General features: G+C 43.1%; 1 protein-coding gene across 1 annotated transcript; it reads left to right on the plus strand.

The window, feature by feature from the left end:
• The first annotated feature begins 13073 nt into the window (after positions 1 to 13073).
• On the plus strand, positions 13074 to 59391 carry BMP7 (bone morphogenetic protein 7). Its single transcript, XM_059827057.1, has 7 exons — positions 13074 to 13590; positions 37911 to 38103; positions 49110 to 49258; positions 54089 to 54286; positions 56036 to 56112; positions 56756 to 56866; positions 58174 to 59391. Exons 1-7 carry the CDS (start codon positions 13074 to 13076, stop codon positions 58321 to 58323), a joined length of 1395 nt encoding a protein of 464 aa, XP_059683040.1. The 3' UTR covers positions 58324 to 59391.
• Positions 59392 to 72089: the final 12698 nt, after the last annotated feature.

A 72089-nucleotide genomic window follows, 5' to 3' on the forward strand; every position in this document is an offset into this window, starting at 1 on the left:
AATGCAAATGATACTGAAACCATCATTTATTATGACTTAAATAAGTATTCCATGGGTCTGATTTCAGCTTTCATTGAAAACTGATGTAAGGAATGCACATGCACGTATTTCATCCAAGCCACCACTACCAGTTCCAGGTCACACTGATTAACACTTTTCACATAAACACACTTTTTGTTATTTGAAATGTTAATGCCTGCTTAGTGCAAGGTGAAAGTCTATCCAACGATAGAATCCCTTAAGAGTGTTAATTAAACAGGACAATAATAATCCACTGGTGATTTATAGGGAGGTGGATTACTAGACCATAGTGGTTGGTCTGATAGGCATTTATTGCCTACTTAACCATTTAAGTATAACAAAAAAAATCATTGTGGTACAAAAGGTGATGAATGTTTCTGCTAAAACAGTCCATTAAGATGATTCATTAACATTACAAAGAGGTCTGCAGCCTGTGTGCCACTTGGAGCCTGTAAACGTCTGGGAAAGTGAGAGGCATTACCATAGGAAATGCTTCATGCTAAATGTGCGCTGATAGAATCTAAAGTCCACTTTCTGCAGATAACATCACTTTTTACATTTTGCACTACAAGGTCTAAGGATGCTTTGTACTTCTCAGTTCTCCTGCTAGGGAATGTATCTTCCTAACAGAGGCGTGCGGGAGGAGAGGAGTAATAAAAGTCGCAGTGCTCTGGCATACATTGGAGTCCCTCGCACTTCCCTTTGAACTGATGTTACTGGAATGCCGAATCGCTGGTTACACCACTGCAGAATGACATGGGAATCATGAGTTATAGTCACAACAGCTCCAGCTTTATTAAATGCACACCAAATAAAGCTAGTATAATGATCTTCTCAGGTCAAATAACAGCAGATCCCTGCTGTGTAACAGCAAGGCGGTATACCAGCTACAACTGGTACACGGAATAGTAGAAGGGTTAAATCAGCGTGTAAATGTGTCCAAAATACTAAAATTAAGAGCTCAATATTTTCCTAACAAATTATTCCCTGAAAAGGGAAACTAATGAAGCTTGATTCTTCATGGATTCGTGTTACATCTCTTACACCTCCCTATTGGAATAAGCCCAGCTGTCCTCCTGTCCTCTACCATACCACACTGCAACGCCTCCCGCCCCCTTCATCCTTCCAGACTGCCTCCACCAAGAACACGCAGTATCTCTTCTCTGGGGAGTACCCTAGCACACCTTGGCATCTTTCCCCCAGCCACCCCCTGACTTTTTTGATTTGGCAGCTGAATAAAGCAGTGCTTTCCACAAGGAATATCAGCGCAATGTGCAAATCAGCCGAATGGCTTGCTGTTGTCAAACACAATGAATACTTGCTGAATTCTCCCTTCTTCCTCAATGGGAGCATTAATAAGGATTCCTTCCCCTACTTAGGTGCTAATTCTTGCAAAACTGGTAAGGACATAGTGTATGTCGAAACATCTAAGTAACCTGTGACAAACGTGTCAGCATATTGGAAACTGGGTCAGCCAAGTAATAAGGTTGTGTAAGTAGTTTCCCTAGGGAACCAGACTAAGAGGTGTGATAGGATCTCCACTGACCAGAAGTCAGTAGAATCTTGTTTATATATTTAATCTAAAGTAGAGCATCACCCAGTGCTTCCTAAATTACAGGAAGTGTGTACAGCACCTGTTCCGACTACCTGCGTTAGCTCAAAACAAGCTAGACCAGGTTCTAGGGGCAGAACAAGAAACTTGCACCAGAGCTAATAAATTCTGCTTCTCAGTAGGTAATTAGACTATTTTATTTCTCAGTAGGTGAATTAGCATAGCTATACCAAATCCTGGGCTGGAGATGACTTAGATAGTTTTGCTGTCCCTGCACAGTGTTCATTTTCACTTCCAGAGACTTCAGTTGTTCAGAAGTGAATGTTAAAAGTGAAACGTTACAGATGCTGAATCTGTACGAGGGAATGGAGCTGAGAGGCACATGTAACATGAAACACAGCCACCCCCAAAATGGTTCAATATCATTTAACTGCTTGGGGAATTGGGCAAGCCACATTTAATATCTGATGCAAAATATATTTCCATTTTGTTCTTCTAGGAAAACAAGGCATTGACTGCATACATAATCTGTAACAATGCTTTATTACAAGGCATGCTGAACTGGATTGACTTCATCTACAGTAATGGGACAACTGTTTTCAAGTAGGGCCATTAACCCAGTAATCAGCTTTCCAATAACCAGTTGCAGGAATAGCAAACGTCTTTAAAATTAACTACGCTGATTAATGAATTGAGAGTGCTGAGGCACGGAGAGAGTGTGCTGTTGAAATGCATGCTCTCCACCTCTCCATATGCCTTTAGATTGCCCTGGGACACCTGCAAGGCTCAGTTCTTAGTCAATAATGCCCAAGGGCACACAGCATCTGTGGTAGGATCAGGCCTGGGTGTAAGACAGACAGCAGGGAGGAAGGAATACAAAATAGTGGGAGGTTGGCAGGAGCACAGGCTAAACCAGAAAGAGAAGCTGAACATGTGCATCCAGTGGGACTTGATGAGATTCAGAGTGGGACTGGGAACTGGGATGAAAGGATTGGACTGAAAGATCCATGTTTGCAAAGCAAAGGAGAAGAGCTGAAATTTCAACCCAATAAGTTTTCTGATTTTTTTCCCCTACATACTGAATTTAACTTATTTTCAGTATTAGCTGAGAGACAATCATCAACAGCTTTTTATGTTTTACTTTACATATTCCTTACAAAGTTCCCATAAATTTACACACACAGATTTTATCATCCCAGACCACACTTCACTTGTGATCTCTTCTTAAACCTACAAAAATACTGATGGTAAATGCCTCAGATTTGTACAATACAGAGGTAGGTCTCAGCTCAGAAAAACTGGTTAGGAATTTTTGGACAAAGTGCTTTCTGCCATCAGAAAATGCCAATTTGCCCCAAATAAATTTTTTACAAGCAATATATTGATCTCCATGGAAATATAGTTAGGCAGGTTCAGATATTTGCATGAGAAAAATCTGTTCTAAATGAGAATGGAGTAGAAATGTTGATGTTACTTTATCCACTCCCAAAGTCAGGAAAGTACCCAAATATATGATAGCACCCTACCAAACGCAACAGAATAATTGTCTATCTATTCCCTGTACAGCTACTTTACTTTGTTTAAAAAACCAAAATTCCCTAGGCCAAAGAGAGACTGAGTGATGAAACAGCCTGGTGACAGTCTCACCTATGAAGTACAGGACTCCAAGCAAGCTCTTTTTCGACCCACTTCAGAGCCCAAACTTGAGTCTGACAAAAATAATGTTGAAAACATTATGTCAAATGTCTGCTCCAAATCCCATAAAGCACTACTTGGATATGGCCCAAGTAAATATCCTAGCCACTGGATGTTGGCTATTCTGGGATGTCTCATTCTTTCTATTCATGTTTTGTTTTTTAAATCATTCTGTGACAAATCTAAAACAAATGTCAAAACCGTTAATTTTGTTATATACTAGATTTTTTTTGTTTCTGGACAACTCTAATTCTCAGTGCACCACCCTTAACTCTTCAATTCATTTTTTCTCTTATAACTTGATCCAAGTTGCTGGCCTTTAGAAGAGTGAGAGACATTTAGCTATTGCATAGGGAAAATTAATTTGATTTGTGCATTCTGTATTGTCCTATATCACTGACTTTTAAAGTGTGCTTCGCAAGCATTTGGGGCCCATGAGCTGCTTTTACAGGGATCCAGAAAGGTAAATAAGACAGATTGCTTTAATATGACATAAAGAATTGGCTGCCGCCAAAGTCTGCAAATCAGAAAATTTTAAAGATCACTGCTTTATACCAATACGCCTATGTCTTACTGTTGTTAGTATAGGTTGAAAGCTTGCAATAAGCTTTGGTTTGCACTGGGATGGATAAATAACTACTAACATTATTAAAATCTAAGACAATCACAAGACTATTTGAAAGACAGTAAGAAGAATACTTTGGCTCAGGAGATTCATGTGTAACCAGATTCATCACTTTCAAGAGAAAGCAGTTTTACATCAGTCAAAGTTAATATAAAGTTCATGTTGTTACTTTTTCCTCATCTTTATCCTAACATAATCATACAAAAACTAGAAAAAAATTATGCTCTTTGACACTGTTGTGCTTCATGATTAACAGTTATCACATCTCTAATATAACCCCAAACATGAGAGTTTCTAGTCAAAATATTAAATAACAGTTGGTTTACATGGCATTAAAAACAGTTAGAAATCCATTTGTTCATTTGTTCTGATAAATTAATTCCCATTCTGTAGATAGATTCAGAAAACAAGGTGTTTTTTCAGCCTATCCACCTGGACTTCTCAACCAGAATGTCTCTGAGGCAGCAAATTTTAGTTAGATCCATCTTTTTTCAGAAATTTTGAGTAAAAACAATCCTTCAGTGTGGATTTTTGAGGAAGGATGTGACAAAATTAATACTGTACCTTCATGCTATCCCATTACACAGTTACCATATTTAATCCTGAAAACTAGACCTACAACACTTTGTACAAGGATTACATGCATACAAATAAGAAAAATAAAATTGCATTCATGGAAAACATCGGCGCGTGCTTATGGACCTTGGCTACGCTGCCACGAAAAATGGTCATTTTCACAAAACGCCAGGTCAAGCCTCAGCTGCTCTTTCTCAGAACTGCCCTTTAACAGAAGCATTTTCTCTATCCTAGCGCAACAACACAGCTTGCAGTAGAGAGGCTCTGCATTTTATTAACTCTCTTGATGTCCAAACTGCTCTTCCATACATACCAAATATAGTAAACAGTTCTTGTTCTTGCCTCAAGGCTTAGAAACAACTTGCAAATCCTCTCAATTCATTTTAAGTCCCCATTCCTTCCATTAGACTTGCTAACAGTATCTTTCACAAAGATTCTTTTGTTTCTACTGGAAATCTCTCAGAGATTTCTTTGACATTTTTCTCTCTCTCAGTATCCTGTCACAGGGCACTAGACCTTCATCCTGCACTTACCCAAATCCTTCCTTTTTCCAAGACACACTGAAACCTTCCATCCCACTCTCCTACAAAAGAAGAGTGTAGACACTATCCATAAGCAAACAACAAAAGCCCAAAGCTGCAAACTGCTGAGCCTCTCCCACAAATGGCAGAATGCCCTCAGACCCCCATCACATCACGGAGACTTGAAGGTGTTCTGAATCTTGTAGGAGCTACTTTTCTCCATGATTTAGCCTATACTCGGAATATGTGTTTCCTGTCTTAATGGATGTTCTTCTCTCTTCTCCTTCCATGATCTCCTCCTATTTGTTTCCAAATGAAGCAGTAGCCCATGCTTAAAGTTAGAAATACCCCTACTAAATGAGATGCCAGAACGCAAACTCCAGCTTCTTTCAGAAGAAACTGGCATTTCTATTTGCAAATGTAATGAGTGTAATTCCCAAATCAACCAAATTATGGACTTCTGCTGCCTGACCTATCATCGCTTCCCAATTACATACAATGAAGATGCTCTGTAAATAGGTTTTTGTTTAAATGGAAGGTCTGTGCTATTCTTCTGATGTATTCAGGACACAGGAGTAGGGACAGAAATAATCAGGAAGTGATTCATAATCTCCATAGCCCTCAACTGTGTGAAGACACTGTCTATGCTACACGCATATGTACAGAGCGTCCTAGAGTCATCTATATGGAAGAACATAAGTTTGGTCCTTGGTGATTTCAGTTTGTCCCTGTATCTCCAATTTCTCTAGAAACTAAACAGCTGAAACCTTTCTCTGCTCAGAGCTTTCCCCTGCTCATCATAAACATGTTATTCACAAAGATGCTTTTACCCCCAAACCAAACATGAGGATCTTACTGGAATGTAAAAATCTTAACTTCTTTGGACTTTACATTTTTATTTTCAAATGAATTTGACAGATAACAACTGATCTCCTCAAAAAAAAAAAAAAAGCTTTTATATGGAACTCATAAGAGTCTATTTTATAGCTCCTTGATTTAAGTAAACAAACAAACAAACAGCTTCCTTCTGCTCTTTTCCCGACAATCCAAATATTTAGAACTCTTTATAGGATGCTAATTGTGGAAATTCATGCTTTTAAATTATTCTTTTTGGGTGCCTTGAACAACAAAACCAACAGATTCTCTCTTGTGGTCAGACCACCAAAGCGGAGTAAAGTGCAGTAACTCTGAGAGTTTCTGCCCCGTGTTCTGCTCTGCTTGTCCTTTTGAAAGGGGTCTCAATGAAGAGCCTTGTTGAGACCTCCGCTGGTGCCACTGTTTATAGAGGGGGTCATTAGGAACAGTTTAGTCAGAACAAAAGGGGTTTTGTTTCTATTGTCCCGCTTGCAGTTTGACGATGTCTTAACTGAAAAATTATCTTAATAGTCTAACAGTATATATTTGCCTATGGGGCTCAGACAACTGCAGAAAAGGCTTTGGATGAATGCTGAAAAGATGCACTTTACAAAGCAAACTCAGTGCATGCTAAGCGCTATTTAGGAAGCAAAAATTTTCCAGCTGAAATCTTAGAAGTCCCAGTCTCAGAAAGATAAACTCTTATCGCGTTGCAGTTACAACTAAAGTATCCTCCACAAAAAGAGCAGCAGTAATACCAGCCACTCCATATACAGTCACGGGAGAGCCCCAGGTTAGTTCCTCGGCTGGTTTAAATAAGCATACCTCCGTCTACTCACATGGTGCTAGTCCAATTTACACCAGCAGAGGAAACAGTCCCTTCATATGATTTTAAAATCCCCCAGCATAAACTTCTAATTAATGATTGATTTTCCGCTGCTAAAGCCCTGGGAGGTTGCTTCACGTAGCCACTTGTAATGTGGCAAACCTCCTCCCTCGGTCAGACCAGGAGCTGGGACATTCCTCAAACCATGGAGAATTGGGGATAAACTGTGCTACCCTGTGCAACTTGAGAAGGGATTGTTGTGGCCAGGGCTTTAGAGAATCGAATGAATCTCCAACTTCCATCTTGTTTCAGACCAGTTCAGAAACACTGCTGTAAATCATCGTAGATATAAAGAAAGTTATTTTAGAGGCAGAACCAGAGACAAAAAATGCACATTGTATCTCTGCAGCCCCATGCAGCTCCACATTGGCATCTCAGAACTTCCAATTTGAGTGGCTTTAATATGTATTCAAAATAAACTGTTCAAGTAATTGTTCCTATGGAAATAAAATATAAATAAAAGTAGAAGCTGAGACCATATTTAGATAATGTTGGACCAAATTCTGTTTCCTGCTTTTTTAAATGCACAAGATAAGCCTCAACAGGAGAGAAACTGTGTGGTGCAGCTGTTGTATATAATCCGGGTTCCTACAGACCTGTAAAACCCACAGTCTCCAAAGATCTCTGCTCCAGCAACAGAAGTTTTATGATTCAGGGGCATGGTACATATGGTTTAGCATACACACCCCAATTTTCCATGCAACCTCCCCTGTTAGGATTACTAATACTTGTGGCATGAGGAGTTTGAACAGCAGCTGTGCAAGGGTTATGCAAGCATTTATGTACACATTGGAATAAAGGCAAAAAATAATGGTTCTTTTCAGGTATTACTCTGCACCTGCCTGGAGAGAAAAAGTAAAGCCATCCAAATTTGTCCCATTGCATTTTACGGGTTGGAATCAGTTATTGTTGCTCCCTTTGAAAACAATGAATAGGTTTTATATGCTTTTTATCCATAGTTGAGTGTAAAAATACCAAACATCTCTACCTTTAGCAAATACAAACAGCAGAAAACTCAAAAATACTCTAGAAGACATAATTATATGTTAATAAGAAGAATCCCGAATGTCTGATGAAGGACTGTAGAAGCAAAGATCACCATTTATTGTAGGAAAACGTTACAACTAAGCAGGCTTTCGGAGGCACGTTTCCAAGGTGCTGCAGCATGGCTGAAGTCCGCTCCTAACAGTGACATATGAGTGCGTTCTCAGCATAGTTTTTCACAAATATAAGCCTAAGATTTCAGATGTTCAGATTACAATGTTACCAGTGAAGGAAATGCCTGGGTTTATGCCAAAAGCTTCAACCAAATCAAGTGTGCGCAGAATAATTTAATAGTACAAAATTAAATTCAGTTTTGTTTGTGCTGCTTTGGCAATATATGGAACTAAAAGTGGTCCTCCGTTAAACAATATTCATATGTATGTATCTGTGCGACAGAAATATATTACTTACATAAAGTTTAAAGACACTGTTGAAGTATAATGGTATACACACACATATGCTCATACCAATATACAATTACATACAAACATATATATAAAATATAACATAGGCCTATATTCAAGCTGTATATAGATGGATGATAAATATAATACTACATATGTTTCAATGATATGAACTCATTTCTAATGTTCTCTGGAATAAATAATAATAAAAGAATCCCCACAGAGATCCAGTTTTATAAAGTGAAGTCCTTTGAAGTGCTGAACCGTGAAGGGCTGAACTCTGTCCACCTTACTCAGTTGATGAACATTAGATTCAGCACTATAGTCCCATTTCATAAATCCAAAGATCATTTCTTATTGTAGTTATCACTAGCATCTCCAGAAGTCATAATGCTCTTTCATACCCCAAAACACAGTTTTCATTTCTGACTCTTCTCTGATCAGTAGCAATGAGAATCAATACTTATTTTTTATAACATAAACAGTATAGTACAACCCAGCACAGTTCAACCCCAGTCTGTTCAAATTCCTGGATTAGAGCTAATATAACGGCTTACCCATAATGCGATTACTTTCATGTTGGTGAATGTGTTCTCAGTAATAATGCTGAAGAGAAGAATAGACACTTTTGATAAGAATGATCCAATATAGCGTAATTAAATATGCAAGCTAATTATGCATTCTTATACAAATAATAATGCTATTATTTTCGTTATATAAGTGTTTCGCATGCACAAGGCCCGGAGGAGCAGTTCAAAATTCCCCAAACAGATGCTATTTTAGTGGGAATATTTGGAGGAAGAAAGAAGTTTGCTATAATTTAGGACTTGCACTTTGTTCAAGACAAATAAGAGAAGATGCAAAACAGAATGGAAAAGAAACATGGTTAAAGTTAAAAAGAAGACATCAAAGTAGGAAGGCAAGCAGCTTGAAACTGATTCAGCAGAAGAGAGGAAAAAATGCTTTGTGTCTGGTTTTTAAAAAGTCATGATCTGAGTTTGTGAGCAGAACCCACACTTTTTACTGCCCATTTGATAAAACTGAATGCAAATGGCCAAATTCTGCCACTGGCATATGCCTAATACAGGTACACAATGATGACAGCAGCACATACAAATTCATCAAGCACAAACCTGCACATTTTTGTCCATTTCATGTTTTAAAATCAGACCCTTTATCTCTTAAATACATGCTTCCAACTACACTGACTTCCACACAAACAAAAACAATGGCAGTAGTTGGTACAAAAATCAGATAAGAGTGTACACAAAAAGCTCAAAGAGATCAAAAAGTTACTCAATTGGTAATGTGGCTTGTGCAGAACCTCAGAAACATTGGGAGTTTGTTTTTATAGAAATTATCTGAAGCAGCAAGTGCCAACAAACAGGGATTACTTCATCATAAGCATTTTGTTTTCCTTCTCAAGAACAAGAGGACAGGAAAGAGAAGGAGAGACGAATAAGAGGAAAAACTGGTTTCTTAACTGATCCAGGAAGGAGGAGGAAAAAGACAATGACATGAGGGTGCCAATATTTCAGCAACCTGTGTGGAACTGATCCTACAGGAAGCAGGATGGGGTTTACGCAGCAGGCAAGAAAGGAGGGAAGAGAAAGACGTTGTCCACGAGAAAGGCAATCCAGTTTGTACCTCTTCTGTTTGAAAGGTATTTGAAATTCAAGCTCAGATCTGAGGACTGAACCATCGCAGTTTGAGCGGCATCATCCTTTATTGTATGCAGCAGAATAAACGCTGCTCTTTGTTGTGTCTGAAAGCAAGAGCTGAGGACCTCACATTCAAAAAAATTATTCTTTAACAGATTCCCTTTCTCATCGCTCACTCCTGGAGTGTTTTTGTTATGCTGTTTTAAGAATACATGCAAGCAGTACCCCCATTGCAAACTATCATGCGTTTATTTAATGCTGTACCTGCTGCAATAGGATCATAGAAAACACTGCTATAAAAGATTAAACTCTTGCAATATTCCTATGAAAGCATAGGATACAGTTACAGCATTGCCCCCACTTTACAGAACATATCCTGCATTAAATCAGGATGTATCTAAACTTGGCCAAACCCAGACCACTTAAACAGGCAGAACAAGAAGGAAATAGATTCAAACATCAGTTTTTCGAGAAATTCGTCAAATCAAGAGGTTTCAAGGTTTACTTTTCTTCCTCTGCTGTTTCTTCAATGACACATACAGCTTCAACAGTCATTACCTAAGGTGTTAACGAGTCAAGATCCAAACCTCCCAAACTATACTTTTCTTTTCTTTCTCTCAAAGTCATTCCAAAGCACAACACTGACCTGAAATTTAGTCGGTTTTTAAATGTGAGCTACAAGCCATTCAGGTGTAAGTAATTCAGGCAGCAAAGACACCTGCTCTCCAGTCCACTGTTCCATCCTTACAGATTTTTTAATCTCATCGTCCATGACAAAGGCAAGTCTCCTTGCCCTGCTGCTGCTTGATGAAAGGCCAACACTCAAAACTCGGGGAAAACAAACTGCCTACAAGGAACAAAAAAGGAAGTGAAATCAAGTTATCTGCAGGTGAAAGGGAGAGCGGAGGGATACAGAGTCATCTGTCTGCCCTTCCACCACCACTTTAAGGCAACCCAAGGCAGCCCAGCCCAGACACCCTCTCCTTGCCCCCAGCTGTGCATTCCTGTGGCCTCCCTAGTTCCAGCACATGTAGTCAGTCAGAACAAGGAGCTGATCCAGCAGAAAACTAATTCAGCAAAAGCAAATATGTAAATGGTTAAAAAAGGATTACTTTTAAAAACAGAATCGGCTTCCTGACCTGTATGTGCATTTAAGTGTTCGTACCTGCATTGGAGAGGGGTTGCACAGCTGAAGGTCCAGGCTGTAGTGGGATGAGAAAACAACATCTTTCTCAAGAGAAGCCTGGCTTTAGATCAGCTTAAATTGATCTAGAAACCACACCCTCGGCAAGAGAGAAATTTAGGCAAATACCCGCCTGGTTAAGAGCAGGTTAGTGCTGCTCCTCAGGAAGTACAAAAGATGCTAGAAAGTTTGATCTTAACTGGAATCCAAAATGCAACTGCTGAGGTATCGGTGTTTTCAGTAGTGGGGAGCAATGGGAAGGCAGCTACAGGGGTGGTGTTTGAGCACCCCCATTAGCACCGGTGAGTGTAGCAAGTGCTCTCGTGTTACCTAAGGTGAATGTGGCTTCACAACTTCTCTCCCCTCACCATCCTCCCAGAGCTTGAACCATTCCTAAACACATGTTAAGACTGAGCTAGGAGTTTAATGCTGGTTCCACCACTATTTCAATAGCTCCATGAGTCATTTCAATGTCATGCCTCAGTTTCCCTGTTATTAAGAGGCGCACATGCATGCATACAAACACACTAAATCACTCAACATGTTTCTCATGCAGCTTTCTTGAATAGTTACCTGCTGTTCACACAAAGATTTTAAACATAAAGAGCTGAAAGAAGTGCTGAATATTAGTTTCCAGAACAGATGCAAGATCTGGTGCTGGATGCTACTGGATATTGCTCGTCTGAAAACATCAGATGAACAATCTATCAAAAAACCAACGCTGACCTCCTTTATCCCCTGCCTCTCTTCTTCTTCCTTTGCCTAAGGAACAAATCTTAACGTCAGCATAAGCTTAGTGTGCGTGTATCTATATAGATATATATGGTTTCTGAAATTACCTCAGGCTGGATTCAGTAACAGAGATAAACCCTTCCATCCTGCCTTCTCCTTGCTTTCCAAGTAAGATTTGGGAAGCAGTAGTCTACATTTATTATCTGAGATGATGATGATGATGATTATTATTATTTACTGTTGCAGCAGACATCTGCCTGGACTAATCAGGTGTGGGGCTCCAGATGTTACACCCACTGAGTTAAAAAAAAAAAAGTCACTGCTTTAAAAAGTTGACAGTCCATCTCAAGAGAGTATTCCACAAAGGCGTGTACTAGAGAGCAGAAGGAAAGGGGAAGGCAAGAGAGCAGGATAATGTAATGGCAGAAACCAGCCATGTGCACAGGTTGATGCTTCCAATCCAAGTAAACGTTGCTGGTTTTACGACTCTTATATGATAACTCCCCCCTCGGATTTCTAATGCTTCTCCATTAACTCTCCCTGCTGCCAGTTGGAAAAAGTGACCTGGGGCTCTGTGCACACAGACATACATGCCTACGTGCGTGAATATATAATCATCACATTTTAAATAACTTAGTGCTGTTGGTTTTGTCCTGGACAGTCTCTCCTCAACTGTACTTCTTCTAAAAAAAAAGGGTGGAAGGGAAGAAAAAAGCATGCCTGTGTATGCATGTTTGTGCGGACAGACGATATACTTGCATCTATAAACTCTCTGGGAGCTTGGGCCCCTTCCCTATGCATAAACCACCCTCCCTCCTGGGGTGTCTTCTCCTTAATTACGTTCGCGTTAATTTAAGCGCCTGGGACCGGCTCACCCTCTCCCCCGAGCCAGCAGCCTCCACAAACATCCTGAAAAGCAACCTGATCAGATGTTCCTCCTCTAGGCAGTTACAGGGATTTTCTCTCCCAAGCGGTTTGGAGCGGGCGAGCGAGAGCGCTTGGGTTTTCCAGCCTGCTCCTCCCACCAGAGACAACCTCCCGCTGCCTCTCCGCCGCGCAGCACTGCACACACGGCTCCGCCGCCGCGTGCGGGACGCGGGCAGAGCGCGCCGCTCCCGCTGCCGCCGCCGCCGCCGCCGCCGGGGGAAGCGCCTCGGGCCGCCGCCGCCGCCGCCGCCCCGTCCATGGGCCGGGGCCGCTAGGCAGCCCCCGCCGCCGCCGGCGGGCCATGAGCGGGCTGCGGCGCCTCCGCGGGGGCTGCCGGCCGCCGCAGTGAGCGCGGGGCCGCGCCGTCCCTCCGCGCCGCTCCGCGCCGCGCATGCTGGTGGGGCGCGTCCCGCGGCGGGGCAGCCCCGCGCCCCCCGCGCCGCCCCTCCGCAGCCGCCGCCGCCGCCGCGCCGCGATGCCGGCGGCGGGGCGCGGGCAGCCCGCCTCCTGGCTCCTGGTGCTGGGCGCCGCCGCCCCCGCCCTCTGGCTGCGCTGCGTCCTCGCCGACTTCACGGTGGACAACGAGGTGCACTCCAGCTTCATCCACCGGCGGCTGCGCGGCCCCGAGCGCCGCGAGATGCAGCGGGAGATCCTCTCCATCCTCGGCCTGCCGCACCGCCCGCGGCCCCACCTCCACGGCAAGCACAACTCGGCCCCCATGTTCATGCTGGACCTCTACAATGCCATGTCGGTGGAGGAGGGGGCGGCGGGGGCCGCCGCTGAGGAGGGCGAGGGCTTCTCCTACCCCTACAAGCCCATCTTCAGCACCCAGGGGCCGCCCCTGGCCAGCCTGCAGGACAGCAACTTCCTCACCGAGGCTGACATGGTCATGAGCTTCGTCAACTTGGGTGAGTGCCTGCCCTCGGCGAGGCCCCGGGGCTGAATCCGGGATGACCGGGCGGGGGGACCGTGCCGGGGGGAGGCTGGAGCAGGGCCCGGGCCACCAACGGGAGGGCAGGGGCTGGTGGCGCAGGTGGCCCTGGTGGGACCCGGAGAGAGCTGTTTCCGCAGCGGGTCGGACGGGTGCCAGCCCACTTGGGTGAGGAAGGGCAGGTAGCGGCCCTTGGAAAGGCGGCTGCTTTGCGAGGTGGTAGTTACATGGCAGCAACGTGGAGAGGGCTCCGACTTTCCATCACAGCATTTGGACAGCCACAAGCGCTCGCCACGCTCCACCCCGCACACCGACACACTAAGTTCTCTGTCGTCTTCTCCCTTTGATCGTTACTTGCTGCACCTCAGAAACTGCATTTGCAGGTAGGAGTTGAACAGGACGGTTAGCAGGTCTGATCCGCATCCCGCACCACCAAGGAAGACGCGAAACCCAGGCAGGACCACGGGTCCCGGCACGGCTCCCAGCGCCGGGCTGGCGCTCGTGCGGGATGCAGAGCCACCAGGGCTGCCTAGACGGATAGTTCCCCGCGGCATCCCAGCGCCGCGTTCTCTCGGCCAAAGGGGCCGAGCTGCTCGCACATGTTTTCCTAATGGCTTGAGAGGGATTCCACAGCAAATCCTTATTTGCTCCTGCAGCTTTTTCTGTTGACCCCGGTTTATGCAGCTAACTCGCCTCTTTTCACAAGCACATGTGGATGGGTTTATGCAAATGATACAAAAGTTGGCATGCTTTGTATGCGGCTCGCTAGGCCTCTCTAATTGGATGCCACGGCCCAATCTGATTTCTATTTGCTTGCTGGAGATTGCACACCCGTGTAGACTGACTTGGCCGGATTTGAGTAAAACACTGTCAGGATAAGCATTCTATTTTAAATATGTAATTATAGACCTGGTTCACTCTATCCATTTTTAGACCTCATCATGTGCAGCTCTGAAAACACCACACGTACAGATTGGGTGCCTGCACGTTCAAGACAGAATCTGAATAGTATTTCCAATACAAGATCAACTCAAACTTTGTCCCAAACAAAGGAATACGCAAAGAGCAAGAGGAGCCCACCTCTGGCACGTAACCTGCTAGGGATTACAGACACCCCCATCGCCAATAAATCCATTAACACCTTTATGGATGTCACTGTTCTGGACACTTCCACTGTCTGGAACGTCAGAGGCAACGAAGATTAAATCACCACTTAAATCACCACCTCTCTAATCCCAGCGCTTTAACTAACTGAAAAAGACCAGTAGCTGTAAAGGCTCTGTAACAGACGTTAATAATTATTAGATACGGTAGTCATCCTGGCACAATTCTTGCATGATAGGGAGACACGGGACGCTGTGGGAGACCCCTAGTTTGCATGAGCTGCACCTCCTTATTGACTACCATAAGCTTCGCAGCGGGAAGCTCTGAATTACATCTGGCCTGGGGGCTGCGCTCTTTGAGAGCGCTGGTGCTTTCCATTTGGAATTACAGTGTTTGTCTAATCGCTGCTAGATACTTAAGCCGATCAGCAATGATACATTTAAAATCAAATATTTGAGCAGCCAAAAGTACCAATGGCAGTCAAATATTTGACTTTAGAGATAAGAGTGATCTTGCTAACATTGTTCTCTGTGGTTCTTGGGTCCCACACCATGTACAACCACAGTGCAGGGGGAGTCCCGAACAGAAGACAAAGGATGTTGAAATAACGATAGCAAAATTCACACTTCTGTTTCCATTTCGGCAGAGAGGAGAGAACATTTATGAAACATGTAAGTACCTCATGGAAGGGAGTTTAGCTCTGGGGAGGCAGCTCTGCTCCTCGGGTGTAGTTATTTACTACGTAACTTTCATCAGTGAAAGTGCAGCGCTCCCATCCCATCCTTCCTATGTAAGCAAAAGTCACCTTTGCAGCCCATGGAAGTTTTACGTGAAAGGAATTAATGTTCAGGTCTCCAATTTTGAATACAAAGGAGTGGAATCAATCCATAAACTGTGAAATAAAAATTACATTTTGGATATGTCTGTTTCTACGTGAGAACTTTTTATAGAGCAGGTTTTACCCGTATAAACTGTACATCATCAATAATGGACATCCCGATGCCATGTGATGACTATGGTGGACATATTCATTCATTTCGACCTGCTGGGTTTTGTAGTCGGCTTAGAAATCCAAAAGTGTTCTTTATGCAAAATACTTAATTATCATTTCACTTAATTGCTGTCAGCACGGTCAGTGAATAGTAAGAGCGCAGGCAAAATCTATTAGTTTTAAGAAGGACAGGCGGAATTATTACCAGCAAGGCACATTTCGGAGGTTTATCTGTACTGTTTTGTTCCCTTGTCAACAGTGCATGCCAGGACGAGTTTAAAAAGGACATAGATCTATAACAGCTTTCTTCATCACTGTGCACACCTTTCATCCCATTATAGTCATCGGTCTTTCATCTTTATAGGACAAAGACAGGCTTGTTTATGGACGTTTTAATGAATTAGACCAGCCACTCACTCCCGTATATAGTCAAATACACCACCTGCTTTGATATGTACAGTTTTCTATGACATTCAGGGGAAAATTAGAAGATCTATTGTAGAACTGATATTTTTTTGGAGACTTTCTACAATGATCCCTTTTAAAGCAGAGCTGAATTGCTAAATGCAGACTGCGGTAAACTGTGTCCTAGTTTTGTAAGAGATACTGTGTGAGCATTGCATTTCACAGGTAGGCTTTTATTACTATACTAGAGCCATCACAATGAGGAAGTGTCACAGCATAATAAAGTTTCATCTTAGAATGGAGGAAGTAAGAGTGAGTAAAGAAATAATACTTTTAAATTTCAATAAATGAAACATGTTATTCCAGGCTTCCAAATGCTAATCTACAAGAACGCTTTTTTGCTTTATTCATATTCTTCATCTATCTAGTCATACCACTTTAGAGGAAAAAAGATTTTAAAAAACCAAAGATTTACATTGCAAGATTTACTGGGCTATGTAGTAAAAAAACCAACAACAAAACCCCCACACGTTGATTTCTATGGAGATAGTGTGTATTTTTATTCCACAGAATTTATACTGGGTATTGGTAGGGAGGAACCAGAATACAGGTGCTCCATTTCAGGGTTATGTTGCAGGGAGCTTTGTACTAAGCATGTAATGTTACTGTAAAATCTTGACAATTAATTAGATTTAGATTTATAACCAGTTAATTCACAGGCTACATTTTGTCTTAGCTTACACCTGTGCTGAGATGGATAGGGAATGGATTTGTGTCAAGAATGAAGTTACATGTAAATTAAAAGATAATTTAGCCACAGTGGTCTGACTAAGTTAGTCAGTTAATTACTGGCTAATTTTATAAAATTTATTACTATAATTTCAGCATTTGGAATTTTGTTTCAGATCCTGTCCAAGTACAGTTTACAAACCGATCCATTTTAGGAACTGAAAAAATGCAAACCATTTTTTGCACAAGTTTAATTTCAAGTTTATAAACAGCAACTAAGGAGTAAACATCCTCTAGATTACTTAGACCCTCGCTTCTAAAAATAATTTAGTTGTCCTTATGTGGGTAATCTTGCCTGCCTTGGTAAACAGACTTGCTTAGAATATTTTTTAAAAGAGTCGGCACAAGTGATACGCAATTTGTTAATTTGTCTCGTGGTTGATTATAAAATGAACAACATTGTTTAATCCTGGCAAAAAATAAGGGGGGGGGGAGGGGAATTAGTCATTCTTGGAAGGAGCACATGAAAGTGGCTTTTGTTAATGTAAATCAAGAAGCTGAAGAGCCCCCAAGTTTCCTTTTATTTCATACCATCTGGCTATCCTTTTTGTTGACAAGTGTTTGGCATAGAGAACCATCTCTTTGCCCTTTAATAACAGGCTTTAACACTGTAGGGTATTAGAAAAAGATTCTATAACAGTTAAAAAATTTCCTTCGGGGAATACTTTATAAAGTGAGCACGGGCTGCAGGCATTTGCAGCTGTAACCTGGCTTGTGTTAAAATTTGGAAGGGGCTGCCTTGCATTCCAGCTCACTACAGGCCTTCATTGGTGTACAGCCAAAGGTTAATATAGATGTCACACAGTTTTTCTTTGGAGAGCCTCAGATATAAGAGTATGCGTACAGCTGTGTTTTTAGTAACCCTTTCATAATCACTTCTTTTAAACCTCATTTTCCTGCTTATATAAATCAAAGATTTTCAAGGATATTTGACCTGGATTTGAACTTATTTGATCTTCACATATTTCCCACTTGAAACAAAGCAGATTAAATGTTAGCCCTGGATGCCTGGTCGTGATCACATGGCTTGTCCATACATTAGGCCAAGCCCTTGGCTTTTTTTTTTCTCTCCTCCACCTAGCGCTGTTACAAGCTCTCAAGCCTGAACAGGTACATCCTGTAATTGTTTTGGACGGTATGGATATATGCAACGCTTGGTGGTATAAGATTAGCTAAGGTAGAAAGCTTGCAGCAAACTAAAGGTATGAAGTACACTGACCGTGCAGCGAGTAACCCGCAGGTATTCTTTGAACGTACAGACCTATTCTAGAGAGAAATTAATTAATTTTCTAATTTTCAGGTGCAAAATGGCAGGACAGAACAGGAACTATTTACCTCTGCCATATGGGTGCAGTGGTAGCAGAGAACGGAGCAGCCAAGGACAGATGTCCTCATGCAAGGAAAAAGGACATGGAAATTGTCCCCATCCGCTCGCACGCTTCTGCAGCGGATTTATCCCAGAAGCAGGGTCTTTCCTCCGTTCCCACACAGGCTGTCCCGGGGAGGTGAAGCCCCCTCCGGGAACTGTAGTTTAAAAGCCAAAACACAACGGCTTGTAAAGTGCTTTGAAGGAGACAAGCCTTAATGGCCAGATCTTGCGATGCCTGTAACAGGAGTTGGGCACAAGTGAAGCGTACGGGACTGCTCCCACCCGAGCTCTGCTTGCCGTCGGTTTCGCTTGTGTGCGTATCCCCTCGTTGCTCCTTTTGCGCAGGAGCTTTAATGGCCTCTGGCAGGCAGCATGAAACCAGGCGTTACGTTTTTGTCTGTAAATAAGCTTGAAACACATCTTCAGGTAGGGGGGGAGGGATGTGTGAGAGAAGGTTACACAAGTGGTTGGAAACAGTAATTAAAAAAAAGATTATAACTATTAAAGCCTAGTCAGAGCTGTTGACAGCCTCCTTTTAAATAGGACACTGCGACGTTTTAGTTTAATACATTCTGGCAGTGTCACCGGGGTTAAGGCTAATACTGGGATGTGTGGATCCTGTCATGTTATTGTCAGGAGGAATGCAGGGATTAGGTTTAAAAGTGGTGGTGGGTGAGCGGTGCAGCTGTGTACACTTATTATAAAAGATTTAAGTCCCACTGGTAAAATCAATATATTAAATTGCAAGAGGCTCTGTTTTTAATTAGTTTAAATCAAATATACTGTTAGTGCCATTATGGCTTCTATCCTTGAACCAAGTGAGGAAATGCTAATATTTATATGGGAACTGCTAATTTGTGGTTAAAATGATAACACATTTAGTTTTATGCCTCTAAATTGTTCTAACTGGATGAATACCAGTGAGAAGTTGCAATGATGGATGAAGTCATCTAAGCAAGAACACAAATAAGCAAATTTTGATAGCATGCCAGAAAAAGAGACTACCTGTTGATACAGAGCATTAAGAGGCCATGATATTTAAGCCCTTTCCAGTAGTACAGTCCTCCTCTCTGGGGCCTACATCAAAATACTCACGTGAATTAATGAGATACATATTTTTTTTTAATATGTATATATAAAAATAAAATATGCTATTATATGTATATATTTCTTCTCTAAAGGGAAGGAACTTCTAAAGAAATGAGTGAGCTGTTTAAATTAGCTTCAGGATGAAGATTTTCATTCTACAACTGTTTGAAGTGAATGGGACTACTCACAAGGACTAATCACATGGATAAAGTTCTGCACACGCATATGTTTGGAAAATGGAAACCCAAGAGAAAATTCTTGGCTAGGTCTTCATTGGTGTAAATTGTCAAATTTCTACTGAAGCTGGCCCTGTGGTCTCATTTATACAACTGTACGTCCAAAGTAATTCCCATAAACTCCCTCTTGATTTACACTAGCACAAATGAGAACAGAATTGGGCCAAAGAAATGCCCCTGTGTTGAAATAATGAGCAGGCAGTAGTTTCTGCTAGAGCTTCAAACAGTTTTCTCTCCTAATCTCAAAATTGTTTTTGAGGGAGGCTTCCTTTGCTGCAAATAATCAAAACATGAACTAGCTCCTATTAGTCACTGCTTATCATTATTAGCCCAATCCATGTTGTTGAACTACAGTTGAATTCCCATCTTTGCAACAAACAGAATTTAACAAATAATGTTTGACAAAAATGTGAAACTGATATTTCTTAATACAAGACATATTTCATATGGAGAAACTTCAGTGATGAAAGATTCCTGGTATCAAAATATCTGAATCACAGTACAAATAAACAGTGTGTTGTAAAGACTGCGGGGCCAAATTCCGTGCTGGAGTAATTCCACTGAAGTCAGTGGAGTTGTGCCAGGAGATAAACTGCCATCTAGATTTTTTGGTGTATATGTGAAAACCAGAAGTGTTTAAGATGTTGTCAGTAAACATCTTTGCTACGAAAAAGGCTGCAGGTAGCAAAGTTTGAACTAATTCTAATTCACGTATCTCTTTCGGAAATCCTTATTTTGTTGATGAAAACTACAAAGTTTGCCAAGACCCCCTTTATTTGGGTATACGTTGTACAATTCCATTGTTTATACATAAATTTACCTGATTTTGCAGGTAACGTAAAAGCCACCTTGGGTGCAAGCTCATGTGTGCAAGCCCCACAATACCGTGCCTTGCACGTTCTTTTAAACATTTGTGTCGTCTGCATCGTGAAGTCAGTGAAAATCCTTTAGTGATCCAGATTGAGTGGATTGAATTAATGGCAACTTTGAGACTACAAGTTTTAGTGTAATTGCTTTATTGTTTTGGAACCAAGATGCTTACAATCCAGTTCCTGTACAAACATGTTTAACGTGTGTTAATGTGTTTCAAAACCAGACCCTCTCCGCAAAATTCTGCTTTTCATTAATTGACATCAGTAGCATGGTACAGTATTTCAAAGCACTGGCCAAATATAAACTGTGTTTCTAATTTCCTTACTTTCCTGTGTTTGGAATGCCAATGTTAATTTGTTCCCATGGAAGAGTGAGAGCTGCCAACCACAGTTTTATATAAATGACTTTACAGTGCAGGGCTGCCAACATTAAATGATACTTAGGAATTTTCATGACATTTTGTATTTAATGCTTGTGTGCGTATGTGTGAGAGAAATAGAGGGAGATATATGGGACGCTGAACAGCACAACCACTGATGATCAAGGCAAATGCTTGAAGAAATTTATCCTTTGAGTAGCTGTTACTTAATGTTTCTTCTCATTTAAGATTTTTTAATAACCTATCGGGCGTTACATAGCATATTCCTTCTGCCTAGAAAAACCTATTTTGCAGCAAGTTTTGTTGCTAACTATCCAAGCAGTTCTATGGTTCCCCCCACCTCCCACAATTTTAGTTATTTATTAATAGATGAGCAGAAGGACTTTTGTTTATGTTGCTATTCTGATCCTTATGGAATAGATTGTAAGAATGTGATATTACTCAGCATGAGAAAATGTAAAAGTCAAAAAAGCTGCCACAACTAAAGAATAGGGTGATTAACTGATTTCGATTAAAACTGCCAACAGATAATTTTTCCTTAAAAGAACAGGAGTAGCTAGATAAAATCATTGGCTTTCTTAAAGACAGTCAAGCATAATCATAGTTTCTTTAGTGGTATGTACCGTCTTTGTACATGAAACAAATGTCAAGTTCCCTTTAAACAAATTTATTTTAAACTCATGATGGTGAAAACAAGGTCTGGTTATGTATTGCTTCTTTTATTCCTGGAGGATATTCAAAATACAAATTGTTCATGTTTCGGTAGATTCCTCTTAATGACTGCTATGGTTTCTCTCCCGGTTTTCCCGTTTTATTGGAACAGGTGCAGTGCCTGCCATCTGTGCCAGCCCCGCGCTACACCAACAAACAAAGTGTTGTTTTGGTTCGCTGGATTTAAAAGTCTCCTGAGAGTAAAGAAATGAAAGAGAAAGAATTTAGAAAGTGCCTAGTGAAGGAAAGGCACTTCAAGTAATGTGCTTTGTCACTCAAGTCTTCCCGTAAATTACCTTAAACTATTTCTAAACTGTTTGAAAAATTTTATCCGTAGAGTATTAAGTTTCTGTTGCATGTTGGAGGTCCCACGCTATTCTTCTTCACCTTTACCTTACTGCAGTAGCTTCCGAGTTAGACTCTTTTGTTGTCAGGTTGAATTAAATTGTACAGGAGTAAAAATTCTTTTTTCCTTGCCTTAAAGTAGAAGAATTGTAAATTTTCAGTTTTTCACTCTTTCTGATTCCGCCTCATTTAAAAGATACTGCAAATAGCCATCCAAGTTTAAACAAGATTATGTTGTAATTAGACAGACAAACTCATAATTATTTAAGGGCTAAACCACCAACAACAACTCTTTCAGGTTCATTTTGACAGTGTTTATCCAGTGTATCTGGAAAGGCTTACAATTAAAGTGCCTGAAGGGTGGGGATGAGATTTTTCAGCATGCAGTCAGTGCTATCGGGTCCACCTGGCCTGGGAAACTATGCAGGCTTTGTAGTCGAGAAAATCCTTTAACTTAGATCTTCATGGCAAGCTCTTAAAAGCTACCTTCCTTTAAAAAAAAAAAAAGGGAGGGGGAGAGGGAGGGCACCGCTTCCCTCCAAATAATAATTAAAATGAGCAAGTGCCTTCTTGGGCTCTTTATGACGAGAGAACACTATCGCCCTGATCAGGCAGATAATCTCACAGCGCATCAGTTTTTAAAGTTTTGTCTGTTGTGCTCAACTGCCTTTCAAATGAGCAAAAAGTTTCCTCTCGTTAGGCTGCAACCTCCCAATGCGCGATGCTGGTCTGAATTACACCTCCATGCAAACCCACTGATGTCACCAGGCAATATCCTCAGCTGGAGCAGCCTGGCACAAGGCCACCCCAGCAGTGAAGTCACCACAATTGACACCATCTGAGGAGCTGGCACAGTGTCTGTACCAAGTTTTTGGGGGCTGTAAATCAGGTCGAGCTTGGACTCGGTTACTAGAGCCACTGGGCCAAATCCTGCCTTCAGCCACCTCGTTTCGTTGGCACTGGTGGGGCTGATTTTACCAATTGTTCTTCCCACAGCACAGTGGCAGTAAAACATTTTAAAAGAGACCAGAAGAACCCTGGGAGAACTACTAAAAAATGCTCATAAAATAATACAGCGTCAGCAGTTAGGAGTTATAATTCTGATGGAGAGACAAGTTTCTTACTGAGTAAGGATTAGGAACAGGGCTGGCAGTATTTCACTCCTTGTGTACCTGAAACGCCCATTGACTTTAATGAGTCCTTCAGCACCCCGAGGGAAAGCAAGTTCAGGTTTATCATTTAAATGGAAGATTAAAAATTACGTAATTTAGAAATTCTGAATTCTGGTGCTTACAATTTAGTAGTGTTCAAATACTTTTCTATCAGTATTTTAACAACAATTTCTTTACATCAGCCAAGTATCTATAATGCCACGAAGGATAATCATTCACCACTAACAGGAATCAATTCCTGACCGTATCTGTTCTACCCCTGTGCTCAATGCTAGCAAGCTGCTCCTCCCCTGGTTCTCAAGGTTAAAACTTACTGCTTCTATCACTCAAAATATTCTGAACATTTTAATCTTGCTGCTTTTATTTGTTTATTACTGTGCAGTAATTACAATCCCACAGGGACTTTTTAGATGTTAATAAAGAGTACTGCACATCACTTTTCCTGAAGCTTGTGTGGCACTATAAACATCATGCTGAGTTTAAGTTCCCCTTTCTGACCATATCCTTAAAAAATCCAGCATTTGTTAAGAGAAAGGAGGGGATTTTTTTTTTCTCTTTAACAAAAAGAAATAGAAAGAAAAAAAAAGAAGTAACTTTAGCCTCACAATCTGCTAGCTACATAAAGCAGTAAATGGTCAGTTGAGACAGGGAAAAACCAGAACTGCTGGAGATTGGTTGTTTCCTTTTGGAGGAAACAATAAATGTGCCCACTTGTATTTTAACAACATTAGTACTGGGCCCCCTAATTACACAAATATACTTGTAATAAACTGCAGAAGAGAAGAGCTGAACAAGAATCATTCAGCGCAGATCTTTCTCTTCGACTCAAAAAGAAGCTTTTCAGTAACCACTCTTGAATCTCGGCCGAAATCAGAAGATGAAGATATTTCAGCACTATGTGATGAATCACTTGTCTCCCGAGACAGGTGAAAAGGAGCAGCTAATAGCACATGTGGTGTAAAACTTCTCTCATTGGTGTGAACACGACTTCGACCTCCGAATACAACAGTTCCTGCAGCTTTGTGGCATGCATTATAATCACGTTACAGGAATATTAGACTCCATATCCACAAACATCTCTGACCGTTATGCTACGTTAAAACCTGACACAGGGAATACAGAAATACATGAAAGAATCCAGAATGATACAGGAACATGTTCAAGTAAACGCAGAATATTTTCTTAGAAAACAGTAACTGTCATTTTCCTCATTAGTTCACAACTGTGAGATGAGAGCTCTTTCACTGAAAATATTACAGAGTAGGGGAAAAATCTAAGTCAGTGTGCCTAAGACTCTGAAAGTCTTTCCTCCCCATATTGGCAGTTCTAGCCCAGCAACTGAGAGCAGCGACTGGTAGGCAAGAGACCAAGCTGGAGAAGAATGATCCGTGTCGCTGCTCCTTGAGAGACACTTTCATAAATGCCATACTCTCATTTCTGTGCTATTTTTAACAGTTGCACGCAACAGGACGTGAACTGCGTTCCCTTCATTCATACCAAACTGATGTGAGGACACGAGGGTGTGTTACAACAGCTGATCTTTTACCCCAGAACTGCAATTGCAAAATTGTGTTTGAAGACACAAAAAACCCCAAAACAAAACAGAAAATGCTGTTGTTAGGGGCTTACTCAGGAGGCCTGCATGGCCCAACCCTAGTGAGACTCAGGCTCAGTGTCAGGAATCCAGCCTGGCGATCCGCAGCGTGGTATGCGGGGCTAGGTGCTGCTGATGTCACTGATGGGCTTATCTTGTACCAAAAAAAAAATTCCTCTGTATAATAGGGATCGTGGGTGGGAATTAAACTGAAAATAAATCTTCTCCTAACCTTCAGATGCTGTTATGCCTGGGGCATGGGCCACCAACGTTTAAAGTGTGAAGGGGACACATGCACACACTCTATACATGCATATATATATGAGGACATTTCTGAAATAATCGTTTAAACTTGACATCACTCTAAGACACTAGCATTTTACATCTACCAACAGAAATATATGTGGGTGTTGTCAACTTAGAGATCTTTAATATTTGTAGTTCTCAGGCCCATATACCAAATTTTAAAAAGAATAAACAGCCCCCTGCCTGTTTCTCCATCAAAATAGATGTGTTGCACAGCAAACATTCCTAGAAAGCAAAAAGATCGTATGCATAAGCTACGAGGCAAAAAGACAGCAAGGGGATGTGCGGCGGTTGGCAGCGAGGGTCACCGCTGGGCAATGACCTCCTCTCCCGTTCCCACGCCTGGAGCCCAGGAGGCTGTGCTCAGTGCCCCACCTGATCTCGGCTGTCTTGGCAGCACAGAGGAAACATGATGATCTTGAAGAAAAAATGTGAAATAGGTCACAAAGTCCCACTTTCGTGAGAAAGGGCACTCTGAAGTATCTTTTTAAGCAGTAATTGAGCTCTCTCATCATTATTTTCCAGAATGGTTCCTCCCATCCCTCCAAACACTGTATTTCTGTCTAATAATCCAGGTTTATAAACTGTGTTAATATCACTGGACCTCCCACATACAGAACACCTGAAAAACATGCAATAGATGTAACAGTAAGGATGCAAGACGAGCTCTGCTCTTGCAGGGATTTCCCCTCCAGGGCAGATGGACCTTTCCCCTGAATAGTTTGTTGCCCCCTAATCTCCCAGCGCTTGCCTGACCGAGAAAGGCACAGATGTTTGTTATTGCATAGACAAGCTCAAAAGGTCCAGCCGATTGCGGTCTTATGGCACAGCTCGGAGTGTATACATTCCAAGTTGAAATTTTGCTGATTACAATCAAAGGCTGAGATTGTTATCTGATGGCCGCGTGTCTGATAGCGACTGGTTATTTTGTAATATCCCACAAACTACTTTCTCAACAAAACCAGAATGTGGGATTTCAGCTAAGAAATCCAGCAAGTCATACGGTTTCAAACCTGGAAGACTGGTTCTTGAATTATTTCCTTTTATCACAGTAAACCACAAAAAAGGCTCTATTCCCTGCGCCTGTGACTCCCGCCGTGTTCCTCTCAGAGACCCTGTGCAGGTGTAGACCCAAACTCTGGAATATTTGGGGGGGATGCTGGTATTGTTGTGGCAATACAATATTAAAGGAGGATTAATTAGATTTATATTATTTATTTGTGCAGCTGTTCAGTGGATGAAAGGAAGTCTAATGCAAATGAAATGAATAAGCCTTAAGAGGCCAATGTGCAGTCACTTCTCCGCTCATGTCCCTTAGCACGGCCGATGCAGAAACGGGCACATTCCTTTGACAAAAATGAGGCATTTGAAGATTCCATCAGCTGAGCTTTCTCTTTCAAGTGTTGCCAGTAGATGCACAATATATACATGTGCTTTTAAAAGACTTTTATTTTGAACTCAAGATGTGAATCTATGGTATTAAGGAAAGCAGAACAATCCTTTATTTAGCTGCACCTGCACCTTAATGCCTAATGAGTTTAGTCTGATGGAATCCAGACCTCAGGAAGGATTATAAATTCTCATTTGATTTCATTTACTTCTAAAATACCTTAAACCAGCTGTACCAGTCTAGAATCCAGTCCTTCTTTCTGTATCAGTTTCACAAATGTTGTTGAATCTTTTGCTGTATTAAGTAACTTTATGCTATATAATAATACACCAATAGTAATAAGGAACAGAAGGCAACTTGAAAAAATCATGTAGTGGAAGATAATTAGCAGCATATAAGCTTGAAAAGCATCAGTTTACGAGCACAACTTTCATAAAGTTCTTCATGCTCTGGAAGCAAGATTTGGGAAAAATTGAAACTAAGTTGGTAGGCAATATCCTCTCTCACTGGCCTAGTGTAAGGCAGAGGAGTCTGGCCTCGTGAACGGTGGATGAACGTGCTCTCCAGGGCATTAGTGGTACGTTTAGCCATTTCTGTCTGTTTTGTATAAACACATCAGAGACGCTTGGGCAGTGACCTTCCCAAGATTACTGACTCAGGCTGTTTATTATGAACAGTATCTAATTTATCAAATACATTTGAAGCCTTCTTAGTTTGCCCCAGTGTAGGTACTGGAATGCAAGAGCATAATTTGATGCTGTCGCATCTCTGCATGATCAAGTCATTGCATTGAAGAGTTACTATATCACGATTTGTTTTTGCTTTGCATGTCTTCTGCACGTGCTTTCTTGCAGCTTAAGGTGCCTGTGCTGCAGGCTCCCAGCTTCCTTCCCTTCTACAGGTAGTGGGGTATGAGCAGACACCCTCAGAAGAGCAGAGAAGCTTGCAGTGCTGCTGCCCTCACCCTCCGAGGATGAGCACCCTTCCAGAGTACCAGTCACTAGTGGGCTGTCTTCCTTGACCTGGGGTTAGGTTAGAGCTGGCTAAAAACATTTCAGGGAAACTTTCTTGCCTTCCCCCTGATCTGAAATTTGGTCCAAGCTGAAGAAGAACTGTTTCACACTTGGAAGTTTTCAAGAATGACCTGGATCTTTTTATTCCAAAATTTGCATTTCATCCCAAAGAGCCCACTTTAGGTTTCCCTGTAGGAGTCTCTCACGCTGCTTCTTATCTTCCCTAGCTGAATACGTATTATTTCTGACCAGATCTGTTCAGTCACTTGTCTCTCCTTCCTTGGGCCTGGGGACGTGTTTCCATTTGCTCAACGCTGTGTGTACAAGCAGACAGGGCAGACTGCTGGTTTTTGCATCAGTGATTTTTTGAGAGGCCTCTAGCCTCAGAACAGGTCGCAGGAAGCACCTTGGGCCCCATTTGTCTGCTGTTTGGACTGGGGGATAATTTTTCTCAATGAACCATATTGTCACTAACTTTTCTCCCTCTTTGTGCTCTGCAGCCTCCTCCCCCTTGAGACACCCATCACCCTGTTTTCTCCTCTAGACCAATACTACCCTTTTCTGTGCTGTGGCTGCCACCTTGGTCTCCACCATCCTGACCCTCATCCCTGATTCCTCCCCCTCCCCAGGCTGCCACTGTCTCCTTGACCCTTCATCCAAGGGATGCACTGGCAAAATGTGTGACTTGGAGTTCACACCAAACACTGGCACAGCTTCCCCGTGAAGTTAACCTCACCAGATACAACTTACTGATCTCATAGCACCAGGAAAGCAGCCTTGCTGTCCCCCGAATTACAGAAAGAGAGAGAGAGAGCAGTGTAATGTAGCAGTCATGTCTGTTCAAAGGGGGAAAAGAAAAATGTATTCCTGCATCTTCACGAACCTCCCACAGCTGCATCCAAAGGATTTAGGGTTTAGGGGATGTATTGGGCAGCAGTGCGCCTCTGCTCTCGGGCTGCATTATTCCATGCTATGCATTACGGTGCAGAGAAAGAGAAGAAAGCAGCAGTAATGATGAGCTTCTGCCTGTCATTTTGCTCACTGCTCAGTTTGACTACAGGGACGTTTCTGGAGCAGGGTGTAGAGAAGAGCTAAGATTGCCTTTGGTGGGCAGGAAGCTTTGCAGCTGCCTTTGCCCGCCCTGTGCAGCCCACAGTCCCTGCAGGGAGCTGCAGGAGTCCCCGGCTCTGAGCTGCTGTCCAGGTGCAGATACACAGGGAGAAGCAACAGCCCCAACCTGTTGGTGTTGCAGTCTGTGGAGGGTAAATACCCTGGTAGATACCAGCCTCAGTTAACCCCGCTCCCAGTGACCACACAAGAGCTTGAGACGTTTTGTGATGGCCACAACTCTGGGCAGTTGGGAGGACGTAGGAGGAGCCACCGTCCCCAGTTTGCCTCTCTGTCTCTTTGGAAAAATGCCACCCCCAAGGTGCTGGGAAAGGGAGAGCTGCTGGGGGCAGGTCCCCAGGTCAGCACTCTTCTGGGTTCCCCCTTCCCAGTGGAGGGGCGAAGAGAAACAAGATTTAGGAGGCTGAGGAGGGCAGGCCCTGCAGGAGATTTCCTTATATTGGATTCCTGGAAGATGAAGGTAGAAATAGAGGGAGTCTGTCTAAAGGAACAACTTAATAAACTCCCATTTATTTCTTTCCCCTGTCACCCCCCCATTTCTCCATTCCCTCACACACCCCAAATCCCGCAGCAATCCTAAGTGCGTTACAGCAGCTGCAGATGGATTGCAGCGCTATGTGCTGCTGTGTTTCACATGCTAAGGCTGTGAATAAGGTATTCTGAAGAAACACAACTCTTCCCTGCTTATTTAACTTTGCTTTCCCCAGATACACATACAGACACTGCAAACTCAGCATCAGGATTCGCACCACGGTCAGTCTGTTTACTATTAGGAGGGTTTCGTGTTCACAGAGCGGTCCCACGTGTAAATTTTTCACGATACCTTTCATCTAGTCTGGCTCTGATTTCAGCAGAGAAACCACAGCGTAAGCAGGTACCGATCAGGGCACACTCGGAAAACAAAATGGATTACCTGTGCATAACCTGCCCAGATATTTCATGGATGGTCTTTAAGGAGAAATAGTTTTACCATCCGGCATTGCCTTAAAGTGCCTGCAAAGAAATCCCGGCAGGGGAATGCCTCTAAATGCAGAAGGCAGCACGCACACTTCTTTCTGTCCTTTCCCTCCCAATTATTATGTTTCCCCTTTGCCATCTACCATCCGAAGGAATTTTAACTTAAAAGTCTGCCGGGTGACACATGGGGCGAGAGGATGTGGTGGCTCGCAGCATCCTCTCACCCCCCGCCGTGTTCCCGGCAGCACGGCTCCCAGGGAAGCAGGTGGCTCCGCATCGCGCGCTGAAGCCCTGCCTGAAGCGGGTACGATACTAACCCTAACCCTGGAATAACATCAGAAAGAGCCCAGGCATTTTGTTAGAGAAATACCAATTTCTGCCCTGAGCAGTCCTTGCTAGCTGAAGTTCAATTTAGTCAGGAAGAACTTGCTGCTGCTTTGGAGATAATTAAACCCATCTTCCCTCAACCCGCTGTTTGTACACGCACAATGATACCATTGTTCAGTCATGCAACACATATGCTGACATTAAAGTGTTTAATCTTGTAGTACAGTATTCCATTATTTTTTGGACATCTGTACATGATAGAAAGGGTACGTATTAAGGGATTTGTTGACAAAGAAATGGCTAATGCTGATACATGTGTGGACTGAAAGGATCTTTCCAAGTTGTGTTCAGCAGTAGGGAGAGTGCTCCTTCCCAGGCCCGAAGCCTGGCACAGATGTGATATGCACTGTTGCTATTACCACTTTTCAATTTATAACAAGGAGTCAGTGTTTAGAAGAATTTTGGAAGCTCCCTGCTGGGTTTGTGGCTAGGTGGTCTTGCTGGCAACACCACCTTCATGCTGAAAGCTGAAAAAATGAAGTGATGGCTAAAGGAAGAATATTAACTCCAGAGGGCTTTTTTTTTTTTTTTTTCTTTCTCCCCTTTCGAAGCAAAAACGCTTACCCCAGATTGCTTTGCAGAGTGAGCACTAAAGAATTTCGAACCCCCCTGTTTCTAACCTCTGGGGTTGGGGATCAGGATTTATGGAGCCTGGTTTTCATGTCATTTGAAATTAATGCATTAATTCTGCTTTCCACCCGTGGATGGGGCAGGACTTTGCCCTGCCACACACTGATTTTACCACGCAAGAAATAGTTTATCACCTTCACCTCCCTTTAGCCAGCTGTAAAATGGGTACATGAGCACGGAGTGTCTGGGTGCAGGTTCCCGTCTGCTGAGCACTGCCTTGGCTCAGAGCAGCCCCTTCTGCAAAGGGCAGACGGGGACGAGATCATTAGGACAGAGCTTTGGCAGATGAGCCCAGACCCCCCCCCGAATGCCTGGGGGTCTTGGGCCTGTGGCTGAAGGACAGACTGTGTTTTTAGAAGTGGCAGGATGGCAGCCGTCCCTGGTGATGGGATGCATTAATGAGTTATAGAAAAACCACAGACTGTTTTCGTAGTAAGCGTACCTCGGAGACCAAAATCAAGGGTGCATTTGTTTTTCCTTAAGTTTCTCCAAAAACCTGCAGAAGCTTTTAGAAGAGTTGGAGAGCTGCAGCTATCCAATGTAAAAAAGCCCTCCAAATGCTGTTTTTATCACTCTTAAAAAAAAAAAAAATCCCATCACACAACCCAGGACATTAGCTCTACTCCATTTATAGGATTCCCAATTTATATTCTTTGACTATTTGTTCAAATATTTCTTTAACTGCTGCTTTAGCTGCCGAACGCCAGCATGTACATCTTGTAGCTGAGAGGATGAAGCAAATGAAAACCAATCACAGAACTTCGCATTCCCAAATTCTTGCCATTATAAATTTACTGCCACTGCCCCTGTAACTCTTGCTGTCAAGCACAATGAGGAGGGAAACATGTGCCTTAGCAGACTGTGGCCTGGCATGACATTATTGCAATCTTTATTGTACTCCCGCTTTTCCTCAGAAAAATATAAGGACTGACCTTGCACTTCTTGCTCAATCGGGAATCCTGCTGAGCCCAGTAGGCTCTTTCAGCTGCGGAGACCGCTGGATCCTTCCCCTAATTGGTTTCCTCCTTTTTGAACCTCACTAACATAAGGAGAAAAGGGCTATATTTCATAAGTGACATGGTTTTATCCACCAATTTAGAGACAAAGAAGTGCAATTTATAGAGGGAACATTTAATGCCTGTTAATTAGAATCCCATCAAGAGGTCTCAGATTTGGCATCCTGAAAATTTACAGCGCAGTTTCACAACCGCTGCAAGCCCAGAGTCCAAGGGGTGGCCCTGCCCTCCCTCCCGCCGGGCTGGGAGGTCCCCAGTCCTCCTCCTGCCACCGCTGCTCTTGGGGCACTGCGGTGAGCCGGGTGAGGACGGGACCCACCTGAAAGCTCATCTGGGAAAGGGAAAATTATTTTCCAGCTGAATCCATTTCCCAAGGGGGACAGCAGGGTGAAGCAGTAGATAGGAGTGGACCTGCCCTTTGAAAGCAGCAACGTACGTAGGCTAAAAATGCTCGTGGACCCAGGTGGAGCTGGTGGTCCCAGGCAGCCGGTTTCTAGCAATCTCGTGCTCTACAGTCAAATGATGCAAGAGAGTTTCTGAAGTTTTGTCTTGGATCTGTAGGGGCAGTGATGGAGGGAATTAAAGGTAATTTTTCTAGGAAAATTCAAACAAGATTTTGCGCTGCTGGGTGAAAAAGGTGTAACTCAAAGTGTAGTTTGCCTTTTTATGAAAACACTGAGGCTAAAATCCACAGGGTCAGCGGACAAGCCAGCCAGCTCTCAGCCATCTCTGAAGAAATAGCGCTCATTTTCTGCAGCTCTGCAGCTACGAGAGGCAAAGCAGATAAAAGACCTTCCTGCCCACTAAACTCACCTACATGATTTCTTCAGTCCCTGGGGCCAGTCAGGCACAGGTAGATTCTGAAGACCTGTTAGTCCTTGATGCCGGAGTGTGGCAGATTTTTTTTGGCATCCAAATCTCTCAGGGGTTTTGCAGGCAAGTGCTGATGGCTCTGCAGCCGAGTCTCCCGCCTGGCCAAGAGGCTGAGGCGAGGGGGTGTTGTCTTTTGGAATCTATTTTCCTTTGACTTATCTTTCAGTCTCAGGAATTCAGGACCTTTAATCTATTTGAGATTAAAGTCCTTTACAAATCCCTTCTGGCCTTTTTTGGGAGTAAAGAAGTTACAGACACCCTACTGCACATTCCTTTTGGTGCTTTTTTCATTGTAAATGAGAAACAAGTAGCACTCTAATTGTTGTGAGCACTATAATAAATGAGACAACTACTCTTAAAGTGCCTTATAAAAACAATTAACATATTATCAGGTGAAAGTGTTAACAGGAAAATTTAAGTTTTTACTTGTTTAAATATTCAAAATATATTCCAAGGGCATCACCCGAACATGCCAGGGAGGAGGAGGTATGCAATTACTGAAGCTTTTCCAGTTTGGCAGCCTGAGCACAGAATCTATTCATGTGGTGTTTACTTTGCTTGTGAAAAAGAGATTTTTTACATCTTCAGAAAACAAGAGTGTAAAAATACATAGGTAGGTAGATTGGCAAAAGTAAGGCCTCTCATGAAATCCATTGAAATTAATGGAAATATTTCTGTTGTCTTCCCTGGGGTTTAGATTAGCTCTTCAACGCTTCTGTAATAATTATTTTTTAACACAGTCATTCTTGGAATATTACTGCTGTGCTTCACTAGTTTTTTGCTTGACACATGGAGTTAGTGATTGACATTGTGCTACTGCGCTCGGAACTAAGGCTAAAACGGTATGGTTTCTTTGGTACACGTAGAGAGAAATGATAACTGCTGCAAGCTGTGTCTCAACATAATCTTTGCTGTCACGTATCATGCCTTGCCTACCATCAATCTGTATTACAAAACCAGTGGTCCAAACAGTGTTTACAGAATTAGCTCAGGTCAGCTTTTCACCTACCAGTAGTGATTTACAAAGTAGCTGAAAATAGCGGGGGCTCTTATTTCTGGTCTCAACGTATTTTGTTGTGAAAACGACCAAACACGGGATCAGTTCAAGGTTCCCAGCTTTATGCTGATGTGTCATTTGCTTTAGAAGTTTGGGTACCCTGGGGTGTTAAACCAGGTTCACAAGACATTACTTTTTTGGTACTGGTTTCAACTGTATTGTTATGAGTTCTAGCTGTAACTACACTTTTTCATCCCTGCATTTTAATGTTTTCAAGTTTTGTATCTGAAAAGAGTACATGTTAGAACATGTCAAAACAAGTACCAGGGATTTGTTGACATTTTATCTCCAGCTTTTCCATATTTTTGGATCTGATACCTGGCTACTTCACACCTGAGCACATGTATCCATCATGTTTTCTTTAAACCATCCCCATTGTTGCACAACTATGCCATCCTGCCTCCTCTTGCATCACCACAATGCCACAACAGAGTCGGTTTGGAGAGACAAAAGACTTCAGAGAGATCAGAGCCCTATCTGTATCAGATAGATGAATGCAGTCTGTGCAGCATTCAGATTGTAGACAGATAGTCAAGGCCAGACTTTCAAAGATGCTGAGCTTACTTACATATTTGCAACAGAGGTGTGGCAAATTTACTGATAACCACGAACCTAAGATATGTGTTTGTTTTGGTTGGATCACCTTAATTGTCCTGCACACCTTTTTGGTGTCTTGCTTATTTTCTCATGAATCTGTTGTCTGCCTCCATGCTACAGCTTTCAAGTCCCATTGTCTCGACCTTTCCGAAGGAATATGCCAAAGGGAGTGGCTGATGATCCCCACCCCTACTGTAGCTACGATTAACTGCCACACTCACCATGCCCAAGAGTTATTTTGCACCAGCAGATTTTGAGCCATGTGTTAAATTAGGTCGTAATTTGTCTGCAGTGGTTGTGCCTCCAAAGTGCAGTATCACTTCTAGAAATGAGGAGAGGTGCGCATTTACACATGCATCACCTGTGAGTGACTGGATTGTTTCTTTAGGAGAGGAAATCCACTGTTTTCCCACAGCTAAAGCACACAGTCTGTTTCACAGCAGAATTCTTTTTCAGGGGTGTTCTTCCTTTTCATATTTTACAACCTTAGATTGTACATCTAGAGCTTTGGCTTCCTCTCCAGGCAGCTGCCTTGCCAAGGCATTTGAATCGTGACAGTTTCTGAGCTGGAATTTCCAATGTTTGAAATTGGGAAACTGGGCTAAAACCATTCACCAAAAGCCTTTGGGTAGTAGTGATTTGTAAGAACTATGAACCTGGGACAAACATGAGTTCAAGTTCTGTGAGCAGAAGGGCTATTAAGTAGTATACCCAGCAAATATTCATATTGGTTGACGACTTTTAAGGGAGCATTTAACACATAATGGCTGACAAACAGCTGAGATAAGTCCTTCAAGAATGACCAAAAGGTTCTCATTATGGTATGCTGTGTCATTCAGATCAGGGATTTTATAGATCTAACGGAGAAATTACAGTCGTATTCAAAGAGCTGTAGCAATTCGCTTGACTGTTTCAGTGAACACTTAAAATACCACTCTCCCCCCTCCCGCTTTTTCTTTTTTAAACAACCCCAACACCTCCCCCCGAAACTCCTCAGGTAATTAATTGGAAACAACCCAGTTGCAGTATTGTCAAAGGTCTGACTAACACCCATCAAACCCAGGAAACTCAGACTTCTTGAGCGCTCCCCTGCTTACCTCGTGCTGTTGTGCTTAAGGTATTACTGGAGTCTACAAAAAGTGCACGATCATATATACTGTACCATATGTTCACAAATACCAACGCACAACAGCATGAATTAAGGATAGGATTTCAGCCTTCATAATGAAGAGTCTTGCTTTTATAAGTTCAACTCAGACCCTTAACGTTATTTTAACATAGATTTTGGTGTTTAATTATGTAATAAGATTTACTGCCGTCATCTAACAGATGTTGATTCAGGGTCAGTGTTTCTCATAAATTAGTTCTGAAAGGATTTGTTACTTCTGGGTCAGCAGATAGGTCCAGAGTGCAAAGAAAAAGGGGAAAAACAATAAACACTGAGTTGAAGGGTTTCTTGGGATTCTTTCTTCAGCTACATATCCACATATTTTCATGATCTTAATGACTATAGCCACAGGAATGTTTGCTTTAACACTAAAGATGGCTCAGGCCAAAACCCTATATCCAAACATCTGCAAAGCATGGGAAAGTTCAAACTTCGGGTCTCTTTATTTTATGACCCTGGCCGTTAATTTTTCATACTAATATGACACATTTTTTCTACAGCTCTGCAGTGGGGATCACTGTGAACTCTAGCAGCACCCAAAAAAGTTTCATCTTCATGTGTTTGTTGTCAGACTTTGAGTATGAAGTGCAGCTGAAGGCCTGTGTTGGCCAACGTAGTTGTCATCACATATGTACAATGAAAAGGTGCACCCACCTTCCTTTGAAAATTCAGCCTTCCCATGTCTTTGGAAGCAAATCATATTGGTACATCCTACTGCAAGACCTCTCTATAATACACCCTGCTGGTGATGTTATCCGTAATATAACTAAAACCACACAACATTATATTCATTCTTCTATAGTGGTGGTTAAAGGAGCTATTCCATATTAAAATATTTTTTCCTCCCCTCTATAATTTAGGCACAGACAAATTCCTTTGAGACTGAAATCATACTCTTTATATCTTCTTACTCTGCTGAGAATACTTTGGATGAAAGGGATCGAGGCACATTTAATAGTGTTACTAGCACTCATAGGGCAGTTTTAGCCTGCCAAGTGTCTTACAAACACTAGTGAATATTCATGATATACCCCCACTTCAGGGTATGAGAGACTGAGTGATCTTCCTGAGGCTGTACGAGATGTTATAGCTAGAAGTGCAACAATAACTTTGTTCATTCAGTGCTTGATAAGACTTCCCAACCTATAAAACCATTTGCTGAACTTAATCGCCTTTGTCTCGGAAAGTTTAGGGGGTTTGTACCTAAAAAACTCCTCTAAAATGAATCCCAGCTATTAGTAAGAGCTCTGAAGTATTTCCCTGAACAGCAATCATACAGTGGCAAACTGCGAGCCCTGGACTCCTTGCACAAGTGTTGTGTGAGTGGAGGAAGAGCCCGTGGCCAGCTGCTGAATCTCGGCCAGCAAAGCAGCGCTGAACCTGGTCCGTGTAAGCCCTTGGACACAGCCTGGTTCCTGGAGGCTCTCCATGCTCCGTCCCTGCCACAGGGGAGGCCCTTGCGAGTGCTGATATACAATTGTACAATGCAGCGCTGTAAATTTAGATAGCACTTTCCAGACTCAGGCTTGAAACTCCTCTTTTTCAGGAGTAATTCCATTTAAGTCAATGGATTTACACAATGGATTTACTGCTGCCAGAAGAGAATCAGGCCTGTAGAAAGACACACATTCTTTGCCAAGAAAATCTCAGAGCTAACTACTTGAATTGTGCAGTCGAGCTGCAGGGAGGTCAAGTGGACAGACAACGGGACTGGGACATACGGGAAGTCCCTGGTTCAAACCTCAGCTCTTAAAGTGACATGCGGTGTGACCTCTGGCGAGTCAGTTCATCCCTTATACCCCTGTTTCCCCATTTCCCTTTGTCCGACTTGTCTATCTAATTTGGAATTTCTTCCAAGAAGAGTGCTTCACTTCATGTCCTGGGCTGGGGCACTAACACCTCTCCTCCCCCTTGCTTGAGGACAGTCTCGAAATCTTTGTTTCATCACATCACTGACCCTCAGCTTCAATATCCACAAGCAGCGTTACACAAGATCATCAGCTGTCCATCAGAAGACAGGCAGACCTGTCTCTCGGTGGGATAACGCACCGTCCTTACACTGTCTTGGGACGACTCTGGCACTCCTTGTTATTTCACAGTCAGGGCTGGGAGTTGGAAGAAGGTCCTCATTTTGAACATTTGCTTCCAAGCCCTGATCACTAAAGATACTTTAAAATGAAAGCTTTGACCCTTTGGAGCAGGGCTGTGAGTTTGTGATGAATTCAGCTGGCACTGAATGTGGGTCACTGGCATGAAAAGCCTCAAGGACTGGAATTTGTGTATGTATGTGTGCGGGTATGCATGTGGGCGTGTGTAATTTTCAGAAGCCGAGTCAGGCCAAGAACCAGCACTCCTGAAAAGCCCCATCTGTTTCTTTCAGCTCCTTCCCACAGCAGCTTGGTCGTTATCAGTGGCAAATGTCCAGAGTCACTTGTCAAGCACAAAGCTGCCAAAAATCATTAAAACACAATGGTCACCCACACCCTGTACCAGCCAGCTGTAAAACTGTTTCAAAGAGAGTCTGATAAACACATATATGCTTGTAATAGCCCAGACAGAGTCATGTACTTCGTACGTGCTTTAATGAAACGAACAACAGCATGAGATGCTGCAATCAGATATTCTTGCCCTTTTCTGTTGTGGCAACTCGCAAGCTTGTTTGATGGCGAGGGGAAAGGGAACAAAGCAGGTGGCTAATGGGCTGTTTTTCTGTTTCAGTGGAGCATGACAGAGAGTTTCACCATCAGCGCTGCCACTACCGAGAGTTCAGGTTTGATCTCTCCAGAATACCAGAGGGGGAAGCGGTGACGGCTGCCGAGTTCAGAATATATAAGGATTACATCCGTGAACGCTTCGATAACGAAACGTTCCAGATTAGTGTCTACCAGGTACTCCAGGAGCACCCGGGAAGGTGAGTGACGCACAGGGAAATCCCGATGAAAGCACAAGCACAGTACATTCCTTCAAAGAGTTATGTCCAATGCTTTTAGAAATACCAGTGCCATCAGCAAACACGTCTGAAGAGCTGGGCTTAGGCGTTAGGGTCGTACAGTGGAATCTCAGTCAATGCTAATGCAGTGGGCACGTAGCTGCCGTGTCTGGTCAGCCACCGAGGGCACGGGGCGAAGGTGTCCTGTGAGCCTCCGCATGCCCCAAGGAGCGTCCCCAGCACTGTCACTCTTGTCCCTGGGAGCACTCAGTAGCTGAGGAGCCAACAAGCCTGGCTGTGTGCTAGTGCGGGAAAAGATGATAAACTCAGAGTATTTCAAGATTTCTGGAAGACCTACCCTCTTCCTTCTGCCGTTTGTGGATCTTGAGGTGGCAAAACCACATCTGAATGCTTCCTTTCTAATTGTAGCTTAATTACTAGCCTTTATTACCGAAGGCATTCGAGATCCCTAATTAACAAAGACAGATGACACCATGCTTTTTATATTGACTGATTGTTTTGTGTGTGCAAAACTACAAGATGAGCTATTAAATCCATTCCAAGCAATTATTAATGTATGCCAAGCTCCCTGACAAATCCTCCAGGGAACTTGAATAAGAACATATGTTCAATTTTCTCATCTGTTTTTAGTTCCAATTAATCAGCAATCCCAAACCATTTATCAAAGATACTTAGTTTCATTTGCACATATTTCTTTTACGTACAAATCCTACCAAAAGTGAGATTGCATTTATCTACATGAAAAGTATTTACAGTTGCATACTAGTCAGGAGTTATTCTCTAGGACTACTAAACATGGGGTAATAATGGTACAGCCCTAATTCAGATTTATGAAAAGAGAAACTCTAGGGATTTAAAAAGGGGAAAGTCCAAAAGGGTAAGAAAAAATAGTGTAATCAGGACTCTGGCTTTATATTTTTATAAGAGCTAATAAAAATGCAGAAAAAAATGTTTTGCATTTTTTGATCCATTAAAATATGACAGGAAACCTTATCAACATTTTTAAATGGTGAGAATTTCTACTGGCTTTGCTGTGTGGTAAAAGTACTTAAATAGGGGTGTGTTTTCTTCCACATCTCAAATTCCAGTTTTATGGGTCAAAACTCATGGTTCCCTTGGCATTTCTAATGACACAATTATTTGCAGGGTTTGGGGACTATGCTAATATTAATCTATTTTTATCAAACTGATAATCCAAACTACACATTTTAACCAGGCTTTCTTAAAGGAGAAGGCAACAAGCCACAAATGTGCATAGGACCTGTTAGATGTCCGGCTTACTACAAGCATTTAAGTTTATTCCATCTCAGGCCTTTCTGGAGATAGAAGCCTCTCTTCACTGTATTTCTTGAGTAGCTCGTGTAGGTACAAGCCTGTAGGGATGACTTTTCACTCTTGGGAAGAGCAGAACCGAGAGACGTGTTGGCAGATGAAGGGGCCCTCACCAGTGTGCCAGGGCATTAGGGAATTGCCAGAAACCTGTCCTTGGAGTGAATGTCCTTCCTCATCAGCCGCCAGGGAAGTTCTTCAGATCCTGAGGAGCGAGGTAGGGGCCCACTAGGAATCTTACTGACAGAGTTAGGATGACTTTTATTACCTTAATTTTAAGATGATAGATCCACAGGTTTGTTAAGCCTATGTTTAGAGAGGGCTGCAGGGTACCCACTGGGGACAGTTATGTGTAGAGCAGCAAGTGTTGCTGCAAACTATCTCCTTCACAAATTCTTATTCCTAAAGGAAAAATGTATGCAAAGGGCAGGCATATACATGAACCACTGTCTGGAAGAGGTGAGGAATCTTGCTAATTATACAGATGTTCCAGCTACAGGATTAGATGCAATTTTACTGCATCGTATTCACCACAGGAACACTTTTTTAAATGAGTGTTCGTGCATATTCACCCTTTGCATACATTTTGGCACAGGCAATGGTGAGTTTCGAACAGTTTGTCCTGAAAAAATATTCCTGTTGGTTTGGATTGACCAAAGGTAAAAATATTGTCCCTAACATTTGTAAAAATATTTGCTCTTTTTCTGCATTTTTCCACTGACATTTTCCAACCGGCTCTGTCACAGACCAGTCATCCAAGTCAGTGTGTCATTGGGCAAGTGGAGAAAGAAAACAAACTCTCTCCAATGTTGATCAAAAAACACCCATTCACTTTGATGCTTCCTTGGCTGTTTGTCTCATCCTGAGCAGGCTGGAAAGTCAGACCCATCTGACGTTGTTAGCAACAAGAGCAAAACAAAGCCAAACCCTCCCCCCCACGCAGGCAAGAAAACCTTTGCTCGCGTTTGTAGATTCCTCTCCCTAGAGCAACGCAGGTACAATGGCCAACAAAAAACCAACTGGTTTTCTCTCTCCCTGTGCTCTTATGATGATACAAGAGCAGTGGGATCTCCCAGGAGATTGCTGGAATTGCCTTGCAGGATCTGAAACACCAGGTATTCTCCTGGCCTGTGCCCCCTGCAACGTGCACCTCCAGTTTAAGTGCACCAAGGCACAGAAGCTCAGTGCCAGGGTCCCCAGAGGCAGCTACAGCATCGCCTCTCCTTCTTAACACAGCAACCCACAGCAGAGATCAGGAGAGCTTCTAGGGCCACAAAACCAGCACGGGATGCAGCTGAAAAGCCCAAGCGGAGGCTGACTGGAGATTTTTTCCTTTGAGGGTCAAGAGACCGCTGGGTATGCTGAAGGCTTGATTTTCAGCTAAACCTCAGATGAGCCTCCAGTTTGGAGGGTGTGATGGTGTGCTCTCAGTTCAAATAAACCATAAGTACGAGCAGTCCATAAGTATGAGCAGTCCAACAATTAATGACTTGCTTTACGAGTTCAGACAGGTTGGCAGGTATCTAACCAGCAACATCTCTTGTCTGCAGTTAACTGTCGGTGAAAAATACAGGCATAGGTCTTTCCAGATAAACAGCTGCACCCACAGCAGACTAGTTCTGAAATCCTGCCCCTCAATAGTACCGACATTTGAACACAGGGTGGAAGCTCTCCTCCATCCACCTGTCCAGTCGTGGGCAGATAGACACCTAACAACCGTGGCAGTAAAAACGAGAGCCCAGCTCCAGCCTTTGTAGTAGATGGGATGCCTCTGTGGACTTTGACTAACAGAAATTATATCTCTGTCAGACTGAAGATATTATTACAGGTGTTTATAGGAAACCAGACTAAACGATCAAATATTCTTTCTGGCCTTTCCAAATCTATGATTTCATTGCAAGACAAGCTTTTCAAACTGGCAACATCTCCTTTCTAAAACGGCATGTACAGCATTCTTTAGGTACAAAGCATCAGTTATTCACTTTAAGCAAACAAGTACATTCATGAACAAAAATGTTCCTAGTATCATAAACACTGTGAAAACAGTTGATGTTTTGACTAATATAACATGTCTCAAAGCTTTTGTGTGCATAACTTGAAGTCCAGTGACTCATGTCCAACTTCTGTTTGGTCTTCAAGGTTCACTCACCCAAAAGCCTGGGAAAGAGTTTTATAAAGCCAGCGACTGGCTTGAGAAGGGTGCTGAGCAGCAGGACATCAAGTCCCTGTCTGTGGTCACAAACCCTGCTAGTGGGAACTAAAGGTTGCCATCAGGGAGCCGGGTGCTGCTCAAGCCTCCGTCTCCTCCCTCCTGGATGCTGCGGGAAAGCAAAGCAGATTCCAGTGCTAGGGAGCGCACATCACAGGGCACAAGGCTTGCTACAAGGTGTGGAAGGTTATTTATCTCAGGCACCTAAGCAGGAAACATGTCAAAATAAAGCTTATGAATATGCGCCTGAGAAAAATGAACTTTGATACTTTTACAGTGGAATCATGGAATAGTTTGTGAACTACTTTGCAAAAGAAATATCCATTACCCTCAGACTCTCTACTGTTGTTGTAAGTGATGGCCAAAGCAAGAATTTCAAAGGGACTTAAGTGCTGAAGAGACACACAATTACGTAGTGCGGTTTCTAACAGCAGCTAAGCAGGTTGGATACCCTAACTCCTTTTGCACGTGTATTTTCAAAAAGTAGCCATGCAGTTCTGGGCAGATTATCAGTCGGGACATCATCCTCAATTTATTAACATGAAGCTGCAGAAAAAATGCAGGCTGTATAGCTCCGTTCAACATCAGAGCTCAATCCTGCCCATCTGTCTGCACCTTCAGAAGCTAAAATACCTCGTCCCAGAGTTACATCTCTGATTTCATTGGACCCAGCACTTGCACTGTAGAGTAAATCCCAACCCCTTTGAAGTTGATGGGAGTTTTGTTACTGGAGAGAATAAAGCCAGGTACTTGACCAGCCTTTGGTGATTGAAATGTAGTTGCTACATGTTCGCTTTGTGGCCATTATGGATTTCACAGGCTTCAAAGGCAGTGAATGATCTGAATGCTCATGTTACCAGCCCTACAGAAAAATAAGATCTTGCGCGATGCATTCCTGGGTTTGACTTGCAGCTGGAACGCTTTAGTTTGTGCTTCAAATTATGCCACTTCTGCACCCAGATCAAATCTGAGCCCCTCTCCAGACCCCTTTCTCCCGTTCATTGGAGTCTGTTTCCATGTTGTGGGTTGAAACATGTAATTCTAGTAACTAAGAAGGGCTTAGGCCCACCCAACCCGCGAAGCAGATGTGCCGCCTTCTTGGAGCTTTTTTAAGTACCAGTGTGATCGTTCCAGGGATGGTGCAGCAAAGAAGGGTATAGTTTGTTTTAACGTTGTGCCCCAGCACCATGACGGTATCTGCAAGTACTAACAGCATCTAGAAAGGTACTGACAATAGCTTTGATTCTTTTTTTGCAACCTATCTGCAAATCGGTTGATAACTGTGCTTATCCCGATACGCTCTTGGGCACAGTAGCAAGGGAACTTTAGCATGGAAACCCTGCAGCTCTCCAAGAACAGAGCTGCATCTAGTTATCTCTTTCAGACCATTCCTAAAAGCCACGGCAGCCTGCAAAACCTCTGACAAATCCTGAACTCACTTAGCAAGGCACAACTCTTCACAGGCACTTGGGTAGCTGCAGGAGGCATTTTGCATACCCCAGTGGGCTCTTGCTCAGCTAAGCGATGCACTAATGAACAGCAATTCAATGTTGAACAGAAACAGCTGTATATAAAGTGTCAGAGATATGTATATAACCTCATTTCTCTCAGCACTGCTTTTACAAGAGGCTTCATATTTAGGAAACATGTTGCATCTCTCTGTAACAAACTCCCATTGCCACTTTTAATCAGTCTTTGAAACCTAGATCTTACCCTTCTCAAACACCACATAGGAAGGGGAACAACACTACTAGAGACACGCAAAACAGAATTAAGACTCTGCTGAAATTTTAAAGTGAATTTAATTTCTCCTAAGATTCAACAAAATTTACACAGATCTGTTTCACTACCAGCACAGCCGGTTTTCAGACCAGTCCTTGGTGGAAACCACCTCCAGCAAACCATACTCCTGCTGTGGCCATCCCTTCACTTGGAGGAGACCCCAGGCTGTGTTTGGCTGGCAGCTCCTCCCTGGGAGCACGGGGAGGGTTTTTATCAGCAGGGAGGGAGAGGGAAGGATAAGCAGGGGATCCCGGGCACGCAGGGAAGGGAAGGTGTGGGAGGAGGGCTGCGTCAGGTCTGTGTACGGAGGGTGTTGCAAACGTGCCAGGGAGAGGCCCAGGGAGATCCTGGGGCCCTCTCGAAGTAGGAAAGTTTGAAAAATATTTTCCTAAGCTTGTCTTTGGACAGCTGCAGCTGACTTTAAGCAATGACACCAAGCAAACTGGAATTTGGATACTGCACTTTTTTAATCCAAACAGATGTCTTCTAACCCCAGATCTCCTCTCACCCTCACAGGATGCCCTTTCTGCCTTCTCCTCCCTCCACCTCCTCAAACCTGGATGTGAATTGCCCCTATCCCCCCGTGCCAGCTCTGTCCCTGGGCTGCCTGTTAGTAAACTTGCTGTCTTGCACCATGCCTGTGACCCAAACAGCCCGTCTAGGGTTAGAATACCAGTCAAGAGGATAGGATTATGCTCCTGGCTTAGTGGCTCTGGTTTACATGCCGAGTCAATACGACATTTAACATATCCGTGCCTTAAGTGTTTCCCACTTTAAAACGGAAGCAGGAGGGTTGACCCATATTTGTAAAGCAATTCAAAGTCTGTTGCATGGTGTCACGGTATGGTTATTGTTTAAAACACTGCTACATCTGTAATTCCTCAAACTAGGAGGTAGGGATTAGAGCAGTGCAGCTCTCGGGCAGCCTCGGTGTGCTCTTTGGGCTGGCAGATTACCTGAACACAGGCAGGGGACAGCAGGACCTGCTGACAGTGGCCCTGGGCTGGCTGCTGCCAGGACACGGCCAGGTGAGCCAGGGCTCCAAGCCTGCCCACAACCCAGAGTGCCAGCATGTCACAGAAATCAACTCATCTTGCAATGTAATGAAAGTTGCTGAGAGTCACCTTCTCTTGTGCTGCCTATTCTTCTTCCCATTTATTTTTATCCCATTTGGAAGTGCTCATTAGTGTTTACTACCACTTGTCAACCAGCAGCTTGAAATAACAGAGCTGACGAGGGGGTTGGAGAAAGTGCGTGAAGAAAACAGACTCAAAAGCAGGTGCTGTTTGGTAAGAGGGGTGCCCTAGAGCAGTATAGACCTTATAGCATTATAGTATACAATTGCAGAGTTTCAACTCCTGTTCTTTCTTGCTATTGCAGAATTGCCAGCTCTCATATTTTCACCGAGTCTCTCTTTCTAGTGCATGTTCCTCCTTGTGCGCCAACTCATCAAGGCAGGTGATTAGAAGAGATGCTGCACATCTGATTTTTGGATACACTTCTAACATTTATGGCTGCAAACCAAAGTGCATCCTAGAGGCTGAAAAAATACCCCAGCAAAAGTCAAAGAGCCCATACATACTACTTTCACGAAGCTTCATGGTTGTTAATTCTTTTTCTTATCTTAGAATTACTGCGTTGCAATGTGACAGTTCTCTTCCTCACCATTTCCTTTAAGGATACTCTTTCTTGCCTTTTCTGTATTTTGTCTCCCCTTATTTCTTCTTCAAGTCCTTTTCTCTTCCACTAATCACCTGTGATTCCTTTTCTTACACCACTCACGCCACCAGCCCTCCGCAGCCCTCTGGCAGCTTCAGCCCTTCCACCTCCTAACTCCAGCTGCTTTCCAGACACAATCTCACATGCATCCTTCCCAGCCACCCTCACTTTGCAACACTTGTTATTCACCCTTGATTCCAGAAAACGCCAAGTTTACTAAGGAAATTCCATAGACCACACAGCAGTTATATGACCTGTAGACAAATTTTTGGGAGTATTTCTAACAGGAGGTGCCTCTCCTTTCTGGCATCCAGCACCAGACACTACCAAAGCAATCAGTAGACAAGTGCCAACCTCCTGTCCTCATCTTAGGCTCCATTGACAGCCCAATGCTTGAGAAAACTGAGCTGAAAGCCCTGAGTTTTATCATTGCTAAAAGCTTTGACACTCCCACTGATGTAAGTACTTTGAACGCTGAGCCGTTTTGATGTGGTCTCAACAAAACATACTTGTGGTCTGGATCCAGACTTCATCATTTATGTAACTCTAATCTAGACATTAACATTTCCATGTCCCAGCTTAATTTTCTGTAAAATGAGGATCATGTGCCTTTTCCTATCTCTTGGTCTGGTAGGAGGTTCACTACAATTTCTCACATGCTCTGAAGTTCTCAAATGAAGGAACTGAATGCAGGCCCAAGGAAGCAAAGTGCTTTTCTGCCTCCTGGTCATAGAGCCATTATTCACATTACTCCAAGAATGCTCTAGATACGCGTACAGTTGGTAGGCAAGGTACCAGAGTGTGAGATGTGCACTAGAAACCTGTTCCCTTTGTGCTTAGATCTTTATCTCAAAGCTAAAACCCAAACCAGCCACATTAGTTAGACTTAACTAGCACTATCTCACATGACAAGTCATTAGATGGGAGCCCTCAGAGCAAGATTTGTTTAAGTCTAAGCAGAATAACATTTCTTTGCCATGTTTATTATGTGTTGTCCAACAATGATGTCTAAAGGGCTTGCTGTCTATTAGCTAGTGATTTAATGCTGTTTGCCATAAGTCTTTGGAGAGCAGGGCATTTCACTTAAAGGGAGGTTGTTCTTTTTAAAAGAACGAGAGGTTTCTTCTTATCGGAACAGGCGACACAATCTCAGGAGCCTCTGCTTGCAACACCGGTCAGGTTTTGCATCCCATCCCTGGCCACTGCTGGTGGGCCAGAGTGGAAAGTGCTAATCCAGGAGTGCTTGAACTTCTCCAGAGAGCATCTGACATGGGGCCTTTTTGGGTCCAAATGTTCCAAGTGTGTGTGGGAAGGACATTTCCCTTTAGTGGGTCCCTTTGATCTCTCTCACTTTGGGCTTCCCCTCCAGGCCTATTGTTTGCACATTGCTGTAACTACAGGAAAACAAGCGCATTATACAATTTCCCAGAGTGACTCACCCTGGTACTTGATGCCTCATGTTGTCTGGTTACCCTGATTGCATCATGTCAGCATGGGAAGCTTAAAGGCTGGTTTTTCTGAGTAATAATACTGCAGTTGAGCAGTAGTTAAAAACAAAAAAAAGTTATCATTATTGCTATTATCTTCAATGTGCAAAGTACAAGGGAGAAAAACCAAGCAAGCCAAGTCCCTGTTAACTAAACCTTGTGTGAATCATGAGTTCCAGTCAGGGGCCATGCTTAAATGATGCAGTATGTGAATATAAAAACCCTTTACTTCTGGAAACTTGGACTCAGCCACTGGAATGGGCCAATCCGTACTACTCCCTCGTCCCCGGCTCCTCTGGGTGCGTTTTGTTCAGCATGTTGTAAACAGGGAAGGGCGGGAGGTGTCCACGCGGGTGCGTCAAGCACGGTGGGAACAGGGCCATTGCTTCTGGGTGGGGATGAAACCCCAGGAAATACGTCTCCCTGTTAGAGTTTAGGCATTTTACATTCCTGTAACTAATGTGTATGTGGAGGGAGGGGGTTATCCGTACTGTTTATCTTCAGCTGTCCTAGGTGCACCCAGCAAAGCTGACTGAGCTCCAGAGAGCAGCTCCCAACACCTAGGCTGAGGCTCTCCATTGCTGCACCCTTTCCTGAGCCACCCACCTCAGCTGCGCAAACATCCGCTGAAATACTCCCCATAGGACCCCCTATGTGTTAATGTGAAAGTGATGCAGCAAGTTCAATTCTGATGTAGAGCTTCTTCCACAAACCAGAGCTTTGTTTAAAAGAAAGCAAAACTCCTTCTCCCATGTCTTCCTCCATGGGCACAGACGTGCTGCGTGAAGGGAGGAATTACAATCATTACAATCCTGCACCTACAGAACATCTCTTGCAAGCATCAGCCCTTCCCTCTTCTTTCTGAATGGAGCAGACATAGAAAGCCGCTGCTTTCCCTCAGGCTGCCACATGCAACACTAACTGCACCCTTGGCAGCACTGGCTGTATATTCAGCCGTGTGGTACCTGAAGGTTAACAGCATCGTGCATTGGTGAGGAAACGACAGAATCCCCCTTTTACACACACTGGGTGATGTGCTCATGTCCTCTGTGGGAACTAATTTCAGAAGTTTAATGTCACGTAAGCCAGCACAGAGCCAGAGGCGGTGATATCCATTAGCTCACGGAGGAAAGCCATCATCTCTTACGCACCCTGGCCCACAAAGGTTGAAAGGAAAGCTAGATAGTAAAAACATTGCAAAACAACTCCATTTCTGTTTTGAGTCAGCTGTGTGGGACAAAAGCCTCTAATTTCTTGGTATCTCACAGGGAAAAAAGTCACTAAAAACTATGAGACAAAAGCCTCTATGCCGACAGCGCTTCTCAGATTCATTTTTGATCACTTGGTATTTTGTGCAAAGAAAAGGCACTGTGTAAATGAAGTTAAATATATTTATTTGCACTGACAAATCAATAGTGACAAAATTAATATGGCCTTTAAGCTTTTAGGACATGATTAAAGGATTTTCCAAGGATATTTCTTCATTCAAAAGGATATAATTACACTTAAACAAGTTACCATGTTTGTGCACTGTAAGTACAAAAGCAGCTCTTATGGGACTTGTCTAGACACTTCCACTGTGTTTCTTTGTTCTTCTTGTAAAGTCATTTTTTATAAAGGAACTGCACCACTGTCCAATTTTTTCATCCAAGTTTTATCTCTCTCAGTTTCTGATAAGAGAAGATTCCTTCCTTTACAGAACCTGTGTTTTCTCAAATTTTCATTTTACAGAAATTTGCCAGGAAATGTTTTGTAAATCCAGAATGATTTCACCCCTTTCAAATGCATGAAATCCTCTCTATTTTTCTGATCTTTTTCATTTTCTGGTATTAGTTCTTCAACCAGAATAACCCAGCAGTGGCCTTTAAAAAATTCAAGCAATGAATTGAAAGAAAATTGCCACCCAAAGTAATGCAGACCTGTGACTGTGCAGAGGATTATTGCCTCAATCAATTATCTGTAACCTCAGATGAACAAATTTAAAAAACCATTACATATGTTAATATATGCACACCACTGTTCCAGCTGGCTTGCACCAATGCTGCAATTATGCATAAAAGTCAGGAAATGATGTGTGGAAAGGATAATGAGCAGCATTGTCTGCCCAATTACCAAGTTTGCATATGCAAACAATAATTTTGCAAATCTGTGCCTGGCAAGCATTTTTTCTGAAGTTGCATCAGCAGCTCTAAGGTTAACTGTAACAGCAAAGTAACCCAAAACCACCTCAACTCTGCTTCAACCCATCCTCCCTTTTTTAAAGAGAAGAAAAGCGCTTCATCTGAAGGTGATTAGACAGGAAAGCCTGCCAGCCCAGCTCTGGCATAATCTGCCTATTGCTGAAAGGCCGACCAAGTGTGTTGCTTAAAGCATGTATGCGAACGTCTATAGAGACCCCAGTGGAAAGCCCAGTAGCTGGGAATTATGCTTCTTTTTTTCAGGGATTCAGATTTGTTCCTGCTTGACTCTCGAACAATCTGGGCCGCAGAAGAAGGGTGGCTGGTGTTTGACATTACTGCAACCAGTAATCACTGGGTGGTGAATCCCCAACACAATCTTGGCCTGCAGCTATCTGTGGAAGGCATCGATGGTGAGTGTCAGACACCAACATCAATCAGTGAGTCTCCGTTTCAGGTATACGATTCCCAGCCAGGGGAAGCCTTAAGCATTCTGTTCCCTTTCCTTTGAATAGGATTTCTTAAGAATGTTTTTCCTGAATTTGCCTAAGATGCAAATAATAATAATAATAAAAAAATCCAAGACATATTCCAGGTTAAGGATGTACTCAAATGCTTTAACAGATTGGCAACCTGTCCACAGTCATTTCAGTATTAGCTGTGTACACATCCCCGTCAAGGTACGTATACGCTGCTGGCTGATTTGCAGGTAGTGCAATCCAGTCAAGGAGAGAGGAAGAAACTTTGCTATGTGTGAAAAGACACAACTGAGTGATGTAGAAGACTGGTGTTAATTGGCACAAAAGTCCTTTGAAATTCAGAAAACAGCTAGGAACCATTTTAATTTCCTTTGTGACAGTAGAAATGACTAGTAAAGTCATGCCTGGTCTGGACTCCAAGGTCTGCAGCGCGCTTATGGTACAAACTTGTGAGGTTTGGGAATGGGTGGGAAGACCTCGCTCTGAAACCTCTCCAGAAAGGAAGTGTTTAGAATCAGGCGGGGAATTTTCCTAACCAGGTCTTAACTAAAAAGTCATGCTGCTTTGTCTTCAAGTTAAGATTCCTGATGTTCACTTGGAGACTTGTGGAAGGAAACCAAAGTATCCTGGATCTTCTGGGGGGTTCCCAGAAGGAACCGTCTGGGACCATCTGGAACTGCCTGGCTGCCCCAAAGACGACATTAAGCAAAACCCAGCTCAAGACTATTATAAATACTCTGAATTTAGTTATCTAAGGACATACTTTCGTTCTCCAGATATGCATCTATGATGTCACTTGCTATTGGTTTTTATGCAACACTCTGAACGTTTCCAGTAAGTAATATTTTGCAAAAAGACTGTGCAAAGCAGTTTTGAGACAGGCAACCTACGGAGAGCCATTTACGTGAAAGGGTGATTTTACTCACATGAGACCTGCGCACAGAGATGTGCACAGGGTTTGTTTTAACCTGCCCTTTCTGAGTGATCAGTGAATGCAGAAACCCAAACAGAGATACAAAGCAGGAGCTTCACCATGGAAGTTACTAGTCCCCACCCAATGACTTTTGCCATCTTTGTATAAAGATTCAAATTCAACCTGATTCACAAGTTAAGGTTAACTCTTAAAGCTAAAACAGTACTGCAAATTAACAGCCAAGACAAGCTTAACCCATTTTCAAACACTTGTCCTTGGTTTTAATTTCCAGTTTGCCTCCTAAAGGAAATACTTGGAAGTACAGAAGTTATGTCCACAATCATGGCACATTCATTCAATTGTGGTTCACATGTAAGAAAACCATCAAGACCCAGCCCAGAGTCTACAGAATAGCGATAGCTGGAAGTAGCCTTAATATCTCTAAACACTATGGATACTACAGTATCACACTCACACTTTTCCACCAATAAAGTTGTCTTATCACTCCGTCCTCCCCCATCCTCACCTAGTGATTTTACAGCAAAAGTCAATCCCTTTTTTCAGCATTAAGGAGGACGGCAGCTGATTTATGAATATGTTACAATTTCAATGGAGACTTTCCAGGATCCTGCATCCAAGGAAGTACTGCAACTTTGCACACACTTAGAGTAACTCTGTCCGCTCTACTGGAGCAATCAGAAGTGGACCCATAAAAAACATACAGCCAGTTCTATCACAGAGAGAGCTTTCAAAGGCAGAAATTCCCAGGTTCAGCAATAAGTGCATTCTCATCTGTTATTCAACTCAATGAAATTAGGAATCTGGTTTCTTTTTACACTCCTGAAAAATCTAGCTGAGTTTGTAAAGAGTTGAAATCATACACAAAGTGACTTGCTGCTTTCTCAAAACAGATTAACAAAATACTCTAATCAGCCTGTCATTAAAGTTAGAAAAGCCAACTGCAGTGTTTAAAAAGTAAATACAGAGATACAGGAGCTGATTGTCTGCTTGTCTTCTGTAACCAAGTCCCCTGGCAGCACACCTTTGCACTCACATTTCTCCACCGTACACGTGAATTTTTCTTTCTATTTTGAATGGCAAGGACATGTCCTTCCTTGCTCCCCAAGTTTCATTTTGGATTTAGACCAAATGCGAGAGCTAACCAGAAAGCTGCTTTTACACCTGGACTTCATATGAAAATCATATGCTGCAAACACAGCAGGATTTTGATGCAACACTATATGCTTGGGCAACCCCCAAAGCTCTAAGTGAATTGGGGGGGGGGGGGGAAATCTTGTCATTTGTATCTGTCATTACATATAGAGATCTCTAACCATGAAACCAATACAGTCTATGTAAAAAAATTCTGACATCATGAGCACTGTCCAGATGAAATTATACAAAAGAAATTAATTTAACTGATCTTGATATTTCTTTATAATCTTGCCAAATAAGACTACCATCGTGTATAACTAGGGTGGAATCAAAGGGTATTCGTTTACTCTTAGAAAATGGGGATCAGCTCAAGCAGCAAGCAAAAGAAATATGCGAGTGACTCAGTAGCCTTCAGCGAGCTCTCAGCCCAGCACCGATACACCTCGCTCGGCAGCAGCACGTGGGAACAGCAGCTGCCCACTTAGGTTTACTTAGTTTATTACTTAAGATCCCATTTTTGACAGTATTAAAAAAGCAGCTTCGTAAAAGCAGATAAAGCTGTGCCCTCTGGTTCAAGAACACCGCTTTAGTTCTTTTGGGAGAAGTTTATCATTGTCTAATGGGGACTACACACGTGTGCTTGTGTTTATTGCTTTCTGGATGTATAAGAAAGTTAGAAAGTAGATTTTTCCCATCTTTATTAATGCTCACATACAGAGCATTGCATGCCTTTTTTTCCCTTGAGGAAACATTGCCACCGTAATGGTCTTGAACATGACATGTTGGTGTTACATGAGGAATTCACTGGTCAAATGCTACTTATTGCTGCACTAATGCAAATCCATTAAACATATCAGTGAGAAGCTGAGTCCCCTCCCTGCACACCACTGGCCTGCTCTCTAGAGACATGGTAAAGGTAAAATAATTTACACCGGACAAACCACAGCCATAGATGTACTTGCTAGTTTAAACAGCTTCGGGAAGCAGAAAGGCTCCTTTGAAGGGGCAGGAAAAGCCATAGGAGCACTACTCAGTGAGCTCTGACTCCTGCGGCTGAGCTTGTTTTCAGGAAATAAGGCTTCGATCTGGCAAAGCCTGAGCACAAGTGGAACTACTTATATATTTAGCATTAGCTACTTGCTTAAGCACTTTGTGGGCTCAGCCTCAAATGTTTAAAATGAAAACTGTTTGGACAAGTTTCCGGAAAGGAGCTTAAGCAGAAGGTGAAGAAGTTGTTGATGTGTGTCCACATATAAATCTACGTACATGAGTCTTTGCATTCGCTATTTTTACCCGAGGTTTCCTGGTGCCCTGTCTGAGATTCATTTTCCTTTAGCTGGTTTGCAAGGCCTGGCCGCGCTGGGCAGCGTTCTGCTGCCAAGCTCCCATTAAAACACCTCTTACGCCAGTCCTCTCCGCAAATCCCATGTACTGCAGCTTGGGACTTGCTCGCTGGGCTGCACAATTTTAGAGAAATGGAGAGTGGACTCCAGCTGAGGCCAGTCCGTTTCTGGGCCTTGAGCTTTGACCACAGCCCCTTTTTTCTGGGTCTGTCACATTTACCAATCTTTTGGCTGTGCAAGAGCTAAGATGGGAACAATCCCATAAAGCCAATAATTTATAAGCATTTACTTTACTCGTCTTAAAAACAGCAGTTATGGAACATTACCTAGAAATACTTCAGGTGACCAGCTTCTTTTCACATGGTAGTCAGAAACTAGTAAGATAAGGAAGTTTTTGCCAGCGGACTGTAGAGCCCCTGGCCTGCTCTCCCCGGCCAGGCTGCCTTTCAGGGCTTCTCTGGGAAAGCGTCACCTGTCCTTTGGCATATTTGCTTTGTGGCTGAGAAGGCCCAGCTCTGTCCTTAGCAAAAGGATCACAAAAGCCATTAAGCTAACTTTGACTTAGCAGCAGTACTCAGTAGCCTGGAACAGAATAAATCTGGGTATCACCCCTGCGTTTCACAACAGCACCCCGTTACCCTTTGGAGGCAACAAGCAGAAATGTTAAGTTTCCTGCTGCCATCCGCTCCTTGCATCTTTTGTAAATAATTGATTTCATTCTACAGAGAAACCACCTAATCATCTTTTACCAAAAATAAAATTATTTTAAAAGCCCAGGATGAAGGAAGCATGAACAGTAATCAACAGTTTTAGAACAAAGTTATGGGGTATAGTAGTGCTGAGATACAGCAATAAGCAAAATGTCTCTAAACATCTGAACTATTTTTTTCTCTCAGTTACAGTATATCTGGAACTCTGTCAGCATTTCATACAAGGCGTTTTTATTTTAAGTTAATAACCTTCCAGTGGGAATTTAGTGTTCCTATGGGCCGAGTTTTATGGCTCCTTTTATAGGATCACTTCAAATTATAGGTTGGTGAACTTAAAGAAACCCCTCTAAAGAATGCAGGAAAAGTTAATGCTAAGCGGATTTAGGGTAAAATAATTATATGTAGGACTATTTTATGTAACTTTTACACGTAGATATAAAATGAAGTTAGCTGTGCTGAGCTGCTCTTGTCAGAAGCAGCTTTGCCGATTAAGTCCAGGCCCTTGGTGGATCAATGCATACAGATATGCCTAGGAATCGCCCTTACCAGCCAGACAGCAGCTCTCCTCCTTGTTATCCTTGCTATGTCTGCTGAAGACAAAAAGTTACTGCAGGCCCTCTTATCAGTTCATTCTGTTATTAAGGGCAAAGCATCAATCCCAAACTGGCGGGTCTCATTGGAAGGCACGGCCCGCAGAACAAGCAGCCGTTCACGGTAGCCTTCTTCAAAGCCACCGAGGTCCATCTTCGCAGTATTCGCTCCACAGGAGGGAAGCAAAGGAGCCAGAATCGATCAAAAACGCCAAAGAACCAGGAAGCTTTCCGGGTGTCGAACATTGCAGGTACAGCATGGGTTGCCAGGTCCGTGTTTCTGGGTGTGGGATAATGCTCTGCTGGACTTGACACTGGATGGGAATGGTTCTCCCCTACTCGACCTGTTTGTTGTCTCTTCGGTCTACCACTAGTGTTTTCTTGCTGGTTTGAAACTACTTGGGATTAGGGATTATTAAAAAAAAAAAAAAAAAAAAAAAAATCAGAAAAATAATGTTTCTTTGAAACAATGTTAAACTGAGGGATTTCTTAATCCAATACAAAAAAAAGCGCCATCTAACCAGAAAACCTCCTTTTCTCCCACATGAAATAAATTCTCATTTTGAAATGTAAGATAATTACATTCAACCAATGAGTAAGTGATCAAAACAATAATACATTTCAGTGGATCTGAATCAAAATGCTGTAGATTTTCAGAGTATGTGATTTTAGGTTTAGCCCCCAAAAAGTTTAGTAGTCCCAAAAGTTTTGCATGGAAGAGGAAAACCCATTCGTTGCTCAGGATAACCGCAGCTATTCTGGGGGGAGCTGTGCTTCCTAATATGGAAGAAAACTCCGTCAGGCATTTGAAATAGAAACGTGGCTTAATTACGAGATACCTCAGAATAATGGGCCCTTGGTGACCTTCCCAGCAGGAACCACAGCGCAGGGCCAGCTCCGCTGAGGGCAGTGGCAAATTCCAGCTCTACTTCTGTGAGCGCTTCACTGAATGGAAGGAGAGCTTGCAAGAGGTGGAAGCAAAAGGACAATGTAGGGCACAATATTGTCTTACGTGTCTTACCTTCGCCTTGGGTTGCTCGGGGTTACCTGCAAGGCTATGGGAGAACTCTGTCCCATCAGTCTTGTTGCAGCTTCACGATATTTAGTTGGGTCATTCCTGTCCTAGAACCAATGATGTTTTTCTGCAGCCCTGGTGACAGGTGTGGCTTCTCTGACCTGCTCACATATATGTACTTCTGTAGTTCTCACCCAAAATCCTAGAGTCTTTTAAAATGGTTTTCCATGGCTTATGTTTCCAAGCTCTGGGTTCTGCAGCTCCCCAACCATAGATGGTCTGCAGTTTAAGTGTGCATTTTTATCATCTATTTGCTATATCAATTCAATTTTTAAATGATGAGTAATGGACAAAAAGAATTTCTTATTTCTGCAAGTAGGTTAGGAAAGTCCCTGTAACCAGTGTCCTGCTTCCAGCTTGAGGACTCCATGTTGAGTTAGTTTCCAACAACAAGAGTTGAAAAAAATTTTTTTCCAGTCCTTCTACTTGGGTCTCCAACTCAGGCTGTATGTCCAGGACGGACACAGCTTTAAAACTGCACTGACAGTCATGGTTGTTCAGATCCACAATTCAGACCTGTGCTTTATTCTTTGGCTTCAGCATTGTCACCCATTGCAAGAAGTCTGTAATCTGGATCCAGCTGCACTGGACAGAAGAACAGATTGCACATTGCCTTAATGTCATACATTGCCTTTGTAGGCCTGAAAGTGCAACCAGCACCAGTAATGCAGGTGACTCAAAGACAGTTAGAAATTTAGAAAAAAGGTAAACAGTGCTTTTCCCTATCACTCCTTTCACAGGTTCTCATTTTACATAGTAGCCAATAATCAGAGAGAACTGCTTTTTGCTAATGTGAGGTCAGAGGAAGCCCAGAAAAAAAGCGAAACAGATGAGCAGTGATGCCTCACTCCCTGTTGGGGCATTGCTGAGGGCTGTGGGTGCTGGGGCAGCCCAGCCTTACAGACCCCCTTTTCCCCCCATGCAGAGAACAGCAGCAGTGACCAGCGACAAGCCTGCAAGAAACACGAGCTCTACGTCAGCTTCAGGGACCTGGGGTGGCAGGTAAGGGCCCTGCATGACCAGGGTGTGAGCTGGGGTGCCTTTGCACATCACTTACTGAGCTAACAGTGAGAACAAGCCAATAACTAGGTATCTTTTTAATCCCTGGGGGAAAAAAATTGTATATTGCCTTTAGCATGCTTAAGAAGTGCTTCTGCAAAGTTAGGGTATACAAATATGTAGTGTGAGACTGGCTTGAAACTCAATGCACTTAGGTCCTTTTGAGAAACTGTGGCCTCCTGAATCTCCTCTGGCAGTGCTGAACATACATACGGCTCTCCATTTTCATCTATCAATTCTTTTAGACCTAGTTAAAGACATCTTTGTTTCTGAAAGCTTGTACCTGCATTAGGTGAAGTGATCCTTGCGGACAGCCAGGAGGACGCTGCTGAATGGATAAACAACTCAACCCATCTACATTATGGGCATGTTTGCAATGTGGGATATGTCCCTCCAGGAAAAGCAGCTGCTTTAGAGGTGTACAAGATAGCATTAGAAAGGCCAGAGTACCAGAGTTTTATTTTGCAGGCTACTGTACTTGTATGTAGACCTATGAATTGTTAGATTTATGTGCTGTTCCACTCTTTGTTTCACTGCACCATATTTCTGTCTTTCTCCACAATCTAACATCTTCAATTTAATCAAGGACTGGATCATCGCTCCAGAAGGCTACGCTGCGTATTACTGTGAAGGAGAATGTGCTTTCCCATTGAATTCATACATGAACGCTACAAATCATGCCATTGTTCAGACACTGGTAGGTGCGCTGTAGCTCCTAGTACAGAGTTCTTGCTGATAGGTGCTACTCAGAAATAAGTTTATACACAAAAAAAAATCTCTATGCTAACAGAAGGAAGGTCTGCATTAGCTCATTAAGATGCCTGCAGCATCTGGCTAAACATGTCTAGCCAAGTGGCCTGAATTAATAGTTGGCTAGGAATTACCCTGTCTTTGCTGCAAGCATTGACATGCTCGCTCTAGTTTCAAAGGGCCCTATGATAGACATCTTAATGGTGGTATAGTCCCACTGCACGGGAAGGAAGGAGCAGGATGTGAGACCCACTGTCAGCATCTCTTGGAAAAACTTTGTGAGGACCCACTGGAGGCTGCTGCCAAAAGCGGATTTGGGGGTAGACTGAGGAAGGGGTCGTGAATCTTAAAATTACACAGCCCAGCTGCTCTGTGGGTGTATTTGTGTTATGAAATTGTGCAGAGATGTCCAGATGGGAGCCCCGAGCTGGCGTGTCCTCATGACACAGCGCCTGTGCTCAGGGGGACTGTTGGCTGGGGGCCACCCAGCCCCAGCTGTATCACCAAAGCCAAGGCTCCACAGCTCTTGGCGTGGGCCAGAAGACATGCTGGTCCTGAGTACCCCCGGTGTGCAGCACCCCCAGCTGACCTGCCTGGATGCCCTCCCCTACCCAGCTCAGGTTCAGCTTAACAGCCCAGGCCCCCTGCTCACATCGGCAGGGCACGAGGAGGCTCAGTCCACCTTTTCATCTACACCCCATATCCTGTGCATGTCTAAGGACAACATTGTAAAAAGCATTAGGGAAACTAGAAGCGCCTACATTTTCAAGGGAAGAAATAGCTGTGTTTTTTTCCCCTGGTAGATTGCTTTTTATTTGCTTTTTCCCCCCTCTGCAGCAGGGAGCGCAGAGGACCCGGAGCCCTTGGCCCCAGCTGGGTCTCAGTGCTGCCAGCCGCAGGGACAGGGGCCCCCACCCAGAGCTGATGGGGTTTCTCACAAAACCTCGCCCGCACGTCCCGCGGAGTTTATCGTAACTGGTACACTTCTGCAGAACACTGACTGCTCTGACAAATAGGAATTTTCTAATGAAAACCTGCCTCACTGAAAGATTTCCAACTAGATCTGACTCGGGTGCGTGCATCAGCCTCTGTACATGCAGGGGACATCAAGATGTTTGTACACAAAGCCAGGTGTTTGAAACATGTCTGAGTGAGCGAGTGCATGGGACAGACAGAAGGTTGCCTGGGAAAGAAAAATATGGGGGAGGAAAGGGGGAAAGTAAATCTTAACATGCCTCTACTTTCATTCCCCAGGTTCACTTTATAAACCCAGAGACTGTGCCGAAACCCTGCTGCGCTCCTACACAACTCAATGCCATCTCAGTGCTCTATTTTGATGACAGCTCCAATGTTATCTTAAAAAAATACAGGAACATGGTGGTACGAGCATGTGGCTGTCATTAGATTTGTAGGAAAGGGAAAAAAAAAAGAAAAAAGTTATTTGTAAAGAGTGGTTTTGTACGGCTATGTGGGGGAGGGGAAGAGGTTAGCACTCCAGCAATGTGTTTAAAAAAATCCCAAACAGTTTTTAGGACCGGGCTTCTGAAAGTTCAGACAATGGAACAGTTTCTGGATCTAAGTGGCATTTGAACACATTTTGTTTTAGTTTATTACAGACAATGAGCTTGTAAACTGAAACAAGCCAGAGAAACCATTTAAGACCAAATCTGCCTACAAAATTGGCTCCTACAATACATACTTTTGCAAATAAGTCTTTCTGAAGATTGCAAACTCACCAGTATTGATTGTGAGTTAAAATTAATAATCTATCCAAGGTGAGAATGTGCTGTGACTAATAAGCATGTGTAGTTCCTGTAACACAGTTTGCAATAAAATAAGTGAACAAAATATACCTGGAGTGAACAGGTATTTTGTTAGTGAATTATTACTTCCATCCCTCTGTTTGCTTCACTTTCATAAGCAAAACCAAAGATTAATTACATGCAACTTCCAGTTTTAAACTATAGTAGCAAAAACTATATCTGGATTGATGCAAATTCAAAGGACAGATCAGTCTAAGGAAAAAAAAGCATTTTCTAATTGGCAAGGAAAAGAACTGAAGAAAATAATTCCAAAGAGCAAGACTTTCTGGGTATACTTTTTTTTCTGTCAACAGGGAAGGAAATTTCCTCTAGCAAGCAGAAAGAATTTGAATTTGCTATGAACTTGAAACAGGAAAGCAGCAAAATGTTAAGAAACAGGGATTAAACCTAATGTTTAGCTGGGGTATCCTAAGCAGTTACAGAGTTGTGAAAGCCAGCTAAAGATCCTGCTCCTGTTTGGAAAACGTCCATTGACTTCACTGACAGAACAAGTTCCAACGCTTTTTCAAAAATGGGGAGGTTGAAGTGCAGAAGGTGCTGGGACCTACACCCAGCACCACGCAGACTCAGCTAGGACCTCTTACTTCCCCGGGTCAGTGTTACAATAAAACCCCTGCTCTATTATTGGCTTCACCTTTGGGGGGAAAAAAAAAAATTAAAATAAAATCCATTTCAAGAGCCACACCAACAAGCTGGAACCAGGAGCAAGAAAATGTCCCCTCAAGGCTTTTCTTTTTCCTTCTTTTAAAGTCACAGGTTACACAAGCATCACACTCGTGTAATTAAAACTCAATTAAAGTTGTTGTGAATAAGAATACAAAGTAGCAGTAACCAATCACAAACCAATTCAACTCTTTGGCATACGTTGCTATTACAAAAGTAGGATTGGCATAAATTTCACCAGGGAGATAAAAAAGAAAATTCTGTCCAATAAAACACCAGGTCGACAGCACACCCAGCTCTAAATCTCCAAACTTCAAAAACCTAAACCTCCAACAGATGGGTCCAGAACATAATAAATCCTTGGAGATGGTTCTCTCTGCTCTGTGAGTGCACAGGGCGATGCAGTCGCAGTGGGAACTTGGCTCCGTATCTTGCCTTAGAGAGTCAGAGAAAAGATAAACGAACGCAACCGCCTGATTCTGGAAATTGCTTCCTTTAAGTCACAGATCAAATCCAGGCCAGATGCCTTACTTTAAAAAGATATAAGCAAAGGAAGAAAAAATTACTGCCTATGAAATAAACTGGAAACTTGTTTCTGATGGTCTAATTCTAATCTCGTTTAAGTCAATTGGTGTTTTCCCAGCAGTTTTCTCAGTAGCAGGATTAGGCTCATGGGAAAGCAGAATTCTCTCCATGACATCGGTAGGTTTTGGACCGGGGCCTCGGTGAGCAGTTGCCGCATTGCCAGATGTGCCCAGCTTCCAACCCAGGCGACTCAAACATCTGCAGGACCAGCCTGGCTGCGGCACGCACGCACGCTCCGCAAGCGCGGCTCCAGCAAACTTCCTACCTGCCCCAAGGTGAGACTGTGACCAAATAGTTACAGACAGCCACATGGCAGGACAACAGCTGAAGCCAAAAGATATCATCTCTCCCTGGAACCTGCAGACAAGACCATCTACAATAAACAGCTAAAACTGCCCTCAGTGCATCTCTTATTTAGAGTGAGGTATTGAAATCACACAGATTGGATGTGTCTTTTGACATTGTATACGTATATACACCAGTGCTTCTGTAAACCTCCTAAAGGAAGTTAAGGTGCTGCCTAGAAAGTTAAAAGCTAATCATGCCTAAACTTCCACTATTTAGTAGTCAAGGATTAGTTTTTCTTGCGGGTGTTTCAGTGTTGGTGGTCACTGTGTTGGTGTATTGCATTTTTAACTTGGACCACGGTATCTTGCTGTATAGGATTCATATATTAAATATTATGTGGGGATTGTTTCTGTTTTGTTTTTTGGTTTGGTTTTTTTTTTTTTTAAACATAACAACAGGATTGCTGTTGCTAGGCTCAACATCAGCTTCAGTGTTTGTACATTTTTATGTAAATAGTTGTCACAAGTGGAAGAAGAATTATTTATTTCCATCTCTGAATTCCTTTTCAATCACATCCAGGAAAAGTGATTCTCGGTTCCTAAACACATTTGTTTCCTTATTTAAGAAGATATTTATTAACAGTTGGCAAAAAAGCATACACATTTCTGGTTCTTTTCATAGAGCAGTTGTCAGAAGCCTTTTGTACAAACTAGTAAAATAAATCATTGCAACTTTACAAAAGACATCCCAACAACATTGTGTATCTGTGTGGTTATTCTCCCTATATTCAAAGAACCTTTTTGGCTGGGCAATATTTCATCTTGAGCCTCTGTTTTCACGTAGATCAATCTCTATGTACAGGCAAAATCGGCACATGTTGCTATTTGGTGCGAGTCCTTCAGTCCAAATACAACAGAGAGGAAAGAATACAAAAAAATATGAATATGTTTTGCAGACTGCACTGCAAAGATCTGTGATTGAATTATAGTGCAGCTGTCAGCAGCTGTTTCAAAGAAGCAGGGGGTAAATTAGTTCTGTTTACTGCTAACATAGTTCAGAGATTTAGTCATCCCAATAAAATTATAGAGGCACAAGAAAGGAAAAAAGAAACTCCAAAGGAACATCAGCCAAGAAGCTGACATTTTCTAATTTAGATTGTTTTAGCATATTTCAGAGATGCTGCTGGCATGAGGTTTCCTACTGTGGATACCACACTGCTTTGCTATGGAGGCAGCTGAAAAAAAATAATGGTCGGAATCCCTGTATTAACTAAACATCGTATCTTCAGGACATAACAGCAATTTTTGGATTCTTGTTTACTTTGAACTGTGAGCAGAGTTGTGCCAGTTTATGTAGACATATTTGTTGATCCAGAAGCTTAACTCCAAAACGCTGATGATTTTAAAGTACCATCTTTCACAAGTGATTACAAATTCATAAGTAAATTTGCTTTATGCACTGATCTGAAGTCCAGCAAAGCATCAGTGGAAAGACCTTTATAACCTGAACTGATGCCTACTTGGCTTTTGTATGCCTAGACTAATTTTAAAAGGAGGAACCTCTAGTACTTCTCAGTATGGTCCCAAATCTCTGCATTTAGAGCCAGTGTAAGTCAGAGGTGGTTCCAGCAAGGGGAGGAAAAATTTAAAAAAAAAAAATCATTCTGCTTTACAGCGCCAGTCTTGCAGCCAACAGAAGCTTTACCGCTAACTTCAACACGTCCAGCCTTATATAATGAAATATCGGTTGGTTTCCAGCTCTTCCACAAACACACACAACTTGCTGGATATGCTTTGTAGCAGCTTTCCCAGCCTGGGAGCCAAAACTCCGTTCCTGAGCTGGTTGCAGCCTCCCCTCGGTCCACAGTGCTACCGTGGCTTTGTCTCCTCATCTACTGTTCTGGAAGAGGAATTCTTGACATGAATGCGTATGCTGCCATAAACTGGCAGGGCCATAAAACTCTAGTGAACCAGCTTCAAAATGGCTAGATTTATCTGAGTAATGACATTTTAAAGCACATTTAAAACATTTTATAGATCAGTTATTTTAACTTTCTTTCAGGCCAAACTTTGAAGATGTTATGTTTGCTTAATTGAGCTGTTTTAGATCTGTTCCAGTACTGACAATAGGATCCTTTTGTCCCTACACAGGAAACTGCCTCTGTTGCTGCCAATGTTCATATAATAAAAGATAATGATTTAAGTAAGCCTTAGTGTAATTTTAAGATTTCTGATTTTTATGGAAGTGTCAGCTGTAAAGCCTAAAACCAGAGAGGGAGAGCAGAGCTCGCAGAAGCGCAGCTCAGCAGCATTGCCAAGGACCGCGGGATTTCCTCTGCTGCGCTATTCAATCCTTTCAGTTCTGCCTGCAACGGGAACAGGCACTTGCTGGATAAGTAAAACCAAAAAGACTCATCTTTTGAGTTCAGAATTTGCATCCTCTGTATGGTTCCATCCAACTACACTGCTTGCTGACTTCCATTGCTGCCACAAACACATTACTCTCTGTATTCAGCCGTTCCTTTGGAGAGAAATTCTGCCCAATTAAGCTAAAAAAGGAGACCGTTTGAAGTTTTTATTTATCAGGTAATGATTGACAAGACCTCGAGGCAAAAACTAGGAGTACTTTATACTACAGTCATTCATTACCCAAGTACAAAAGCAACACAAATGTGTTATTATAGCCACTTTGAGTTACTCTATTTTAAATAAAAATATCTATTCCCTTTTTCTGCTTAATGTAATAGAATTTGTATTCCTAAACCAGCAGCTAAGAAAGATCAGAAGTTTTGGCTAACACACATTTAATGCACTGATTTCCTTCCTAGCATGCACGCTGATTTTCCTAGGGTCTGTTTGCTGACCAAGCAAGTAGCAGCAGACTTCTTAATTTTAATGTTTTGAGAGTTATTTTGATATTGTGAGGTTTGCCACTTTGGGACAAATCTGCTGTTTTCTGTAATTAATAAAGTCCTGATGTTTGCATTAAATTCCATAAATGAAGCAGCACAATCTTTAGACAGCTTGAGTTTGGTTTTATATTTAAAAGGGAAACAGGACAAGCCATCGTCAGATTCTTCAACTTCACTTTTTTTTTCCCCATCAGGGAAAAGTGCTGGGGAAACTAGGGGAGAAAAGGGGGCTACAGCCTCAGTCCCACAAACCCTTAGAAAGGTAGCTTTGCACTTGACTAATTTTTGCAGGCATGGTTAAGCATTTAACCATTTGCAGGATAAGACTCTACATGGGGTTGCTTGAATTAACCTCACCCACAAAGAATTGGCTTGCTTGTCTGCAATAAAACCCAATCCCAGGCCAGTCAGCAGTAATTTGGGGAATGGAGCATTTGCGTCTGGAATTGGGAGCGGGCGAGTTGCTGTATTCACTGCAACGTCCCTGGGCTGGCCTGTAATTAAGAACAGGCACTTACCCTTTCTGAATGGGAAGCTGAAGTGACTCCAGAGTTAGCAGCTCTGTGCTGCTGATAACTTTGGGCTAATGGTCCTATTTTAAGCAGCTTTTAAGAAAAAGTGGGGGATGCCAGGATCTCAGCAGATCTGTTGTGCTTTAGCATGTCAGCACCTGTAGCTCAAGCCCAGGACTTCAGGTTTATGCTAAATTTCCAAAGCAGCACATACAGGTTTGGGATGTGGTTGTGGGGTACAAAAAGTCCCAGAGAGGCATTGGGAGCCTTTTGACCTGGCTCCCCACCTTCCCCTCCCTTGCATGATCTCCCTGCTAAGGTCTAGAGCAGGCAATGGCCCTGGTAGTGGCAGACACTAATGGTGACACCAGCAAGGTGACCTTTGGCTTGGCTAATGAAGGCAAACTGTTGCAGGCTGCTGGATTTATTCCTGTGTTATTTGTTGCTGCTGTGTCAGGTGCTTCACATAAAATATGTGGAAGCAGAGACTTTCAGTGTCTGGTTTTGGTTATGAAGGGTCAGAGCTCAAAGAGATAATTTCTCAGGTCCCAACAATTTAAGCCATTTTGTTCAGCGTTTATAACAAGCTGTAGACAAGAGCAGAGAGGTCGATGGCTCTACATCTGTCTGCCTTGGGCAGAAGTACTAGTTAGCCTCTTTAAAAAGAGATAGCTGGGCAATTGCTTAATGAGAACAAATTCCTCATTTTAGCTTCTATCTTTGACTGTATACTAAGCATACAAGAAAGGCGCACAAACCAAGATACTCAGCTGATCCAAAACTGACAAATGAAGAGTTTTGCTTCCGATTTAAATTCTCACAATGATCTACTGTCACTACTGACCTATACTTGGCTCCTGAAGCTAGAATCTAGCTCTTAAATCCACTGAATCCAGTTGTTCTTCCTTAACAGGGAATGACCTGGCTGAACTGCTGTTTTAGGACTTGATTAATTACTCCAGGGACGTATTTCATGAAACCTCAGGGCTAAATTTTGGAATGCACAGCAAGTAGAGGTAGGACCAGGCATCTGTGAGAAGAAAGTGTGCAGCTACTCACTTTGCAACTGTACAACCAGGTGTTGAAATCCATCTTGCAGGGTTCCCCTGGAAACCCGGCCAGTGGTTTTGGGGAGAAGGAACATGACACTCACAGAGGCTGGGCCACCATCGACTTGGAGCAACTTTAATCAAGAGATCTTTTTCCTAACAGGAAGGCAGACTTTTTTTTTTCTTTTTTAAATTAGAGAAATGCACAAGTGATTCCAAGTTCACACCATCAGTTGTTCTGGTTTCACATGACTACTGAGAAATCAACTGTAAAAGCTGGTGCAGTTATATACACACATACCATGCACAGAATTGAATTATAAGTACTGGCAGGGAGTCTGGTTTAAGAAGCTGCAGTTAACGGTGTGTCAGAACAGCCCTTGGAACCCCCATTTCCAGAGATTTATATTGCAGGGGGTAGGGAGGGAATAAATCCAATTTTGCTGGAACATTGCCTACAAGTTCTCAGCCATAAAGCCTTTATTTATGGCTGCTACACCGCATGAAGGATTCAATTTGTCCTTTGTTATGAATTTCAGTGGATCATGTAACTGTTTATTTCCACATATTTTGAAATAGTTGGTATTTCTGATTTGCAGGAAAAAACAAAGCTCTTCGTAGTCCATACTAGTGGGGATGTGCTTAGACCACACTTGATAGAGACAGTACAGTAGGATCCCAAAGTCCTTTAATTTCTTCCACTGGCTGCACAGAAAAGGATGAGACAAGGTAGTGAAGGACTTTCATGAGGTTGGTGTGCTTGGGAAAGAAGTCTAGGCTTGAGGTATCCCCCACCCCAACCTCCACCACCTCAGTCACCCAGTCACGATCTTGCAATCATTTCAGTCTTTAGTCAGGACTGGCAGCCAGCTCCCTCCGAGAGCTGCTGGAGGGACTTCTGCTCAGAAGCGATAGCTCCAGCTTCACAGGAGTAGGTGGAAAAGCATAACCAATTCAAGACACAAACTGTATCAGCTCTTCCCAGCTTTGAGAGATTTCCTGCTTCTAGTAGCAGCTGAGAACAAGATGCTCAATAAAAAAAAAATATCACAACCAGAGAGAGACCGTGTGTCTTCAGTGACACACTGCACTTTGCAGCCCGATTCCTCCGCAGTGGCAATGTGGAGTCACAATGACAATCCTATTAATTAGCACTTGCAAAGCACTCTCTCTTCAAAGCATTTTTATTGGTATTAGTTAAAAAGGAAGAAGATTATATTTTGCATTCATTTATTTCATGTTTCTCATCTGGCTCAAGAACAAGCCTTGGGAAACCTGTTGTTTGGACAAGAGGTAACAGCCTCAAGTTAAAAGAGATGGAGACTCCTTCCTGGGAGATGTGGGAGACTGACAGCAAATTAAGCCCACAGGTCAAATATTATGTTCTCCAGATGGGAGTGACAGTCTCTGAGGAAGCAGATCTGGCTTTCTGCTGCAACACCTCTCAGAAAATGAAAAGAAAAACATCTCTGCCGACACTGCAGGATACTGGAGTTGCTCTTGCTTCATTTCCAGACCATGTGTCAGACATACTCTGATGTCTCCTCAGATGTGTCCTCCTTCCCTTCATGAAAAAGGGGTAGAAGACCAGGGAAGTATCAAGCCCATGATTCACCTACCTCCTCTTGAAAGATGCTCAGCAAATGGAGAGCTGGAACAGACCATGAGGATTTTCATCATCTAGGTCAGTCCCTGGCTGATCAAACACAGGATCACTATTCAGTTTGTAAGAGCATGGCACAGATATTCTGTGGCCCCTTACCACACTGCAAGCAAGACACAACATCACTCTTCTGCAGATACACTGGGACAAGTTAAAAACCTTTAGCGCAAACTACCAAAGAACCGTGTAAGCTACAGGCTTTCAAGAAGAGACCTGGGATGCTGATGTCCCTGCAGCAGGAGCACTTACTAGACAAGACATGAGGATAGCACCCTGCATCTGGTGGCAGAGTGGTCCCCCTTTATTATGAGGGCAGTTTTTTGAGTAGGGCTCTGAGGCTGAAGGTAATAATACTTCCTATTTCTCATTAACAAAGCAAGCATTAATGAGCTTTGCTGCTCCCACTGCTTCTTGATGGCAGCTGGGTGTAGTTCTCTCATTGGTGGGGAAGTAAACTTGACCACAGGCTACCAAGCACCTAAAGCCCTTAATAAAACTGACTGCGTCACGGATCACACTGTTAGAGAAAGAATCTTGCAATGTTGTTTAGAAAAGAAGGGATTTCAGATGGCATGGAGGTCCACTGGATACAAGCAAGGAAGGAGACATCCAAGACAAGTTGACAGGGAGCCGCTGATTGTACTGGATGGTTGCAGAGAGGAGGACCAAACACTGGGGAGGCAGGCACAGACGGTTCTTTTAGCACTTGCAAATGAGCTAGCTCCAACCCTTCTGATGTTTTATTTTCCAGCACTAATTTCAAGCCATCTTCCTGAATTGCCTGATTTTTTCCATCCCTTAGCCTGCGTTGGCAAGTCCTCACCACTGCTGTGCTTTGGATACCCTTGCAGCCATATATGTATATACGTTTACATGTTTCTAATACATACAATCAAGAAAAGCAAGGTAACTTGACTACTGCCCTAAGAACTGGGGAGTTGAACCCCCATCTAGGTTTGGAGGAAGGCTTCAAAACCTACAGTAGCTTCAAGCAAAGCCTAGAAAGTAGCAGAGGGAGAGGGGAGAAAAACAAAAAAGGAATAACTACACTGGCCTTTTCCCAGACAACAGATTTCTGTGGATGAAATTGAGTATTTTTGCTGATGGGGCTAACCTCAAGTGACACATTTATGGAGAAAGGTGGAACATACCCAACATCTCTTTTGTTATGCCTGCAAAACACCTTCCACAGCATACATGTACAGGTACCACAAACAGAAGCAATTTGGCACTCATTGGTCCTGCTGCCACTTGGGCTTTGATGTGTCTGTTAAGGCTCCCTGGTTCTATAGCCAGGTGACAACAATATTTCATTTGATTTAGCTTTAGCTTTCAGATCTCTGGAAAGTGGCAGAAACAACCCTATACATAGGTTACCACAAAGAAAACTGTTGATACCCGAATCTCTGTTTACATAAAGATTCTGAATTCAGCTAGATTTCAATGAGGTTTTATTGCTTTACAGGAAACACACGGCTTCCCATCCACACTCTAGACACAAACACATCCTGGATGTGACGTGCTGTGTGTTCAACAGCTCTTTCCTGTAATCTTTAGCGTGCTACATGGTCACAGACTATCAGAGATATTGCATTTATTGCTCCTACTGCTTAAGACTTCAAAAAAGTGATTTTGGTTGATTCATTGTCGGTATGACAGTAGTGATCCCTAGGGCTTGTTCTAGGCTCAGGGTCCCCCAGCTTTGCTAGCCGCTAGTTGAAAATATACAGGTTAATTGGACAGAGGCATGGCAAACCTTTCCATCTCTGTTCCCTGCCTCTGAAGGGAGGGTATGAATGAGCAACTTGCCAGAAGTCTCACACATGTTTGCAGAAGAGTTTACATTTAACCAACATCTGCCCCTCCCACCTTCCGAAAGATGAGAATCTTTGGGAAAAATAACAGTTACTCAATCGATACACAAAAATATTGAGCTACAGCTCTTCCCTCTTCAGTCAAATTAAGGAGAGATCTTTTCTGTACAGTGATGACTACTAACACCGTGCCCTATACTTTAGGTCTTCATTGCTGGTGCCTACCTTAATTGCTGCTTCCCGTTTGCTTTGGCCTCTTCTCAAAGCAAGCGCACATATAATCGCACACTGAGGGAGATGTCTGCCTCTGATCTGTCTGAGCAGTTTCTCCCAGAAGTAATTTAGGAGCGTCTCTGTTGGTAGTAGACTTACCCAGCAAATGAGAGCAGCTTTGGGATTCGGCCATCTTCCCAAAACTGAAGGATTTTCCCTGTTCAATAGGATGTTGTCACATTTAGCTGCCAAAACTGTTTATTGTGCTGTGAGTTGTCAGCCAAAATGAAGCTCAACTGCTGCCTGAAGTTATACTCATTGAGACCACCTCATCTTTGAGAGGAAGCTGCCATATCCCATCTCAACTGTTAACTTGCGGGGAGCAGACACGAGCAACGCAGAGCTTGGTCAGGCATCACCACCATGTCCCTCTGGGAACAGCCCACCCCACACACCCAGGGCTGCACACCTCAGTGCCAACACCCTGGGTTTCTCACTGTGCCCTGGCCTCTTTCACCTCTACCCAGTCTGCTTAGCTCAGGGGAAAAATCCAGCATATTCACCACCACTCAACAATTTAAGGAGGCGCTGCTGGCACGCACCCAAACCCCCAAAGCTGCCTGGCAATATAACAAGCCGGTGCCCACAGCAGCCTGCCAAGGTCGCCCCTCTGCCCCCTCCGTTTTCTTCCCCCATTTACTTGATTGCATTAACATCAAGAGCAACATCAGAAAGTTTGTGGCGATGGGACTGGAATTTGTCGGTCAAGTTTATTTTAGCACATCTAGAATACTAGATATCCACCGAGCTATATATAGAGATAGGGCTACATCTCTAAAAGAGAAAAAAGCCCTATACTTCTGAAAGCCACAAGGCCACGAAGATAGATTATCTGAATTACTGTCATTACTGAAATTGCTAGCTAAAGATGAAACTTCCAAGCACTGTGCATCGCTCTAGCAGTTTGACTACAGGAACCACTGTAATTACAAAGTATTTTAAATCATGCCAGTACAAACAAGATCTGGAAATGGAAAATACCGTGCTAGTCATTGCATCTGGGAATTAATGGTTGGCATGGAAATGCATGGAACTGGTTACTCATGCTGAGCAGTGGGCACGGTGAAGTCATGTCCACCACCGCTCCTGACTACCTTTGCCTGTAGTCAAAGGTTATTTCCACAGTCTCACCCACATTTCTGGTATCCAAGTCCTGCTCCTCACAGGGAGAGCCGGCATTGCTGTTAGTGGAATCTCAGCTCACAACATACCCAAGTGCCAAGAAAGGTGTGACATGCAAAGGCCAAGGGGCAACAAAAGCCACATCAGCCCTGCTCCAGCCATTAAGTAGGTGCCCTTCACTCTGTTGGATAGCTTGCCCAAAGATACAGCGGATTCCTGGTAAGGACCAATGCTTGAACTCGTGGTGACCCACACTCAAAGATCATCCACACAGGGTATTTTTCATCCCCTCCAAAAGCTTTGAGGAGAGTGCAGAGCTATCTTCCTACTGAAAAGACATACATCTAACAGGTTTTTGTGATCCCTGCCCAAAGGAAGCCCAAAAATCAACATTGCGAAAAACACCTATTCTCTCTTGCAAGACCAAAGCAATGTTTAAGTCAAGTAATGCACAAAGAGGCATTTTAGTGAGTCTATTTGGAATAACAAATTTTAAGAACTTCTTACTAAAAACTTCAAGAGAAGAGTTTGCAATCAAGTAATCTCCATTAAAAAGGGGAAAAAAAATAAAACAAACAAAGAAATCTCTACAGCAACTTCCAGATTCAGCATACATGCTCCAGGTTTAACAGGCAAGAACAGCATTTCTCCCCAGTCTCCATAAGAGGAAACAGTTGTGGGTATACAGCAGAAAGAGACAAAGCAGAATTTCATCCCTTTGCATCACACCTAGCATGCTACAGCCCTGATACACAAGCAGACAGCTTCCTTCCCCAATGCCACTGTCCCAGTTACAGGTGCGCACACCAAGAGGACTATTTCACCTTTATGGGCTGCGCTCCTTCGTTGCGCAACATCCTGAGGACTAATCTCAAACACAATGAGCCTGGAGAGAGGCTGCCCTTATCTGTTGCAGAGCAGCTCTTGTGGACTTCTGTCTACAAGATCAAAGGAAAGCTTATTCCAATAACCCAGCATTACTCAGAAAGCTGGAGTCAGCTTGCTCAGGGATAAGGCTCACCATGTCCCGCCCAGGGTTGGGGCACAGACCAGCAGTATCACTCCAGCTGAGCTCTACCGTCCTGAGGACAAGAGCAAATCAGCTTTCAAAGGCAGAGTATCACTTCCTCCTTTTGTTTCTGCACCCCCTGTTCCAAGCAATGCTTTTGGTCCCCTACATGGATAAAGCAACACCTGCTCTTCCTTAGAGGACAAGCTCATGCTACTGCAGCAAAATCCAAGTTTTCAGGATTATTTTGTCTGCAGGATGGGAAGAGCTTGCAGGAACCTTCCCTACTCTGTGTCGTACTCAACCCTGGTGCTGAGTAGAGCAGAGAGGGTAGCAGCAGAACAAGGCACAAAACACACAGCCAGCAGACAGATTTTGCTAGCCACAGCAAGTAAGGCAATTGCCTGTACGTAACCGGCCCCAATCCTGGTCATGACCAAGAGGTGGTGAAGCCAGAGCAAGTCAAGCACTTGAATAAGAATGAAAATAGCATTACTCTAAAAGCACTGCACAGAAACTCCTCTCATAGGATTCACACAGTATTTTAAGCTATAGTCTGTTCAGTGATCAAGCCCAAAATCCCAACACCTCTGCTTCCAGACTCATAACCAGGCTGGCTGGAGACCAACAAGTACAGGTGGAAGAGGCTGTTCATCTGCTGTGTCCTACACAGGGCAGCAGCTCTGCCCAAGACCGGGCTCCTCCAGACCCTACTTCTGGCCGCTCCGGCTATACACCCACATCAACCACACCGCCATATTTCTCAGTCATTCCAAACCACTATATAACTTTATTTAGGACTACAGAAGATAAAGCTTACCTCTCCTGTAGCAGATGTCACCTTTTTCACTTCCCCCACGCAGAGTCTCCTCAAGAGAAGCAGGCTGCAACACGAAGATAGCAGCAGCACTTTGTCCTTCCAGGGAAAGGAGAGCTCACACCTTCCTGAAGTCACCAAAGTACCAGAGACCATAAGAGTTTTCACCTCCTAGGACAAACCCTACCCTCTCTAACCTGGCCTCCAGCACCAAGCTTTCAGCTCGACCTCTCAGTGACTGTTTCAAAGGCCTGTAACTCAGTCCTTTCTGGGAGCTCCTGATTTTCACCTCGTTTGGTGAGAATTTACCCATCAGGTTTTCTCAGTCACAAGGCATCATTTCCTCTCCCTCAGGTGGTGTAGCTTAAGCACAGAGGAGCCTATATCTGCCCTTCTCACAGGCTCCAACCCCAAAGAGCTCACTAATGAAGCAATCACCCATTTACTAAGTGCATGCTTTTCACCTTCGCCTCATGGTATTGCGTCATTACACAGCCTTTCGCAGAGTCCTTTGCCGGCCACGAGAAGCCACCCGCCTGGCCCCACTGTGGAGGGACTTTCTGTCCTGCATCGCTGTGGGGACCAGGAGGAACCGCCTCTGTCCTGCCGTCCTCTCCCCGGGGCTCTCGCAGCCGGGCCTG

Source organism: Gavia stellata, chromosome 20 (genome assembly GCF_030936135.1).
Source record: "Gavia stellata isolate bGavSte3 chromosome 20, bGavSte3.hap2, whole genome shotgun sequence".
Classification (NCBI taxonomy): domain Eukaryota; kingdom Metazoa; phylum Chordata; class Aves; order Gaviiformes; family Gaviidae; genus Gavia; species Gavia stellata.

Coding starts and splice junctions, on each gene's coding strand:
- BMP7 (XM_059827057.1), top strand. CDS start 13,074: ATGCTGGTGGGGCGCGTCCCGCGGCGGGGCAGCCCCGCGCCCCCCGCG. Junction 13,591..37,910: donor CATGAGCTTCGTCAACTTGG/GTGAGTGCCTGC, acceptor TTTCTGTTTCAG/TGGAGCATGACAGAGAGTTT. Junction 49,259..54,088: donor ATCTGTGGAAGGCATCGATG/GTGAGTGTCAGA, acceptor TCTGTTATTAAG/GGCAAAGCATCAATCCCAAA.